Source organism: Pituophis catenifer, unplaced genomic scaffold (assembly GCF_029215685.1).
Source record: "Pituophis catenifer annectens isolate HBS135680 unplaced genomic scaffold, rPitCat1.0.hap2 SCAF_7, whole genome shotgun sequence".
Taxonomy (NCBI): Eukaryota; Metazoa; Chordata; class Lepidosauria; order Squamata; family Colubridae; genus Pituophis; species Pituophis catenifer.
The window spans coordinates 63,413,453-63,485,541 of NW_027256887.1; the positions used below are offsets into that span (position 1 = coordinate 63,413,453).

The window sequence follows — 72,089 nt, forward strand, 5'->3', positions numbered from 1 at the left end:
CAAACAATATGGCTACAATTTTGAGCAACACATTTATTCAGTGACAACCCAGTGAGGACATATAAAAGAAATACTACAATGCACTCTTGCAGGTTATAGAGCTGCATCCATGACCCTGATTCTATTTTAGAACGTTAAGAATGCAAGGTTTCCCCTTTCAAATCGTTTCTATCCGTTATTCTTGCAGTGATGGCAAAGATTCCAGTTTGGTCTGCAGTAGTGAGTCACTCCTGATCTATATGCAGCCAAGAAGGTCCGTTCAGAAACATTTGTCCAAATGTAACTATTGCTTGATGAGAATTTTCTGTGCAGCTTCACTGTCCCCTGAAATGAAACCTATTCACAAAACATAAAACTATATGACTTGAATTTCCCTGGGAAGAAATAAAGAGGAAAAAAGTATGCGTGAAAAAAGGGAAGAAAAATAACACGGCAACAAAAATATTTAAAAATGTAATTATTTTGGCCAAAAAGAATCATGCAGCAACTGCAGAAAGAATCACTTTTACTGAGCTTGTTAGCATTTGCAAGATAAAACCTAAATTTATGCCATTAATTTGCATATATTAGATTTCTTTTCACTGCCACTGGTTTATAGTTTCTGTGGATTTTTTTGCAAATGTGTGTGTGTGTTTCCCTCCTTCCCTGGTATTAATTAACACTTACAGTATGTATGTGTTTGTGTTATAAAACACATACATACATAATATATCTCAGCACGACAGTCTGACATGGTCTTCAGCTATTTAACTCTTAATTGCCAAATATTTCCTGAATGTCAGAAGATGACAATGCAAGCTTGGATGTAAACATCTACACATAAGCATGTTTAAAGCTTAATTGATGGTAGGACCTTATATTGATAACATCCTATGGTAGTTACAAAGATTCCAGGCATGGATAGGAGCCATTTGATTATTTAAAATTGCCCCTGAATAGTATCAGAGCTTCATTTGTCTATATGTGCATTGTTATGCCTGATGGACACTAGGCATTACATGCCACAATAAGAACTTCATATAAATTATCAAGCAGAGATGTGGGCATCATAATTCAGGGATATTTTGCTTTGTATCCGAAAGCTTTTCAGGAGGATATCAAGCAATCTGTTGGTCAGTTGAAGGGCAGTGGGTAATGCAGCAAGACAATTATCTCTGAGATAAAAGTAAGTCTATAAGAGAATAGCCAGAACAAATTCAATGTTTTGGAATGGCCTAATCAAAGTCTAGACATATCTCCCATGAAGACATGTCCAGATCTGAAACTGACAATCATGCTAGAAAGCCTCCAAGTTTCACTTTACTAAAGGAATTCACTAAGCTGAAGTGGATTCAGCTGCCTGCACTGTAAGATGAGAGAGTGATGACCAATTACAGAAGCATTTGGTTATAGCTAGGTATTACTTTGATAGGTATTATATAATGAGTAACTGACTCATAGAGAACAGTTAGTTTTTACAGTGGCATATTGCAAGTTGCATGACTTTGTTTATGAAATTAATGTAACCACAAAACTCTGGTGTTTTCATTCAGAATCCCATCATAGGTCAATAGGACCTATATGAAGCTCTGAAAATATTCATAGCAGAAAGATGCAAACATTCAGAAAACAGAAAAGGATGAATGCTTTCTCACTGAAGTGATAACTATAGTTAGGAGTACAATATTTGGACTCTGAAAACCTGGATAACCATTAAGTGGAAGCAAAGAAATGCAGGAAACAGTTAAAATTATCTCGTGGAATGACAATTATGAATCCAGTTATTTGTAACAGTCTGATTACTGGCTAATAGACTACAGTGGACGGTGGATATTTTCTCAGTGGGAGTATATGGTTAAGAAATAATTGGTAATTTCTCTGAGTGTTTGAATGGAGGACTTATTTCAGCATGCAAGGTGATACAGTCCCCTCTCCCGCATTCTCTGAGATAAGAGTAAATAAAAGGCGAGTGTATGTGTGGTGTGAAGGGACAAAGGAGCAATTATAATCCATACACAGGTGCCAAAGAGAGAGCAGTGGCTTAGCAGGAATCTGGAAACAAGGTGTCTCCTTCTAATGTAAGGAAACATAGCCTGTGCCCTGTAATTATGCTCTATTTATAAATAATCAAGGGTTGGGAGAAGGTGTCTCCAATGAGCTCTACTCAAACAAAGCTGAAGTTAGGCTGCATGTCCCTGAATTTTCTCACTATGGGAGTTGGGATATTTTAATTAAGTATAGTTAAATGGATAAGTGTAGGCAACATACACAAAGGAAGATTAAAAACAGATGTACAATAATATAAGAAACAGGTTGGGGAATGATCTCATTGGGGAGCATCAATAGCATAAAAGATGAGTGAGGTTACAAATCTCTCTGCCCTTCAGACACAAAAGAGCAGGTCCATACATGAAGGTCCAATTAAACGGATTGATTCCTAAACAGCCTATGCCCAGGAATCTTATCAACTAGCAATTTGCAGCTGCTTGGAATTAAATAAGGGTCTGTGGAATTTTAAGAGAATGGACTTAGTCTGCTTGTGTCTCTGAGGGATTCTAGGCCGATCCCTCTTTTAACTTCACTCCCGGGTTCTACAACTTCTTCTCATAAACTACCTCGGGGTCTGGGAGATCTGAGCTCAGGAGTAAATAAATAATTTCTTAGAGCAAGCAATTTTGTTTGGGACCCAGACTAAAGAACTGTAACTTGCTGTACTCTTTAAAATACAAGGCTGTATCTCTAGGCTACTATTACACTTAAAAAAAAATGAGTGGAATGCTGTGGGCTCTGTCTCCCTCCCCTACCAAAAAAGAGAGAGCAGTGAATGGAGCTCTAATGAAAGCATTTGATTTCATCTCATTCATATGCATATTTAATGAGGATTAAATATATTTGATATGATTATTCACTATGTCTGTCCGTCCGTCCATCAGTCCATCCATCCATCCATCCATCCATCCATCCATCCATCCTATATATGTGTGTGCCTATGTATGTGTGTGTTTGTCTATAAATTAATTAAAAATTTAATATTTTTCTATTCTGGCACTTTAAACATTACTGTAATAGGGGCTATTTGTGGGTTCATAGGATTTGAGAAAGAAAACAGTACAAAAATGTCTCGTTTAAATCCTTTCCTATTTATTAAGGAAATATATCAAAGTAAGCAAGCTACTTTGGATTTCACCACATTCCTTAGCAAAAGTTATCAGTGATTATTTACTGCTAGACAAAGTGAAGCCATCTTCACACTCTTTGCTTCTCATCCTTCTTTTTCTTCTTGTGTGCCAAGGCTTGAAATTAAAAAGATATTGCAACATAAACTTTTTTTCTCTAAACGTGCTCTAACTTCACACTGTATATTTTTAAGCTACAATATTACTCTAATATGAGCATGAGATCATAGGTAGGTAGGTAGACAGACAGACAGACAGACAGACAGACAGACAGACAGACAGACAGACAGATCTTATCTCTAGTTAGGTCTTATAAGTTGAACAAATAGAATTAAAAAATAAAATGTATATCTGGTTATTCCTAATTACTAACTTTCCTTTACAGACAAAGAAGAACCAAATATGGATGACATTCATTTTCTCTCTCAGATTGCTAGAGGCTGTCTTCCTTATTTTTTTTCTGGTAAAATGTCTCATCCTTTTTCATCTTTGGTCCTAGAGAGATCACTGTGAAGGGTGAAGAAGATCATGCAGCACATCCTTCTCCACATTTTGAATTATCTTTTTCCAGATCTCATCCAACATTTCTCTTCAGCAACATTCTCTGGAATGGACCTCAAACAAACAAGCTTTTAGAAATCCTATTTAGGCCCACCAACCAACATTGGTCTTTACTGAAACTAACTGCAACTCTGTCTGGATCTATCTCAATTTGTACTGACTCTTACGTATCCTCCATCAAAGTCCTCTGTTAAGAGGGGGAAAATCAGGAAATCCAGGCAATTCAAATGAATATAAAGGTTTATTGCAAGGGTATACTCTCTACAAGAATCTGAACTACTAATGATCAAAGCAAATAGGTGGCAGGTAAGAGTCAGTGGAATTCAACGTGGGATGAGATCTCTCTTGTGGGCCCAAAGTGACTCAAGACTGAGAATGTGCTTGACCCCTCAATCCCCAGGCCATCTCCTACATCTTCTTTCCAACATCTTCTCTGACTTTATTAATACTACGCATACAATACCAATTCATAGCCATTCCTTCTCCTCTGGGAACATTTTCCAATGAGAAACAAAACTCTCTGTTTTAGTTTCAGTTTTAATTTACCTACTATTTGGATGAATACAAAAATAGGAAACCATGGCTGAATCACACTGTCACAATTGAAATTTAATAACTACAGGAGACCTTTGGAGTTAAACTAGCTAAATTAAGCTAGTTACTTAAGCTTGTCAAGATTTGCATAGACCCTGGAAGCTACCATTGTGCACACCTGCTTTAGATATTTTAGATAGTATGTTAATAAATAGTAGTTACAACTGGATGTCATCTTGAGTTATGGCTTTGTGTGATATGATTGAGCTTGGCAGGCTACTAGTTTCATGTGCTCCCTTGTCATAATTCCCCTCCTGCATGGTTAAGAAAATAATTTGGAAAGTGCAGCTCCCAGTTTTGGTTAACTGTATCTTTTTATTATCTACACCTAAAATTATGTTTGGTGGTTTCAGATAAGCCTTTATCTGTGTGTGCATGGAATCCTCTTGCCTTAGACACAGCTTTATATTGGATCAGATTATGACACCTTTTGTAATATTTCTGAATTTTTGCACTGCTTCCTCCATTGTTGCTTACTATCACCCCCCCCCAAAGGAAAGGCAGAATACGCACAAAATGACACCTGATAATAGGATTAGGAATTCTTATTTGGATAAAAGTGCTATGTATATAGTAGGTTCGACTCTTTTGAAAGTAGCTGCCATTTTTTTCTCTTGACTCTGCTAGTTATAGATATACGAATAACACTTTTTCTCTCTTTTCTTTCCCACACTGTTTCTCTCTTCTGATTCTACCGGTCTTCAGGTATTTAGCTTAGTGATGTATGTACAACCCTGCCACTTTTCAATTATGCATTTCCCATACTACAGGTAGCCCAGTGAGGCAAGAAACAAATCTTCAATTGAACAGCCGGACTTGTTTATCTACCACTTAGATTGCTTTTGATATACATCAAAGGAATTGAGGAAAAGAGAGAGAGAGAGAGAGGCAGAAGAAGAAAAACATTAAGATAACTATCTAGGGAGATGAGGATAAACGCATTCACCCAATGAAGGGTTTTTAAACAACTTCCTTTCCCAGTTCGTACTTTTATACATGCTGTGTTTCCCAACCATGCTGAGCTGTTATGGAAGAAATTTTCTCTTCTGGCTGAGGTCAGGCTGTCCAACAACGCCATGAATATTTATCCCATTTATTGTTTTTCTATACTTGGCTTCCTGAATGCCACCTGCTTGGCTTACATTTAAGATCAATACATTTTAAAATAAATCTCATTCTTTTTTCAGCCCTGCATAAGTGAAAGTGAACATGCACACCCCTCTGTTTTCCCTTTTTGCAAAAGCAGCAGGACTATACCAATCTGTGTGGTTGCTGGTGATGTGTACATTTCAGTTTTCAAGGCAGCTATGCTGATAGCTGGGATAGAAAGTAGAATCTCATGTAACACAGCATTGATAGCAGATGAGACTGCTAAGGGAATAAACATCAAAGAGAGAACGTTGTCGTTCTTAGTGGTAATTCATGTTTCTAGCTATTATTGAGTGTACTTTTATACCCCTGGAGACCTGAACATTAGTAGACATAGCACTACTATATTGCAGCATCATGGGCAATGTTGTCTTGACACAGCAGCCCATTTTGAAAGAACATTCTGTATTTTCAGTATAACCAAGGGAGTGGAAACATCAATATTTCATAGACCTCAGTCCTTAAGAGCAGGAAGACGGAAATATAGCCTAGTCTATCTTTTCAACAGAAATAGGGAGTCGTTAACTACTCCTGAATGAATTAAGTAACAAAACACAGACACACACACACATATACCCCCTCTACGTTCAAAAGTAGCCACAATTGCTATATGAAAACATCCACAATCCATATGAGAACAATATTTTAACTAAACCAACTCTTCCGATTTCTTCAGAGAAAGAAAAGAAGATACGTTAAAATGCCATTAAGAACACAAAAGAGTTTTTGGGATGGTGCTTTTTGCACCTAGTAACAGTTGTTCAGCTCATACTACTACAGTCAACATGATAAAATTCACAAACAATTTTGTAGACTGTGTGGATGCACACATGGAACTTCCCTTTGAAAAGAATGTGGTCTGCCCTTCATGCAGGGGTGAAATCTAAATATTTTTGCTACTGATTCTGTGGGCAAGGCTTGGTGGTGGGTGGGCATGGCTTGTTGGTCAGGTGGGTGGGGCCAAGTCAATGTCACTTCTTTGCCCTTTTTTAACCTACAAAACAGAACACAACACAACTGACTCACCCACAATGTAAAAGCAGCTGTGCTAGACCCAAAATGGCCCCTGCAACAAGCAGGAATCTCACACAGCCCCAAAATGCCCCAAAAAACAACCTTCACACTTTACACACACACAACACAACACAACACAACACAACACAACACAACACAACTGGCTCACCCACGATGTAAAAGCAGCTGTGCTAGACCCAAAATGGCCCCTGCAACAGCAGGAACCTCACACAGCTAGAAAAAGCCCAAAAAACCAACTTTCACACTTCACACACACAAAATTCCTTGGTAGTACAGTGGTCTAAGCTGGTTATTAAGACCAGCTGCCTGCAATTACTGCAGGTTCGAATCTCGCCAAGGCTCAAGGTTGACTCAGCCTTCCATCCTTTCTAAGGTAGGTAAATTGAGGACCCAGTTGTGGGGGCAATAAGATGACTTTGTATAAATATACAAAAGGATGAAGGCTATTGCTTAGCGCATTGTAAGCCGCGAGAAGTCTCCGGAGAAGGGCGGCATATGAATCTAAATAAAAAAAAAATTCCACATACAGCTTGTGAGATTTTGTGTGTTTATGTAGTTAGAGTGAAACACTACAGAAACACACTAAATCTCAGAAAGCTGCACAAATATTATTTTATTTTATTTTATTTTTATTTTTATATAAAAGCAGCTAAATTTAAAACTTCCTAAACTTTAAATGGCTAGGTCTAAAAAAAGCACAACTAAAAAAAAAACCCAATTAACTATTTTTTTTAAAGCTCCCAAAGGGGGAAAAAACTTACCCAATAGAACAGGGGTCTCCAACCTTGGCAACTTTAAGACTTGTGGACTTCAACTCCCAGAATTCCTAAGCCAGCTTTGCTAGGAGTTGAAGTCCACAAGTCTTAAAGTTGCCAAGGTTGGAGAACCCTGCAATAGAAGGTACAAGGCAGGCAGGAAGGCAGGCAGGCAGGCAGATAGAGCTGCTCACCGATGAGCTTGATTGCAGGCAGGGAGATTCAGTTGCTTGCTGATGCAATGGATTGCAGGGATTACAGCAAGGCGTTGCGACCAGCAGCTAAGATAAGCAAGCTGGGGTGGGGGGGGGAGGGATTTTTGCTACCAGTTGGCAGGCAACTCAGCTGGGATCGTCAGAGCCTTTTAAAAGAAAAAAGTTTTTTTCTTTTAAATAGCTCTGACGATCCCAGCTGAGTTGCCTGATTAGCAGGCAACTCAGCTGGGATCGTCAGAGCTTGGCTGGTCAGAGCTTGGCTCGTCAGAGCCATTTAAAAGAAAAAAAAGGCTCTGATGATCGCATGGCTCAGCTGGGCATGGGGGGCGGGGGCAGGGATTTTTGCTACCGGTTCTCCAAATTGCCCACCGCCATCACTACCTACTCGCCCGAGCCGGTCCAAACCAGAAGCATTTCACCCCTGCCTTCATATACACGTTTATAGAATCATAGGACTCAATGGGAACTTAGACGTCTTCCAGTCCAACTCCCTGCCCTTGGCAGGAGACCTTTCATCATCATAGACTAATGATGATATTCAATCTTTTCTTGAAAATCTTCAGTGTTGATGCACCCAAAAATACGGGAGGCAAACTGCTTAATTTTTCTCACTTTCAGGAAGTTTCTCCTTCGTTCCAGGTTGGATCACTATTTAACAAGCTTCCATCCATTGCTTCATGTCTTATCCTCAGAGCTTTGGAGAATATGTTGACCTGTCTGTGGCAAACCCCCCCCCCATACACTGGAAGACAATTATCATTTCACCCCTAATTCTTCCCTTAACCATTCCCCTGATTATTTATCCTATGGACCCTCCCCCACATCTTACTTGGTCTTCTCTGCACTCTTTCTAGGATCTCAACATATTTTCTCTATCATGGTGACCAGAATTGGATGCAGTATTCCAAGTATGGCCTCACTAGTGCAGTATAAAGTATAAAACTTCTTGTGATCTTGATGCTATCCCTCTGTTGATGCAGCCTAGGACTGTACTGGCTTTTTTGGCAACTGCAGCACACTGCTAGCTCAAATTTAAGTGGTAGTCCGCTAAGAAATCTACCAGTAGATCCCTCTCAGGTTGCTGCTGTGAGCCAGGTACTGCCTATTCTATACCTGTGGAGTTAGTCAGCCAAATGTGAATCCACATGGTGGTGGCATTGTCTATTACACATTGCTCTATCTTACCAAGAAATGGCTGTGGTCTACTTTGTCAAATGCCTTAATGAATTCTTAAGATTAATGGATCAGGGAAACACTACCCACAATGTTTCCCCAATCAACTAATTTAGTCACTTTATCAAAGAAGGCAATGATGTTTTCTGGCAAGATCGGTTTTTAGCAAACCCATGCTGGCTTCTGGTAATCACTTTGTTCATTTCTAGTTGCTCACAAATCTGCTGCTTGGTTATCTTTTCCAGGATTTTCCTGGGTATTGATGCCAATACAGACTGATTGGTCTGTAGTTCCCTCTCCCCATTTTTTGAAGAATTAACTCTTTTCCAGGCCTATAGTAATTCCCCATGCTACAGCAGTCATGAAAGATTTTGCTCGGTGGTTCCATGATCACATTTGCCAGTTCCTTCAGAACCCTGGGATGTAATTCATCTAGTCTTGGCTATTTGAACTTATATGCAGTAAATAGGTGTTTACTTACCGATATCTTGCCTATTTTGACCTGCATTCCTGTTCTGTTTCCTACAGTGCTGCTTTTGGTAGGTTGGACTATTTTTTTCCTTTCATGTAAAGACAGAGGCAAGAATGAATTAAGCAGTTCCATTTTCTCCCTGCTTTCCGTCCCTTTCTTGCCCTCTTCTCCCATTAGTGGACCAATTGTTTCCTTGATTTCCTTGATTTCTTGCTCCTTACATATTGAAAGAAACTTGTTGTTGTTGTTATTTTTTGGCATTTGTTACAAGTCTTAGTCCATTCTGAGCCTTAGCTTTCCCAACTCTGTCCCTGTGGATCCAGGCTATTTGTTGATATTGTGCTTTGGTTATGTATCCCTCTTTCCATTTTTTAATACTTGTCCTTTTTTCTCTCAGTTTGTCAGAGAGTTCTGTATGCAGCCATGCTGGTTTCATCGAGGGTCCCTTGTTTCTCATGATAATGTGTTTGATCAGGCTTTTATGATCTTTCAGAGTTTCCCAAGCATCTTGAATTGTTTTTCCCTTTAGGATTTCTATCCATGGAATCTTTCCTAATTTCTCCCTTTGTTTGTTGAAGTCAGTTCTCTCAGAGTCTAAAACACTAGTCTGACTTGGTTCAATTATATGTGTCTGCATTATGTTGAATTCTAGTATGACATGACCAGAGGTGGTATTCAGCCGGTTCACACCAGTTCAGGTGAATCAGTAGCAGCGATCGCGGATGGGCCCGCCCACCTGCCCCAGCTCCAAGTCCTGCTGTTTAGGCACATTTTTGAGGCTGGGTGCATGTGTGGAAAGCATGTGAGTGAGCAAAGAGCATGTGCAGAAGGGCCCTGCGCATGTGCGGACAGCATACGAGCGAGCAAGCGACAAACTGATGGTAAAGTAAGTGGTACCCCTGGACATGATCACACTTCTCCATGGTTCCTATAACTTCTACTCTTTCTATCATTTCATCCCTATTGGTAAGAATTAAATCCAGTATAATTAAATTTCCCTTCTCAGTTTAGACTGAGTTACAGTGCAGAAAAAGAATCTGGATTTGGATGAAACAGTATCAAAGATTCCAAAGCACAAGGGATGATCCTGGGGAATCTCCAGTACTGGAAATCTTCTCTCCTACCTAAATCTATAGGGGTAAATGAGCATCTGTGTTTGAGATACACTTCTCTTTCAGAGTGACATATAATACTGTATTTAGATTATAACCAGTTCAAAATGTGGGTTTAAATTTACATTGATTCATCTGCAAGCCCATTGTATGGAGGTACTGCTTCCCTTTCGCCTTTCAGCTCCAATCCAGGAACCCTCAAGCAGTCGCATTCACGACAAACCATTTTATACCAAATTTATATTTGCTGATAAAGAAATAAAGGGAGACTAATATAGATCTATTGCAAGCGGTTTAGCTCTCCAAGTAAGGGTATGGCTAGCTGATGAGAGCTAAATAGCTTGAAATAGATCTATACAAGTCTCCCTTTATTTCTTTATCAGCAAATATATATTTTTTTATGTACATATATATATATATATATGTACTGTATGTATATGTATGTATGTATATATACATAAATATTCACTGGGAATAATCATGACTTAACTTAACTTAAACGTAAATAAGATGGAATCATTTTGTCAAGCCCAAATATACATTTGAATTTCTGACCTCTCAAGCATACCTTTGAATGACCAAGTAGGAAAGACCGATTCTGGCCCCTGTAAAATTTGCATCTCTTGTATGCATCGTCAAATATTTGTTCATACACCTAACACTATATCTGCATTCACAGATTTATGCACAGAACAGAGTGTACTCGGCACTCTAATTCATCAGCACAAAAGGCATAATTTTATTCTCAAATATAGCATATCCACTCATTCAGATGCATACATACCTACTGTCACTTTGTTAGAAGTGACTAATGGAGGACATCATAGAAAATGTGGTATGGAGCGAAGAGGTTTATCCTTCCTTACCTAACAGCAATCTCTATTAGTTTCCCCATAGCTTTTAAGGAGGTTGGGGGTTAAAGAAAAGCATGTCAGTGAGAGAGGAGTAAAAGCTGTGGGTTGAGAGGTTTATTGTCGTGTTCCATGTAAAAGCACACATTAGGCACATATGCATTATGAGTTAAAAGAAATCAAACAAGTTCAATCAAAAGCCCTATCTGGTGGGGCTTGATGTTTCATATATTTGTCTTCTGAATAGAAGTACGCTTAAGAAAATTAAGCTTCAACTTTATTGCAGTTACATTTAATTCTGTGTCCATTATTTTTCATTTATTGTTGCATTGTCGTTCATTTATTGCCCATTGTTCATTTATTGTTACATTACAAATAAGTTGAAACCGCCATTTCCATTATATTGTCGTGCTTGCATTCTGCAAGAAATGGCAGCCTCCTCTAAATTAATAACCCAGCACAAATATCCTCAGGAATCAATCTGAGCACAGCCAGCTAGCAGAGTAACAACAATAGTGAAAGAGCAACTACAGAGGAAAAGTCTAGGAATGCAGCTATCTGGGTCCCAACCTCTTCAGGCTTCTAATATTTCAGATTGCCTAAGATGCAAGATCTTCTCCCATGTGGTATTAATTCTTCAGCATTCTGCTTTAGGATGATCAAAAATTATGATTATAAGGCCAATCTTTCTACAGAAGAACAGCTTTCCTATAGTGCTTTGGGTACATGCACAATTTCCACTCTGAAAGGTAGGGTTTTTGATGTGTTCAGAGATCGTCTCTTAAGATATGCATCACTGCCTCGTTTGGAAGTCTTATCAGGAAAGCAAAGCATATGAGAAGAGTGAGTGACATAAACTAAACAAGTTAATTTCCCTTCTCAGTCTGATGACACCAGTTGTTCTTTTGTATTAGCAACAACAAGACCAGCCAGTGGTCTTATATAAGAGCTATATCCTCTGTTAGACGGCTGTTAGGTCAATGTTGTCAGTGGGTGGATTTGATAAAAAAAAATATCATTATCCTTATGTTCTCTCCTTTTTTGCTGTTTTCTCATGGCTAGAAAGTCAGGTTTCTTTTCCCAGTGAACTGATCACTTCGAATGCTTTTAAGTAGCTATTGCAGGATACGGAAGATCTCTTGAGCATTAAAAATCTTGGGCTTAATCATTGGGGTCTCTGGTTTAAAAGACCTCCAAGACTAGGAATCGGAAACCTATGTTTGAGATCCTGAAGTGCTGCTGTATCAGTCAGAGCAAGGGTTAGATCAGAGGTCTTCAAACTTGGCAGTTTTAAGACTTGTGGACTTCAACTCCCAGAATTCTCCAGCCAGCATAGCTGGGTTAGATAGACCAAGAGTGTTCAGACATTCAACATATGTTCCGTTTCCCAGTTGTCTTACGTATTCTACTTCACAGAACGTTCTGTCCTGGAGAATCAGAAGAATAAAATCAGAATCCTACAGAAGGTAATGCAGCCCAACAGCTAGAGAAGCTTTATTGTTAATGAAGAGGAGGAAATGAATAAGCATATGTTTCAGTGAATAAAAGAAACTTCCCTTAGCTGGAGAGTGGTGTACTGTATGAATCATTCCTGAGGAAATTAGCGTTAGCTAGATGAATGCAGAAACAAAAACAAAAACAAAAAACAAAACAAAACCCTGGATAGAGAACATTTGTGAATTAAAGGAGTTGTGTAATTGAGGGGACGGAGTGAATACCTACAAACAACAACAACAACACCAACACTAAGTTCTCGTTTAGAATGAGTCCAAAATCACAGAGAAAAAGGACAACCTTGAAACAGTGTAGCTGGGTAAAGCAAGCTACCCCGCTTTTGAGCGTAGCAGATTGGTTGGACTGAGTTTGCCCAATCAGGCAAGGCTTTTCCTGCAGCTACACAACAAACAATAGAACTGAAGGAGTTGGCAAATGCTGATCCAGTGTGTAAATGGGTCAAGAGATAAAGATATCTGACAGAAAAGCTGCTGAGTTTTTGCAAAATTGGGAGCGATAGTTGTTCTTGCAGCAATATTGTACTGGTATTGTAGTGGTGAAATGTAAAATTTGTTACTACCGGTTCCGTGGGCGTGGCTTGGTGGTGGTGGGGGTAATATGACTTAGTGGGTGTGGCCAACTTTTTTTTTTGTACCTTTTAAAACCATTTTTTCTACAGCCTCTTCGGCTGAAGAGGTTGTAAAAAAATGCTTTTAAAAGCCTCTGACCATCCCAGCTGACTTGCCTGATCGGCAGAGGCTTTTCTTTTTTTTTAAAGCCTCTGATGATCTCAGCTGACTTGCCTGATTGGCAGAGACTTTGTTTTTACTTTTAAAAGCATTTTTTCGGCCGAAGAGGTTGTAGAAAAAATGCTTTTAAAAATAAAATAAAAAGCCTCTGATGATTGCGCGGCTCAGCCAGGCATGGGGGTGGGGAGGGATTTTCTCCGAACCACCCGCCGCCATCACTACCAGATCAGGCGATCCGGTCCAAACCAGGAGCATTTCACCCCTGACTGGTATCCCAGTTGAATGCAGGAACAAGGGAAATTGAGGGCATTGCTGTAATAGACTGTATTTAGTTAGCTATAAATACAGGAAGTCCTTGACTTACAACAGTTCACTTAGTGACCATTCAAAGTTACAACAGCACTGAAAAAGTGACTTGTGACCGTTTTTCACCCTTATGACCATTGCAGCATTCCCATGGTCACATAATTTATATTCTTTTTTTAAATCAAGTTTTATTGACTTTTTTCTTTCTCACACACCCACATAATTTATGAACTGAGTATTGACCATATCATATCTTATACAACTTGTCATCTCCAAATACATTTTACATAGTTACAATTTCTGCCAGAATATTTTTCCCGTACTTTTTTATCTTATCTTAATACTTCTATGCTTAGTGTATAAACAACAACTTCTTCCGCCCTTAAATTCTAATTTCTCCATTATTAATCATATATATTCTCTTTTAACTTTTATATTGATTCATTCTTCGTCCTAATAAATTTAAACATATTCTACCATTTCATCTTTTTTTATTTTACAATAATCCTTCTTCTCCTTCTCTCTTTCCCTTCCCTCCCTTCTTTTATCCTTTCCTACTTTCTTCTTTCCTCCTCTCCTACTCCTTCTCTACTTCCCCTTATAATTTACATTCTGATGCTTGACAACTGGTTTACAATTATGACGGTTGCAGTCTCCCAAGGTCATGTGATCCTCTTTTGCAACTTTCTGACAAGCCAAGTCAATGGGGAAGCCGGATTCACTTAACAAATGTGGCAAGGAAAGACATAAAATGGGACAAAACTCACTTAACAAATTTCTCAAGTTAGCAATGTAAATTGTGGTTGTAAGTTGAGGACTACCTGTACTTGGAATCATGGAAAAGATTAAAAGATGATTCTGGCTAGAAATGGGAGCTAAGCAAAGGAAGCTGCCAGGGTTACTTCCATCCTTTCAGGTGTGATTCAAGGTGATGGTTATGATCTGGAATGAGATTCCCCCTGATTTCCTGTGGCATTCTGGAAAGAATTAAAGACTGGGCTGTTCTCCAAGGTCTTGGATTAGGGTGATTGGGGCCCTTAACGGATTGTGTGTGGGTGTGGTTAGCCAGAACTTCCATCAGTTGCTTATGTTTTTTCCATTGTTTTAAATTCTTTCAATGTATAGTATTTTCATTCAGTTTGATTTTATTGTGCATTGCTCAGAATTAGTTCAGAGTTGGTGGGCAGTGCCTAAATAGAATACATCAAATTAAATGGTCTGATTGATTGATTGATTATGTGCTATCAAGTCACTGTCAACTCCTAGATTTTCTCCATTTATTCCTAATTTGGTCTTTCAGATCTTCTAACCTATTGCCACTATAAATGAGTCCATCAGCCTTGCTGCTGATCATCCTCTTCTCTTTTCTTCCACTTTCCCAACATTAGAACTTTGCCCAGAAAGCTATATCTTTGCATAATGTGTCCAAAGTGTGATAATTTCTTGGCTGCCATTTCCTCTTCTGTTGGTGATTGATCCTAAAAGGCCAAAGCTATCCATCACTTCAATATCTTCAATGTCAGTTCTAAGGCAGGTTGTACCTGTTGTCATTAGTTTGGTTTTCTTTATATCTAATGTTACTTTTATTTCTTTCACTGTGCTCCTTGACTTTTATTACTAGATACAGATCCTTTACATTTTCAGCTGCCCAGGTAATATCATCAGCATAATGCAGGTTATTGATGTTTCTTCTTTCAATTTTAAATCGATGCTCATCTTCCAATCCAGTTTCCCTTAATATATACATACTACATAAAAGAGTAACTGAAGAGATATAGTTAAAAGATGGCATCAAATTCATACAGTCACATCATTGGTATATTTCTACATCAAAGCATTCATAAATCAGAGGTGGGTTTCAGCAGGTTCTGACCAGTTCTGGAGAACTGGTAGCGGAAATGTTGAGTAGTTCGGAGAACTGGTAAATACCACCTCTGACTGGCCCTGCCCCCATCTATTCTCTGCCTCCTGAGTCCCAGCTGATCGGGAAGGAAAGAGGGATTTTGTAGTAACCTTCCCCTGGAGTGGGGAGGGAATGGAGACTTTACAGTATCCTTCCCTTGGAGTGGGGAGGGAATGGAGATTTTATAGTATCCTTCTCCTGCCATGCCCACCAAGCCACGCCCACCAAGCCATGCCCACAGAATTGGTAGTAAAATTTTTTGAAACCCATCATTGTCATAAATGTAACTGGAAGACCCAAACTATGGTTAAGAAGGAAACTGAGCTTCCCTTCTTGGACATCGTGCATCAGGCTCACAAGTACTATTTTATGCTCCTTCTTCTATGTTTTAACATGGTAATTAATCTTATCTTTGACAGAAATTTAGGAAGCAATAACTTCAGATAATGCCCTTTTCCCTTTTAAATTTTAAAATAATGTATTCACATGCATCATTAAAATTTCTGAGATATAGTAATTATATTACTGATCTCAGGAATTTGTGAACAGTGTCTGCTCACTGTCACCATCTGAAAGGTCAAATTAGCTAGAAAGCAGACCATGATTTTATGTCCTTACCATTCCACATTTTATTGTCTTTTCTTGTTTGTGTCATTAGACGCCAGGCAAGGAAAAATAGAGAATGTTGGCTGCCTTTTGTCAAGCCAGTTGTTAGCTTTCCCTACCAGAATACCTTCTTGTGTTTGTGCAAGTGCTTTTCTTGGGAGATGTTCAATATTTAATTCACTAATATTTTCCTCAGAGGTAGGTGACATAGTTGTTTATATATGTGCTCTATCATTAAGACAGGTGAACAAATCCTACATTAAGTTTAACAAAATCTAGAATTATTTGATTCAAGGAGAGGCAAAGCTGAATGTGTGTGTCTGGGTGTATGTGTGTACACACACACACACACACACACACACACATATACATACAAACTGTGTATGATGAATCTAAGAAGAAAACGTATGAAAAAAAACCCATTGAAATTTCTTAAAATAGAATAATGAGGCATCTGAAATATTTCACTGAAGTAAAAAAACGGGCGACAATTTTTTTGATAGAAGAAGAGCTAGGAAAAGCTATGGGTAATCATTAAGTATCAATGCCAACACTTTTATATTTTTTAACAAGCAGAGGCCATGTTGTCTGATCTGTAGGTGGGTGTCCAAATGCTGCTGCAAACGTGTTCTGGGCTATGCAGAATGTTTTTCTTTTAAAGCTTTAAGTCTGTGCAACCAAAGATGCTTGCTGAATGACTTTTGATGACTTGCAGAACTATTCCTACGTGGTGGTAGAGGCAGGTATGGATTGAAAGAAGCCATTTTGTTGGGATGTAATTAGCAGCAAAGAAGGAGAATGCACAATTTTTCAACGTGGTGGCAAAAAACAGCCATGGAAAGTTGTAGCTCCTTGTGGTTGCTTTTGTGGAGCAGTAGAGCTGTACAGACCAGCAATATCTGCCTATGTGCTGGCATGTGTTAAATCAACAGCTAATTCTTGCTTTAACATAAATGCTTTTGTAAAGATTTGTCCTAAGACAGTCCTAAGACAGGCGTGTCTGCAGAGAGGGGATAAAAAAAAAATCAACATGGCAGCCACAATCTTGTGATTGAAGCCCTGTCCTTTGCGTTTTAAAAAAAAAAGAATAGGGCTTTCATTGCGTGGTTATGCAAGTCATTTGCCTCCCTAACTCCCTTAGGTACTCCTGCATAATATATATTATATATATATATATATATCCCTTAAAGAGTTGGAGAAGGCAGGAGTAAGAAATGGATCTTCACTGAGAAAAGGATTAAGTGGCATATCTATTCTTTCAGTATGCAGGATGCACTAGATCAGTAGAAATACAGAATATATTCAGAGGCCTGCAGACTGAGTCAAAACCCCAGAAATGATTAATGGAATGAGTCTCTGCTTATGTGAGGTTCAGGATCAGGTATTGATGTCTCTCTTCTGGAGAAACAATATCATGTCTCCAAGTAATCTGTGGAGTTCAATCTGGGATCTCCTTATCGATTTCCATAGATGTTGTGCACTCTGGAAAAGCGCTTCCTCAGATGCTTCTAGCCATATCACTCTGGCTTCATTCTGCTTATAATAAACTGCTTCACTATCTCTCTCTTGCATCATAAACAGTCAGATTTTAATTGTTTAAGAAGAGAGCAGAACTAAAGATGCCAGGAAAGATAGAAAGACTCATACTGCCCTTGTAACTGCAAAGAGCTAACTGAAAGAGGAGATGGAAAAATTAGGAAGAGGCTAGAGAAACAGAGAGAGGGAGAGAGAAAGCATGCTAGTGAGTGAAATATTCAGGAGATGAAAAGAAATTACCATATGCCAGGATCCTGTTATTCAACCTAATTTTCAAAGGACTGCAGCTGTCGCACTGAGATAATCTGTTAATTATAACAGTCATTGTGTTTTGGCAATGGAAAGAAGGAAAAAAAAACAGGCTGTAAAGCAAGTTGAGGTGTGTGGGGGAAAGCAGGACTATGTCAAAGCATATGTCAGGTGTTCACTTGCCGGTGGGTGGTGGGAGGGGTCACAATGGGGAGTCCTTGAAAGTTTCATATGTTTTTGTCATCCAGGTGTTGAAGATGTCAAGGAAAACAGAAAGAAAATGGGCTATGACTAAAAACATCAGCAGCATTATTGTGGAGCACAGATGGAAGTTTGGATCGACGTAACATGTGGGCCAGTTAAATGAAGATGAAGAGCATTACGACTTTAGAATTCTCCCAATTCATAACCATCTGTTATGATTTTTTAGGTATTAGAAGTGAGCTCCATTGAACCTAATGTTTACCAATGAGTAAGCATACCCTGTTTTCCCCAAAATAAGACATCCCCTGATAATAAGCCCAATCAGGCTTTTGAACGCATGACAATAAGGCGAAGCGCTTATTTCAGGGTTCAAAAAAATATAAGACAGGATCTTATTTTTGGGGAAACATGGTAGTTCAGTGTAAGTAACCTTAAGTGAATGAGGCAAGAAGATGTCCATCTGTAGGAGCAAAATAGAATTAGACCTCCATCCAAGTTTCCCCTAACTGGATTTCAAGCTAAAAAGCATGGTTTTCTGTCATTTCTTAAGCGAGATCCAAAAATTCAGCCTTTGAAGAATCTGCTTAAATAGAAAGAGTGTTGGTGCATTCTTGAATTATCTACACTGTCATCCTTTAATGCATATTAGCGCAACAATTTGTCTTCTTGGGTTTAGCCCAGTGTTTTAATCCTTTTACATCAAATTTGAAAGAATGGGTAATTCTAGCAGATTTTTTTTTTACCAAGCTTTGACTGGTTTGCAAATATATCACAGAAAAGTTCATGCAGAAGAAGTGATTTTGATATAAATCAGGTGAGCAAAAGCCAACTCATATCTTGCAAGGGCAGACTGAATGCTGCAGTTTAGAACAGGCTCACAGATTCTAATCCTTTCTGGTATGTGTCTCAATGAATTTATACCCCACCTTTCTACTCTAGTAAGTACTCAAGGAGACTAATAAAATTTGAAGAACAAAGAGTATAAAAAAGGCTTGAACATGAACAATAGGATGAGGATCTGTCCTACAAACCAGAAGCAGAAGGTATGACAGCAAGGGCAACTATGAAAGGACCTCATTGCAGATCAAAAGAACTGGACAAGTTCATAAAAACAAACTTCCGCATCCAAGGGGCCCAGCTGAAGTGTGGACTAAATTTTCATTCTTCCCAGTCCATGTAGACACATGGTGGATATTTGTGCTGGATGCCAAAGCCTAAGAGACTGGAAAGGCACATGCTTAGAGAAGACTTCCCATGTCTTCTGCAGTCCCTCTCCTTTACACAACCTACCTAAGTTTAAAGAAGGTTCAGTAGCTAGTCTAGTGAAGAGAAGGACCATGATAGCAGTGTTCCAGTATTTGAGGGGCTGCCACAGTAGAACGGGGCAAGGTATTTTTCTGAAGCACCTGAAGGCCAGACAAGGAACAATGGATGGAAACTGAACAAGGAGAGATTCAACCTGGAAATAAGGAGCAATTTTCTGACAGTGAGAGCAATCAACCAATGGAACACAGCTTGCCTTCAGAAGTTGTGGAAGCTTCATCACTGGAAGCTTTCAAGAAGAGACTAGACTGTCACCTGTCAGAAATGATGTAGGCTCTCCTGCTTGGGTGGGGGTTGGACTAGATGACCTACAAGGTCACCTCCAACTCTGTTAATCTGTATAGTCATATGCACATGCAGTGGTTAGTTTTTGGTGCTGGTGGAGGGCTCCCTGGCTGCTTTAAAAAAATGTCAAGCAACTGTAGGTGGCTTTAATTTGATCATAGAGCCAGAAGTGAATTGTTCTTTCCAGTTTTTTTTAAATCCATTCAGAATGAAACCAGTCCCAACTGCTTTTTTGGAGAAAAAAGATTCTAAATGTCATGCTTTATGCGGTTCCCTGCTTAGATTTTTTTTTTTTTCTTGTATGCAAAAAGAAGAACAAAATCCTTGAAAAAAGAGACATGGAGACATTCATGCCATTTGAAAAGACTCTCTAAGAGAACAAGAAGGAGGCAGGAGAAAACCATGAATGAAGCGTTTTAGACTCATTCTTCATACCTCTCACAGGTATCTTAGTATCAATCCCGGATTTCTTTTTTAACAAATAGCGTTCGTTGTGTTTAATTTACAATTCTTTTTAGTGCACAAGTATTTGTTTTCATCTGCTTGCTTTTATAATTTTATTGTGCTTATTTTTACTTCATTTTTGTGTTGCTATTATTTTTACTATAAGATGCATTGAGTGGCTACGGGTCCTCGATTTATAACAGTTCGTTTAGCGACTGTTCGAAGTTACAACGGCACTGAAAAAAGTGACTTATGACCATTTTTCACACTTATGACCATAGAACTTATGACCGTTGCAGCGTCTCCCAGGGTCACGTGATCAAAATTCAGATGCTTGGCAACTGACTCACATTTATGACGGTTGCAGTGTCCCAGGGTCATGTTTTCTAACAAGCAAAGTCAATGGGGAGACCAGATTCACTTAACAACCGTGTTATTAATTTAACAAATGCAGTGATTCACTTAACAAATGTAGCAAGGAAACTCATAAAATGGGGCAAAACTCACTTAACAAATTTCTCACTTAGCACCATACATTTTGGGCTCAATTGTGGTCGTAAGTCGAGGACTACCTCTATTGAGTATATTGACTGATCATTCCAAACAGAAAGCAGTTTGTGTGCATTTATTAAATAGTAGGTCACAACGGAAACTTCACACTAAGCTTCACAACATTTTGCTTGGCTTTCCCATTTGAAACTTTTAACTTACAATATATATATATTGATTTAGGAACCAATCATAATCTTATTTACCTGGGGATCATAAAAATCCTTTGAGAGAACCAGTTTGGTGAACAGATAGACCTTGACTTATGACAATTGGGACTAGAATTTCTGTTATAAGTCATTGAAGTTGTAAATCGAGTTGGGACCCAATTTTACGAAGATTTTTATGACAGTGGTTAAGCAAACCACTGTGGTCATTAAGCAAATCACATGGATTAAGCAAACCCAGCTTCCTCAAGGACTGTTGTCAGACAATCCCACAAGTTGCAATCCCGTGACCATGAGATGCTGCAACCAGTTGTAAATGCAAGCCAGTTGCCAGAATTGTGATCATGCGACTGCTGAGCCGGGGGGAACGGTTGTAAGGGAGAGTAAACCACTCTTCTCAAGGCTGTCGTGACTTTGAACAGATGTTAAATGAACAGTTATAAGTCTGTTGGACCAGCCCAACACTGGATTTCTTCATTTGGTGGGAGCAACCAATAAAACACACACAAGTAGTGGAAACCAAAATCCCTTTTTATTCTGTAGAGAAGAAAGAGGTGTGCTTGGGGCAGGTGCCACAAATCAAGCACACCAATTTGCAATTTGACAGCATATTTATATTGCCCTTCAGGCAAGGAACTTATACAACTGGAGCTATTATTGGTTAATTCAAGTAAGCAAGTCTCTAAATAACATCACTAGGCAGATTTCAAGTATATTTTCATGGGGGCTGCATTTCATTATCTAAGCTCTCGGCCTCTGGGCATGATTTTTACTATGTTACTGACGCACTTTCGTGACTCCAGTATTTACCAGGTCTTTCTTCCTCCATGACTCAGTTACTTATATAATGGAGAGGTAAGCTTTCTCAGGAGGTCATCAAGCTGAAGACTACCTCAGCTATAATAGTTAAGGCATCAGGATAGAAACTGGGAGGCCATGAGTTCTAATACTTCCTGGATACCAAGCCACCTTGAGCCAGTCACTTTATCTCAGTCTTAGAAAGAAAACAATGACAAACTATTTGCGAAAAACCTTGTCAAGAAAACTGAAGGAACTTCTCCAGGAAATTTCTGAGAATCAGACACTATTGAATAATAATTAAAAAAACCCAATACCTTCAGAATTAGTGATTCCTTTGATGAGATCGATATAGTCTTGGGTTATAAATCAATTTTGCTTGTTAATATCTTGCCCTTCTATGACAGTTGTTTTGACTTCTTTTTATACCTGTTCCTTGCAAGGTTTCTTAAAGTCGTTTTCCACCAGGAAAGGTTTGATTTGTTGTTGCTGATGAACGTTGTTAGAGATGGCAGTAGATAAATTTAATAAATAAATGAATATATATGTATGTATGTATGTATGTATGTATGTATGTATGTATGTATGTATATATAACTTATTCAGGGTCTAAACCTATCTGTTGCCTTCCTACCTGAATTTCATCACTCCTGTGAATGACTGAAGTCTCCCATCCTAACTAGGAAAGAGACCACAAGAGAACATGTTTACATATCCCTTTATGCATAAAGATGGAACTGTCTACTGTCATTGGAGGCTTTGAAAATGGAGGAACCCTGTAGGTAAAATGGACCATATTTCTTAAAAGTTCAATGGGAATGACTCCTTTAATAGGAGTATATATGTTGAAGTATAAATGTTGCCTTTATACTTCAAATGCTGCACTGAAATGTAATATCAGGAGTCTAGAAAGCTTACACACAATCACAATCACATGCCTCACCCAATATCTTGAAGCCTTTTCTCTTGCCTCACTCATCTAACTTCCCTATGTACTATATGTGTGTGTCTTAAGGCAATGTTGACTCCTATTGACTCCCTGCAGATTTCCTGGCAAGATTTCAGAAATGATTTGCCATTGCCTGCTTCCTAGGGCTGAGACAGAATGACCGGTCCAAGGTCACCCAGCTGGCTTGGTGTCAAAGGTGGGATTAGAACACACACTGTCTCCCAGTTTCTAGCCTGATATCTTAATCGCTACACCAAACTGGCTCTCTGATCTGTACCATATACACACATATATAAGCAGAGAATTTTAGGTGTCAAAAAGTATCCCCAGAGTTGGGTTCTGCTTATTCATGGATGGGCTCATGTGCAAGTATATATGCTGTAATACTTTTTGAAAGTACCTGTATTCCCTGCATATACTTGTAGATAAGGGGTCCTTGGTGCTCTCTGAGCTTGCTTGTTTTCTTGCAGGTAACTAAGAACCCCTCATTTCAATCCTGAGCTACACATATTCTCCTTTATTGTTGTCATAGTTGCCCATCCTGTTGTGGCCAGCTAGAGGCCAGCAGAGCTGGCAGCAGATTTGGACAGTGAGGAGGTTGGGGAGGAACATGGGTGAGTCCTGGAATCTGGGGAAAGCTCAGACAATGGCTCTGAGTCAGAGGCAGAGAGGGGGCCAAGGCCATCTGATAGTTCTTTGCTGTCTCCGGAGTCTGACATCAGCAAGGCAGAAGAACAGCATGAGCCTGTTCCCAGTGTGCGCATGCGCAGAGCTGCCAGGAGACAGGAACAATTAAGAAAACAGGGTCGACTTGGGAGTAAGGCTTGGAGATGATTGGCCCCTCCCATAAGACATAAAAGAGAAGCAAACGGGACCTGAACTTTTGCAGGAAACAATTAGTTCATCTGGTCAGTAAAAGCTGTGGAAAAGTTCTGTTTGACTCTGTGCTAAGTTTGGCCTTGCCCTGCAGCATGTGGCATTTAGTTCTCTGGCAGCATTCCAAGGGAGATAAGGTGAGTGTTTGTAAACACTCCCCTGCAAGACTGTTTGATAAGCCGTTGGACTGGGAATGACAATAATTCACAGCCGTCTGAATTAAAGTTTGTGTTGAATACTATCTAAGGAAGCCTAGGTCAGAACACATCCATGGATAAGCTAATCCTCAATATTTTAACCAAAACATCACACAAAATGCTGCTCAGTTTATCTGCGGGTGGCACATTTTTCATAGTATTTTGGTTAAAAATTTGAGGATTAGCTTAGCCACATATGGACTTATTCATGAGTCCATGGTATCCATGGTAGGGGTCCCTTGTCCATGCAGTTTACTAATCCTTTCACCAGTCTTGGTGAAGGCTACTGTGAGGACAGAGCTCCTTGTGAATATATTGCTCCCTCCGTGGAAGAAGTGATGCCAATTTACTTCTGATAACTCTTTGGATGAATATAGTAATTCCTTCTGATCCTTTCCATCCGTTCTCCTGCCCTGCCATCCCATTCTCTGCTGGCAGTCTCTGCAGACTCCCTGACTGGATCAAGACAAATATAAATCCCCTTTAATCTTTAATAATGACACTAAAGCATTTTCCCCATTGCTTTCTAAAACAATAGGAGCCCTTCCTCTTCCTGAATGTAAGGGCTGGAACATGAAAGAAGAGCTTTCCCTCCGGCCCTGCCACCAACACCCCTCCCCATGCCTAGCAGGACAGTATTGGCCCTTCTAAAGCTTTCTCCTCTGTTCCATAGCTCCTGTTCCACCTCCATTATTTTCTTTAGACGGGTACCTGCTTTCTCTTTTGCTTGCTTTCTAATGAATTCAGGCGCTAATCATTGCAAGGAGCTTATTTACACGATTGTGTCGTTTTTATGTGCAGTTACTTTCCACTTCAAAGGTCCTGGCTTAACAAAGATTTCCTTAGGGCTCAGTGGTGGAATGAGCATTTCTTGTTTTGCCTCAGGGAAAGCTAGGTGCTTGAATCTTCATGCACATGAGCATGTACATTATATGCAAGAAAAATTAGAAGTCATCCTTTAGTCATCAACTCTTTTGATGAAAAGTCTGTTTTGAAGATAGATATAGACCCAAGTATGTCTGCCTGTCTGCCTCTGTCTCTCTCGCATTGGGTTGCAAGCAGAGACCATTCCTTGCCTCTTCCCATAATTGCTTATGGATAGAGAACAAACATGGCATACTAGACTGGATTGGTACCGGAGAGATCCAGGTTCAAATACGAAGTAAATATGAAACTCACTGAATAACTTGGGGCAAGTCTGGTGCCTCTTAATGTGACCTACCTCACAGGTTGATTGTGAAGAGAAGAATGTGATAAAAGTAAACAATCACATCGTCTTGAACTGTAGATGAGATGGGTTATGAATGCAATACATAAAGAGCCACAGTGACGCAGTGGTTAGAATGCAGTACTACAGGTTACTTCTGCTGACTGCCAGCGGCTGCCTGCAATTTGTCAGATCGAATCTCACCAGGCTCAAGGTTGACTCAGCCTTCCATCCTTCCGAGGTGGGTAAAATGAGGAACCAGTTTGTTGGGGACAATATGCTGACTCTGTAAACTGCTTAGAGAGGGCTGTAAAGCACTGTGAAGCGGTATATAAATCTAAGCACTATTGCTATTGCTAATGAGGGGTGGGGGTGGGATGAGTGAAACCTGTACGCCTCAACTGTGATTTTTTGACTTTACTTTCCTAGTCATTAATTACAGGGAAAATGTTATCAGATCTGAAGTCAAAATTCAGAATAATTAAAAATGTACCGATTTAGCAATCAGTACATCTATCACACCTGTGTTCCTGTTGCTTATTTAGAGCTTCTTTATAATGTCTGCTTTGTTTAGCCTCTCTAATCTGTTTGCTCTTGGAATAACCCTTTGAGGTAGGCTAGGAGGAGTTTAAATAACTTCACCCTAATTCAGAATATGGGTCCCTTGGTGGGAAAACTCAGGTCAATGCCAATTATTAACCTGGAACAAAATTGACGCTGAAAGATTGTTATAAAGGCAAATATGTATACAAAATTTTTACATAATTTAGAGGAGAAATTAAAAGAATAACAGAGCTGATCTTTGTATGCATGTCTAAATTTTTACATTTTTAATTAGGTGGATTTTTTTTTTAAATTTCAAAATGAATGCGAGAACACTCTTAATTAGCAATTTGCAGTTTAAGACCAAAGGAAATCCCACAGAGGAAGAATTTGAAACCAGGGTCTGGTAATTCTAGTAATATTCCTTTTTCATTGAATGCAGGCTTCAGGAGGTATGTGATATTGCTGGGATGCATAGCCCCAGGGGCAAAGCTGTTTTTTGTCTCAAGTGGCAAAAAAAAAAAAAAAAAAAAAAAGGTCTTGCCATCCCATTTTCTACTCTTTGTCCCAATGCCAGAGGGACTAGAATCTTGTGCTAAGTAATGTAGTGCTAATCCAGAAGCTGGATTTTGTTGGGTTTATATGCGTACCTTATACCATGCAAATGTTAGTGATTTGAATGTCGTTTTATTTTCATTCCCCCCCCACCCCCAAATTCATTTCTGCTCTGAAGATTATCTTTGCAGCAAGGTGACAATATTGTGAAAGTCATTGCAGCACCTGGTTTATGCACTATGAATTCTAATGCTAGGAGTGACCGTGAACATATACCTCAACCATACCATGTTTCCTGCCACATTTGATGTCAAAATATAGGAGACTATAGCTGAGCAGGATTTAGTACTGCTGCTCCCAACTGAGCCTAGTACAGATCTTTTCCTGGTTTTTTTTTTTTTTTTTTTTTGGCCCACCATTAATGAGAGCACTGGCCTGCCATTTTAGCTAGCGATGTATGTCTTTGAAAACTGGGTGATAGAAATGGATGTGGTAGGCCAACACTCCAGACAGTGCTGCCATTCTGGCATAATCTGCTGCTCAGGCATGGAGATTGGATTCCTTAAAGAAAGAGGAAGGCCAATTAAAGAATAGGAATCAGGGAAATCTGGAGTAGTAATTTCATTTTCTCAAAACACTTTCACTGCATTTTTCTCCTTTGTCTCTGCATTGATGATACCATATATAGCAATACATTTCTACATCAATAACTTGAAGTTATAACCGGTGGCTTTCTGCATTAGCTATGGTTAAAAAAAATGGGGTCCAGAATTAACTCAGAAGAGGACATTCTGTGTAGGTCAGGAGTTGGCAACCCGCAGCTCTGGAGCCGCATGTAGCTCTTTCATTCCTCTGCTGTGGCTCCCTGCCGCCTGTTGGCTCCACAATTGATAGGGCTTTTGGTTAGGACAGGTAGAGGAAAAAGGACTCTGCGCTAAAAGGAGACTCTATGGTGGGGGAACTCGACTTCCGGTTGGCCGACCCCTGGTGAAGGTGAAGCTGAAATAAGTCTAATTTGATTTTTGGTCTACTGTGGGAAAATATAGGTAGTTCTATGTTCATGATTTCTTCTTTGGAACCAGTTGAACTAATCTGATCTTGGTTTGTTTAATTGTTTTATTTGTTGATATTCCAATAACCAGGACTCTGGAAAAAGAAATAACTCAAAGGACATAATATAAAATAATGTGGAACAATAAAAAAACGGTTGCTGCACAATGGACTGAATAATCATACATGTTCTTTGTTTAGCAGGCCTATAGCTAGAGGTCCCCCAAAACAAAACATTTTGAAGCAAATAAGTCAGATCAGATGGGAGTATTCAGGTCACTGGGAATATGGCTGTTATTCAGTCCATCTTTGTTATTGTCAGCTACCACATACCGGAGTTTTCATAGATACCTTTCAATTTACAGGAACTCAGATCAAATGTCCATTTGATTGCATCTCCTACAGTCTCATTTTTGTAAATGGAAGCCATTGTATAAGAATGAATACAATATGCTCGCAGGTTTGGCCAATGGTCCAAAATATCAGAGGCTGGGAGACTAATTTTTCCACCTTCTGATGCCCTCTTTGATGGGTTACCAATATAACTTTTCACATGATACTAAAACACCTCCTGGCAGTCACATAATCTGCAGTTTAGGAGTACATTCTTAGTTTTCATATCTGTCTTTATATATGGAAATGCCCACAAGTAGCCTCCACTTGAGAGATTCTTTCATCTCAAATGCGGTATGTTTTATTAATAAAACTTAATAAGTCTTCTGCACTTTGTGCCCCTCAAAATCCTTAAGTATTTTCATTAATTTGTAAACCATGTAATCCTTAACTAGTCTTTTTAATTTGTACCCAGTGCTGCTCCTCCTACAAATAATATTCATAGAGCAAAGTATCATCTCGGTTCCATTCTTTCAAACTAAAATACATGGAAGAGCATTTAAGCTTTTCCTCCCCTTCCTTAGAATAGCAACGAATGTGCTACAACATTTCTTCCTTTGTACCCCTTAGCTGCTCATTCTTTCTGAACATTTTTGCCCAGAATGCTGCCCAATCCATCGATGCGTTGCATAAGGAGACTCAAAATTGTATTCAGGATTGCTTAATCCTTGTTAAGATTTTTTTTAAAAAAATATTATTTATTTATATCCCACCGTTACTACTTTTATAAACAACTCAATGTGATGGGCATTTCTAAAAATTTCTCCTCCTATTTTCCCCAGAACAACAACCCTGTGAGGTGAGTTGGGATGAAAGAGAGTGACTGGTAACTAGCTGGCTTGCACACCTAAAACAGGACTAGAATGCATGATCTTCCTGTTTCTAGCTTGGTGCCTTAACCATATTCGGACTATCCAAAGAAGTGTGATGTGTATGACTATTATCCCAGCCATGCTATCTAGGAGATTATGGGAGTAAGACATTCAGTACATCTGGAGCAGTGGTGAAATGCACTTACCTTCACTACCAGTTCAGAAATGTGAGTGTACGCGCCTCTTCTGTGCATGCACAGAGGGTCAAAAATTGGACATAATGATGTCCCAGTGGGTGCGTGGAGCCTCCCGATGCCAGCCCTACCGTTTCGCGCGAACTGGATAGATCCGACCAGATTTCACCGCTGATCTGGAGGCCACTGAGTAAAGAAAGACCAGTGGGTAGGATGGAGCTTTAAGCAATGAGATCAGTGGAATTCAAAAATGCATTTCACTGTCCTTCAGTGGCAAATTGCTTCTTCAGAAAGAATAAAATAGAGGATTCCGTCAAGTTGAGTTTGGCTTCTGGAAACTCCAGGGGCTCATTGGCCGCAGCATTCAAGTGGTTTCCATTGTTATCCTCTGGGAGAGATTGATAGATGAATTGACCTTTTTTAGTCTAGCCTAATGTGTTTGTCTCTCCTCCAGGTCCTTTTTTGAGAGACGACAATAGGGGACAGGTTTTGGCACTTGAGTTAAGTGCAGTGATGAACAGAAAGACACAAACACTGACTCAGCAAAGGGTGCTTTATGCACTCAAGTATTTTTTTTAAAAAAAGTCTGCACCATTCTTTAGATGATCAGAATTCTATTTCTTCAAAGCAAAGCTATCAGCGTATTTGCTACGGTTGTAAAACTCTCCCAGAAATAGAAATGGGCGCTACTCATCCTTGTCACATTACAGCCTAGCGAGGCCTGCTAGAAAAAGGTTTCCAGATGCACTGAGCTAGAATTCTCACTATGCCCATTCCTATTTTTGGATGATTGGAATTATAGTCAAAATCCTGGAACTTCCAGACAATTTCTACTCAAAGTAGATATCTGTCCTGTCCATTAACATGGAAGCAGAGATGACTTCTGAGCAGTAGGAAATGTGACAGAGCCTTACAACCTCCCTGTTGAGATTAGGCATGTTTTATCAGCTATAAAAGTCTAATAAAGAAGCTCTTAGCACCATTTATGCAATGGTAGAATAAATGCCTACTTTCTAATGTACATGTTTTCTGTGGGGCAAGACACTGAAAACTTCATGCAAATGTACACTCCTCCTGCACAGTTCTCTGAGAAGCAGATCATTTTCAGGGAACTTTGTCAGAATTGAACATTGGCTTAGGCAGGCAGTGCAGAACAATATACGGATGGTACCTCTCTGTGTGAGGGAATGAAACTGGACTTGGTGTCTGTGTTTGAGAAAAGTACCTGCCGCCAGGCAGAAACAATTTCCACTCTCAGTTCACCAAGGCTAACCTCCTACTTTTTTCCCAAAGGGCAGTAAAAGTCCACAGTCCCAGAAACTTAAAGGAAGATGGGCTCATTCATTCATTCATTCGTTCATTCATTCACTCATTCGTTTGTTTGTTCATTCATTTATTCGCTCTTCCATTCAGTTTACTCACAAATATCTAGGCTGGCATGCTAGGTGTCTGGCTAATTGAGCTATATCTTGCCTCACCCAGGCCCTTAGCCTACAAAAATGGGGGGGGAAGGGGGATGTAGGAGAAAAAGAGAAAACAACAGGCAGATGAGCAAGTACGTAGTGGGAAGAAATATCCGAAAATGTACAACTGTTACAAGCAAGCAAGAGTCATGTGAGACATCTGTTAGGACCGCAAGCTACCATAAGCAGCCCATTGTGGCAGTGGTGAAATCCAAATATTTTTACTACTGGTTCTGTGGGCGTAGCTTGGTGGGCATGGCACAGAAGGATACTGCAAAATCGCCATTCCCATGCCACTGTGGGGCCAGACAAAAGGTGGCATTTGCCAGTTCTCCGAACTACTCAAAAGTTCCGCTACCAGTTCTCCAGAACCTGTCAGAACCTGCTGGATTTCACCCCTGCATTTATTTATTTATTTATAAATTGTGGTATGATTCCAGCCTGGGGCCTGGCTTGGAGTTTGGCCTGGCAACCAGATGAGGAGCAGCCACAGTGAGGCAGTACCTAGTCCAAAGAAGCCCAAGAACGTTTGGAGGGAGGCAAAGGTTATATGGCACTTTACAAACTTTTAAGATTTTTATTTGTTATAAAATATTTATTTGTTATACCATCAAAGTCTTATTTATGTAGCTACATTAATTTGCAAGGCCTGGGAGGGTGGAATGAATGCAGGGCAGCAGCCTATTGTTAGGGAAGGTGTGTGGCACAATTGTATGCAGCCATCAATCACTTAGTGGCATGTCCATTCTTGGAAAACAAAGAACCTCGCGCTATGCAAGCTTTCTTAATTCTTTTTTTTTTTTTTTGGATTCTAGCATATGCGTGCAAATACATAAAGGAAGAGAGTAAGAAAGAGACAGAAAAAAATCCTCATCACATGAATTTCAATGCATCTTTTGATTCTGCACATTTAGTCATACTTTCACATAGTACCACATAGTTTAGGAAGATCTCCCAAATCTTCCTAAACAAATGTCATGGCTATCATTTTTGTAAGACATTATGCAAGGTGCAATTATTTCGTTATTTATTTATTAAATGTATATAACACCCATCTCACTGTTATATAAAGACATTAAAGGGGAAACATCTGAATATTCGCAAAATAACTGCTTCAGAGTTTTTTGGAGTGAAAGCCACTCTCCATTATATATGTGGTTGCAATAAACTATAGAGGTAAAGCCAAGTAGAAATGGCTAACAACCCCTGCTGGCTTGAGCCCTAAATACATGAGTCACACTTTTCATCCCTCTGAGTCATCACTTAAAGTGATAGAATTTCTACAAAATTGGTTTGCTTGTGCTGAAAAGTAGACTTACACCATATTTAATATTCGGCCTTGGCTGCCCTCTCCCACAGTTATGTTTTAGAAATACATCTATATGAAGACAATGGGGCATTGAGGGGGGTGGGATGTCTGGGGGGGTAGGACCACCCTCCCAGCTGGGGAGAGCTTTGGTCCTATTTCTCCACAATAAGCTTCATCATGTTTTCAGGTTCTTGACATTGAAGTATTTTCTTTTTATATTTTTAGCTTCTAAGAAGTGACAGCAGAAGAATGGAGCCAAAAGCAGGAATTGGCATGTTTCCTGGGCAGTACGAAGGGCATAGGGCTGCTTTTTATTGTTGTTCTGCCAGACCGTGGAAGCTTTACAATGAGTGTTCTGCTGTTTTGGTTAGGAAAGGATTGTAGCGCCTTCCTTCCAAACACCCACTGTTCACCTTGTTTTCCTCTGCCTCATCTGGTGAATAATTTCTGGAGCTGGGTGATAGATGTATGAAAATTACTGGATAGAACAGAGGATGGTGAGGTTCAGGATGGGTACCGAAAAATAATGAGTTTTTCTTCCTGGTTTTGTAATCGAAGGTTGAATGAATGAGAAATTTCCCGATGAAGTGAAGAGTTGGAGAACACATCTCTTTGGTTTGGGATAAACTCCCATCCAAGGGAGAGACAAGAGTAATTTGAATTTGGTCTAACATTCTTTATAGTCACAAATCCAGCACTTCAGGGAATAAATTGAAATGTATTGCTTTATTTAAAACAAAGTTCCAGACTGTGTGGGGAGCTATAACTGATACAGAAAGTTGGAAGATTTAAACATGAGGACTAAAATCTCAAGAGCTCATGTGGTTAAAAATAGAGATTTCATGAGTATCTTTATTGTTTGAAACTGAAATACTAATCACATGCCTGACAGAGTAGATTGAAAGTTGTATTCAATCACCCCCTCAAACAATCAGCCAGTTCAAGAACCAAATAAATATGTTGAACAAACTCCGCCAAAGAGATGAATGACAGAAACAAGACTGTACCCAAAGTTCTAAATGGAACTTTTGAGGGGAACAATTATATGAATACATTGGAGTTGCCTCCTACATATTTCACTCATTACTAAAATTCCTATAGCTAAGAGGTGGATTTATAATAAGGAACCTCAGGTACTGTTTTTGCAGCCTTTCCTGGGCAATTTTAACCCAAATTGCTTTTGTGCAAGAATGCTAGACATGGAATATAATTTAATATGCAATTTGAGGCATGGAAATCATTGCTGCTCTAGTGAAAATAAAATTGTATTTTCTCCTATCTGATTACAGGAAAAAAAATGTATCTTAAAAAAGAACAAAATATAAGCTACCATATCCACTTTTAAAGCATTTAGGAATCTTTCCAGCATATATCTCAAAACACAGACAATTGTATTCCTAAACTGTAGAATGTCTCTGAGAAATTTGACTAACTTAGCTGCAATGCGAAGGAACAAGGGTTAGACATTGTCAAGGAATACTATGAAATATGTACTGAGAAGCAAACCATAAAGGGGAAAATTGCATAAAGTTCCAAAACAACAGTAGTCATTAAAGCAAAAAAAAAAAAAAAAAATCCACGGAGATAAAATGAATATTTTTAATGAGAGGGAGCCTGTCAGAGTACTTTATTTTTTGTAATGTAGATCAGCTTGAAAGGTTATGAACTGGACAAAATACATGATGAATCAAAGGTTCATAGAAAACAGCTGCAAATATAATAAAGGAGTGAAAAAAGAAACCTAAAACCAAATGAAAGTGAAAAAGAATGTTACTTCAGAGACAAACTACATGGACAAATCAACAAATTTAGAGAGCCAATATGGTTTTTAAGTGTGATTATTCTTAGAAATCTGGCATTATTTGTTTAACAGATTTATCATTTCTTGTAGTTATTCTGTCTCTGCCTAATAAGTACTGTTTGGGTCCAGCTCCTCCATATCCTTCAGCATCAATCAGACAATTGAATCACATGACTTCAAACCATTTTGTAGACCACTATCAGCTATGATGAAACTTCACTAACCTTCTGTCTGAAAGATTCTCCCATCCAGATACAGTTTAATGTTCACTAGTTGCCCATCAACAGCAAGCACTGGGAGGGCAGATTATAATAAAGAACGGAGGACATCTAGTCATAACCTTTTCCGTGAGGTTAAATTGTAATACACGCCTGTTGAAATTAAAGTAATTATTTCAATTTTGAATATCTGCCCCCAAATTAACATATGCAGTCTATAAAAATGTGCATCTCCATTTCTATTGCAAGTGACGAAATGCTGTCATTTTGCCTTTTGCTGTTACAGTTTTCTTTTGATTCCTCCTCCTCCTCCTCCCAACTCTGTTTCTGGTTATTGAATATTCAACTGCCTCTTTCTCCAGCTTGATCTGTGATCCTTTAATCCAGCTGCCCTAGAAATTTTAGCAACCCAGATCGGCCCAGATCTCTCTGTGCACAGATTAAGTCAAATTCCTGAAAGGTTTGCATTCTTCTTTTTCAGCCCTTTTTCTTTATCCTATTTTTACCTTTTGAACAATTATACTAGGATTTATTTGTTTGTTTGTTTGTTTATGAGAAATTTAGGACAAGCTTCTATGAAATAAATGAAGGCAAAGGAATTCCGGTAAATGTAATAAGATTGCTATTAATAAATACTTTCATTTTATTCTTAAAATTTTCCCCAATTTAGATTAGTGATATATTCCAGGTTTAGATTAGTAATATATTCCTATAATCGGCATTTGTTCTAGATGAAATCTAGTTAAACAGTATTCTAAATCCCATTCTTTTCCAGCCTAATGCTCATTACATCTTCTCCTGTTCCTAAACTTTGTATCTTAATCTACCTTTTTAAATTAAGAATATTAACCAATTTTAAATAAAATATGTTAGGCAAGGTTCTTTGAGAGCATCTGCTCATAAATGGGATGTACATCTCTGTATTAATATGTTGCATATACATTTTACAAATTACAGCAATATTTCACAGTGTGGAATGAACATGGGAAAACCAGCATTATTCACATTGTGTAATGCATTTACTTGATTGAAACAATATTTCCCCTTTTCTGTTTATGTTCATTCAGTTTTGCAGTCTCTCTGGAATATTTTAAATGACATTCCCTCTAGGCATCATTCAAATGGTTCCTTAGAAAATCTGCCAGCACTGTATCATTATCCTGGATCATGTGACTCTCAATCAAATACACAGGCCTACTATAAACACTTTAGAGAGTAACTTGATTGTGCCCTTGGGCATCCTTACTTTGTGGATTCTGCTGCTCACACATTGTTGATGATGCAATACATTTTTTTTATCTCTAACAATTAGCAGCAATAGAGATGTCCATGGAAACCCAGGGGAAGCAATAAAGAATGGACTTATTCCAGAAACAAAATTGTGGTAAATGTTCTCTTATCATTTTTATATGATTTTTATTGAAACTTTTAAAAGAGGAGATTAAAAACTGATACAAAATAAGGATGAAAAAAGAAGAAAAAATCAAAGAGAAAGCAAAAAAATTAAGAAAACAAGGGAAAAAAATGAGAAAAATAAAGAAAAAAGGTACAAAGAAGTAGTTTTTGATATTTCTCAAAGCAGTTATAAGTGCGATTATATTTTATCCTCTCTATTTAAAGTTATAATACTCAGATCTATATTGTCATTTTTCTAAAAAAAAAAAAGATACGGTAATTTTTTTGCTTTTTAAAGCATGATAAAATGTTCCTTCGTGTTGTTCACATTTTCAACATACATTCAAAGTGCCTGTATTTATTCTAGATAATTTCTCCGACATCATATATCAACAATGCATCATTTTATAAAAATTATCTCCCAAATCATAACATATCAAACGTTTTAATCACAGTTTTCCATTTTGTCAATCTGTATATTATAACCAAAATTCTTAGCCTACTTTATTATACATTCTTTAATCTGTGCTTCTTCTGTTTCATATTTCAACAAAAGTATGTACTTTTTACCAATTACATGTTTATCTTCAGTGCATAATTTTATTTCAGATTCTGTCTTACCATACATCTTTTTTTGTCCATTTTAAGTCTTTCTGATAATTGTAAATGAGAAATCCATATAACTATATCCTTCTCATTGAGCAGGAGCCATGAGTCTAGGGTCATCCTCAGATTGGACACTTCCATGGGTGGTATTCATTTACTTTTGCTACCGGTTCGCAAACATGAGTTCGCGTCACTCGCGCACACCACCTCCGCACATGCACAGAGCAGTGGTGAAATCCAATTTTTTTTACTACTGATTCTGTGGGTGTGGCTTGGGGGGCGTGGTGTGGCATGGCTTGGTGGGCATGGCAGGGGAAGGATACTGCAAAATCTCCATTCCCACCCCACTCTGGGGCCAGCCAGAGGTGGTATTTGCTGATTGTCTGAACTACTCAAAATTTCTGATACCGGTTCTCCGAACTACTCAAGATTTCCGCTACCGGTTCTCCGAACTACTCAAAATTTCCGCTACTGGTTCTCCAGAACCTGACAGAACCTGCTGGATTTCACCTTTGACATAGAACCTTCTGCTCATGTGCAAACGGTCAGAAACAGGATGTGATGACGTCTGGGTGGGTGGGCAGAGCCTCCCGCAGCTGCCGCTACCGGTTTGCCCGAACCAGTTATAACCAGCTGAATATCACCACTGGACACTATGTCTGTCTGGGACAGTGCAGCTCCATTCAACACCAAAGATGCCACAGTCCTGAAACCAGTAGCCCCAAAATCCAGAGCCACTCAATCATGCCAGATTTCAACTGAAGCCTCTTGTTCCCCATCCAGATCCTCACAGCATCCAGACACCAGACAGTATCACTTTTTTTTTAAAATTTGATTTATATGCCGCCCTTCTCCGGAGACTCAGGGCAGCTTACAATGTGCTCAGCAATAGCCTTCATCCTTTTGTATATTTATACAACGTCAGCTTATTGCCCACACAACTGGGTCCTCAATTTACCTACCTTAGAAAGGATGGAAGGCTGAGTCAACCTTGAGCCTTGGCAAGATTCAAACCTGCAGTAATTGCAGGCAGCTGGTTTTAATAACCAGCTTAATAACAGGGTGCCTTAGACCACTGTACTACCAAGGCTCTTAATTTGCCAGGGGCATATATATATATATATTTATATTATATATATAAATGGGTATCATCAGCATACTGTTGATACCACAAATCAGCATACTGATGAAACCTCACCCCATGGGATTGGATCAATTCACTTAGTGTCCTCATGTAGATGTTAAAAAGGAGAGGAGAGAGGAAAGAGCACCGAACTCTGGCACCCATACAGTAAGGAGTGGATCTCGCCTCCCCAATCATCATCAATTGGAATAAGATGACATCAATTGGAATCAGATCAATTGGAATAAGATAACATCAATTGGAATAAGACCACATCTCACAGCGGTGGCACAGTGGTTAGAATGCAGTATTGCTGCCGACTGCCAGCAGTTTGATTCTGACCGGCTCAAGGATGTCTCAGCCTTCCATCCCTCTGAGCTTGGTAAAATGAGGACTCAGATTATTGGGTGGGGGGGAGAGTATGCTGACTCTGTAAACTGCATAGAGAGGGCAGTAAAGCACTATGAAACGGTATATAAGTGTAAATGCTATTGCTATAATTCCCAAAGGAAAGGGGAAACCAACACAGAACCATGCCGCCACCAACCCTATCCTCTGAGCTGATCCAGAAGAATATCATGGTTGATGATATCAAAAGCCACCAAGAGGTCAAGTAGGGCAAGGATGGATGAACTACTTCCATCTCGTCCATGCCAGAAGTAATAAAAAAACATGATCAATTATTTCTGTAATGGAATGACTTCAGATATTCTCATATCAATTATATAAGTACAATTATATTTTAACCTTTTCCTCTGAAATTCATAATGCTCTTCCTTTTATAATCCATCCAGTCTAGTCATCAAAGACATAAATCACAATTTGTTTTTGTTTTACTTTTAGGCAAAAAGTCCATAAGAGATTTCCATTCACAATTAATGCAGGTAGTGTTTTTTGTCTAATCAAAGAAGATAAATCACCCATCTTGGCAAGATCTATCAATTTTACCAATGACTTCTCCTATGCTAATATGTGCAGTGTTGAATCTTTCCATTTCTGTGCATATACTAATGTTGCTACAGTAATCATATATTGAAATCATTTTCCGTGGTTTTGTTCTAACTGTTTATCCATTAGTCTAAAAGGAAAAGTTCTGAATATTGATCTTTAAAATCCTTTATATGAAACTATTTTTAAATTAATTTTTAAGTTTTTTAAATGTCCACCAAACATGATAAAATGTCCTTTGTATTATTTACATTTCCAATATACATTTGAAGCATCTTTATACATTCTAGATAATTTTTCTGATGTCACTTACTAAATAAAAATTCTGTTTAAGTACGTAATACAATATAAATTTCAACCCTTTTAACCACATATTTTCCCATTCATTCAACTGTGTATTATAAACAAATACATTCTTTAACATCAGTTATTTTTTTAATTTTTCAATCTAAGTTTGTATAAAAGTAAAAATCACTCCTTTCAACTTATCCCATCTAAATGTAATTTTCTTCTGTTTAATTTTGTCTGTCAGAAAAAAATACTCTGTGTAGTATTCCATTTGAAATTTCCTTAAATACAATTATATCTGTATTACCTATCTAGTATTATAATTACTTGATGTCTTGTCTTCTTGACAAAGTGCTTGGACAATTTCTTAATTTTGACAAATGTGTATTAATCCTATATACCTTATCAGTCTCTGCGTTAGTGACATCCTTCTCCAAATCCATGAAATTAGAGACTTTACAATATTTTTTGTGATATCTTCTCCATGTTGTGTCGAATTGCTTTAAAACTTAAGAAAATTCTTTTTTTTTCAGTTCCAATAATATCAAATTGTTCAAATCTTTATCCACCTCTCCATTTATAACTTCTGTCTTATTTTCCAAAACTTCCACTTTGTCAATAATTTTCTTTAAATCTCCAACCAGTTGTCCTACATATGATTAACTTCTTTCACCTCTTTTTTATTCCTGCAAATCCTCCTTCTATTTCCTTTTAACCACTTCAGTCATCTTTTTGCAAACTCTTCAAACATTTTTGCAATAAATCTGATGAAATACTCTCATTTGTAGTTGTTCTAGTGAGACCCTGTGTCCTTCACCTAATTTAGCAGCTTTTCTTGTATTGGCCATTGTGAGAAAATGGAAATATGTTGACTATTTTGGTGAGAGGTAGGTTTCTGGGGTTTTTTTTTTTCCTGTTTTGCTTCATTTTATCTTTAGCACCTTAGTCCCAATTAGCTCTCCAAAGTTATGGTCTCACAGTTTAGCTCATATTATTCTTATCTTTTTGTTTTGCAAAATCCACTAATTAACTACTGTTCTTAAAAATAAACAATCAGCATTCCTGCAAAGGTCCGGTCTGTTAGTTTAATTAATTTTGCTATTTTTAAAGGCATTTTGTCAGAAAAAAAAATCTGCTTTTTTTAAAAAAAATCACTGTCTTCATAATCCATTTAAAACTTTCTTGGATCACAATCTCGTTAAGCCTTTTGCTTTTAAATTAAAAGGCTTTAAATAGCATTTTCCTCCTCTTCTTAATTTCAAAAAGAAGGTATTCGATCTTTGATCTTCACTGCCATTTGGAATACTGTATCTCTCCTAAAGTAATTAAGTCCAAAGATGCTTAAGAAAGTAAGGATTTTGCTGGTCAAATGCCCATTAAGGTCCACAGCAATTAAAACCATGTTATAAATCCAATCTGTTCAGCTCACAATTGACCACAAGAGCCTCAGTTCCCATGATCTTCTTGCAAGGAACTCTTCCAGAGTGCAAGAGGCAATCTCAAAGTTCTTTTCTTATCTCTGCAGACATTTTCATCAGCTAGAAACTGGCCAGTGCTGTCCCTGGTTGTGGAACTGTTCACAAGGATGCCTAACCCACCATCTGTCCTTACCTGGAAGCCACCATATTTGTTTAGATTGATAAACCATCATGACTTTCTAAGAACAAAGATAGAATAGAATAGAATAGAATAGAATAGAATAGAATAGAATAGAATAGAATAGAATAGAATAGAATAGAATAGAATAGAATAGAATGTTTTACTGGCCAAGTGTGATTGGACACACAAGGAATTTGTCTTGGTGCATATGTTTTCAGTGTACATAAAAGAAAAGATATGTTCGTCAAGAATCATAAGGTACAACACTTAATGATAGTCATAGGGTACAAATAAGCAATCAAGAAACAATATCAATATAAATCGTAAGGATACAAGCAGCAAAGTTACAGTCATACAGTCATAAGTGGAAGGAGATGGGTGGTGGGAATGATGAGAAGATTAATAGTAGTGCAGACTTAGTACATAGTTTGACAGTGTTGAGGGAATTATTTGTTTAGCAGAGTGATGGCATTCGAGAAAAAAATAGAATAGGTAGCTAAATAAGAATAGCAGAAAAATTCAGCTGGATCAACACAAAGACAAATCAAGGTGAGCATTCTGAGCCACACAGTGGCAACCAGAAGCATCCCAAAAGCTCATAAACAAAGCATAAGGAAATGGCTCTCTTCCAGTTCCTAGCAAGCAGTTTGGTGCTTATGAACATGAAAGTGTTATACACTCATCGAGCCTTTAATAGCTACACTCACCATTAAATTTAAATAGTTAGCCAACCAGATCTTTGGTAATAATGAATTTCATGGTTTAAAAATGCACCGTGCAGTAAAGGTATATTTCCTTTTATTAGCTCTGAATATCTTTGCTTGTATTTTCAGTGGTTGATCCATAGTTCCAACACTATGAGAGAGAAGGAAAAAAACATCTCTCTGATCTCATTTTCCATTTGTATCTTTCACACATATTCATGGCAGAGTAGTTCTAGCATGAAATATTTGATAGCCCTTAATTATTTTCAATGGGGGTTTTTTTCACTTTTTTTCCAACTCAACAATATCCTTCTTAAGAAATGGCATCCAGAATTGTGTACAGTATTCTAAATGCAATTGTATGTTAAATTCATATTACTTTACTATTAAAGTAGTAATAGTAATGTCATATTTACATTACTATTATATTTTAAATTTCTTCCTAATGATACTTAGCACTAAATTTGCTTTTTTTTTTCTTTTCACTTACATACTGGGTTATGTGCATTACACTATCCACAATTCCAGGATTTCTTTCCTTTTTTTTTTTTTTTAGTAATGACCAATTGAGACCAGAAAGAGAATGAGGAAGAGTGCAATGACTAAGGCAGAAGGCTTAGAAACTGGGTAATCATGAGTTCTAGTCCCATCTTAGTGAATTTGGGTGAACTTGGGCCAGTCAATCTCTCTGCATCCTAGTAAGCAGACAGTGGAAAACCCCTTTTGAAATCTTGTCCATGAAACTGCAGGAAATGGTTCACGCAGTAATCAGGAGTCAAGGCTGACTCAAAGGCATGCATCCACATGTACATATACACACATACATACACACAAACAGACATAGATACATCCAATGTACATTATTCCATATTTGGCATGTTTAAGCCTGTTCACCCCACTGATGGCACAAATCCACTTTATTGCACTGAATCAGTGGTGAAATTAAAAAAATTCCCCTACCGGTTCTGTGGGTGTGGCTTGTTGGGGGAGGTAATGTGACTGGGTGGGCGTGGCCAACTCAACATCACTCCCCTTGAGAGGCTCCTCACCGGCCCCTCCCCTCCCAGCCACTCCTTGTTGCAAATGGCGGGAAAATGGGGAGGGGAATATTCCTGCCTACCATCCTTTCCTCAGTCTGTGCTGAGATTGAGGAATAGATGACAGGCAGGAAAATCCCCTTCCCCATTTTCCTGCCTTTCATGAAAATGGCTCCATTCCAGCTGCTCCCCCCGTCCCCCTCCCTCCTGGGGACCACCTTAAAGAGACAGGCTGCAGCAGGTCCTTTGTGAATCTAGGGAGAAAAGTTAGCATTCTTTCTGCTGCGTTTAACATTGAATTCTGTGGAATATCAAGTGGCCGGAAGAGGTGAGCAGTGACCGGCCGGGTGTGGGTGGGACCAACAAGGGGTGATTACTACCGGTTCGGTGAACCAATACCAATAATCCCTAGCAGTTCTCCCGAACCAGTCCAAACTGGTTGAATTTCACCCCTGCACTGAATGTTTTAGTTTCTTCAGCAAACCTGGCCACCTTGCTGATCACCTTTAACACCTGATGTTTATAAGCAAGTTAATTTTCTTTAAAAGATATTACAAATTGAAAAAAATAGAGAAGACACCTCCTCCCCCCAAAAAAGTTTGGTCTAGAATTGTTTTTGTATTCATAGCATTTTTGTTACAGGCCTGGTATGAAGTTATAGACAAAATATCATGGCATGTATGCGTGCTCCATACTGATGGAAAGAGAAATCAAAGTTCTTCAACAAATGAACTTAAATTCTGTGATATGAAAAACATGGAATAGCAAAGCAGCAAAAGCTATGAATTAATACTGTTCAGATCATGCAACTCTTACTATGCTGTGCTTAAAGCAGAGTTGGAAGTAGATGTATTGAGTTTTCTGGTTAGTTTATGGGGATATGTAATATCACAACAAGGAACTCTTGACTCAGAAATTTTGTTATGATAGCCAGAAGTTTTCACCATAACTTCGTAAAACAGGGCAATTGAAATCAAGAAAGCTAAAATAAAGTTTTTTTGTGGGAAAAAATGTGTTGGGGCTTCAGTTTCTCCATTGAAAACAAATTCCTATATATCTTTACAATTCACCATTTCCCATGGTGAGTCACTATGTTCCAGTTGGTGGATATCAGAGTTCTATCCATCCCATCTCCACCTATATCTTGCAAACACCACAGATGACCATTTCTGATCTGTGTAAATTCCCAGTTTATTTCTGCATCTTGTAGAATCTTGTCTGTCTGTTTGATTAAAAAAAATATTCAGGCCTTCCATACGTCAAATTTAGCACCAACATTCTACACTGCTGTGGGTTGATTGTCACTAAAGTATGAAAATACATAAAAGTATGAAAGTACACACAGCCTGAAGCTAATGAGTGCGGAAACACTTCTGTAGTTCACATGGATAAAGCATTCACTCATTAATGACAGTGTTAGTCTTTCCTTTGAAGGGGAAGGTTAGCCCGAAGGATAACTAATTGTCTGTGTTAACACATCTACTCTGAGCCTCAATGTGCATCCAGTCCTGCTGTGACCATCACAGCTATACGTTCCTCTCTACCAATTAAGGTCCTACACTAACCAGCAACATCTCCCCACACCCCAACCTCCGCCACACACATACAACCGGTGTCTGTTAAAGTGAGAGAATTATTTTTAGAACAAGAGCAGTTATACAACAAATGAATTGTTTATGTGCGTCAAAGAGGAAAATATTTAGATAGGAGCCTGATTTATATATTTTGTGTGTTTGTGAGTGTGTGCGCACACACAACTGAGAAATGAGGCAGCGGAGATGTTTCTTTCCAGGGACAGCTGAAAATCCTTGTCAGAGGAAGTTGACAAATCAAGCACTCAAAATATACTGTAACTCTAGATCCCCCCTTTTTTCCCCCTCACATATTTCTATAGTCCATCTTCTCTCTGAATTGCCTCTTTATTACACTTTGGAACCAGAGGACACCTTGGCTATCAGTGGTACACACAGTTATGTTACCAGAATTCCTTTTACTAAAGCAGTGGTTCTCAACCTGTGGGTCGGGACCCCTTTGGGGGTCAAATGACCCTTTCACAGGGGTCGCCTAAGACCATCGGAAAACAGGTATTATCAATGATTTTAGGAATAATGTTATGGTTGGGGGTCACCACAACATGAGGAACTGTATTAAAGGGTCGCAGCATTAGGAAGTTTGAGAACCACTGTACTAAAGCTTATCAACACAAAGTGATCCGACCATGCCCTTGTCATGATTGGATCACTCTCTCCTTCGCCTTGACCTTCGAACTGCTGTACCCCGCCGCAGGGAGGCGGAACCATTAAGATGGTTCTGCCCCATATCTGCCTGATGGAGCCAGATAGGTTCCAGATGGAGCTTGGGCCATTCCCTGAGGCTCTGGCACACGCCTCGACTGGAGACCTAGTGGCCGCCTGGGATAGGGCGGCCGCTGGAGCTCTGGATCGGGTTGTGCCTTTGCGGCCTCTGACCCGGCGCCGATCTCATCTGGCTCCTTGGTTTACTGAGGAGCTAAGGGAGATGAAACACCGGAAAAGACACCTAGAGAGCAGTTGGAGGGCTAGCCTTTCTGAATCCGACCGGACACTGGTAAGATCTCATATTAAGAATTACCTAGTGGCGATAAAAGCAGCAAAATGTAATTATATTGCTGCTCTTATTGCATCATCAGATAACCACCCAGCCTGTTTAGGGTGACCCGCTCCCTGCTCCACCAGGGAGCACGGAAGGACCCGTTGGAGGGTAGAGCTGAGGACTTTGTACAGTATCTGTATGACAAAATCACTCAGATTCGGAAAGACCTGGACTCCGACTGGGTAGTTTCAGGGGGGATGACTGAGGCAGGTCTTGAGAATGTTATCTGGGATAGTTTGATCCTGTGACTCCTGATGACGTGGACAGGATTCTGGGCAGACTGAATGCGACCACATATTTGTTGGACCCGTGTCCCTCCTGGTTAGTGCTGGCTTCCCGGGAGGTGACGCGAGTCTGGCTCCAGGGGATTATAAATGCTTCATTGGGTGAGGGTGACTTCCCCACCACCTTGAAAGAGGCGGTGGTGAGGCCTCTCCTCAAGAAGCCTTCCCTGGACCCGGCAGTGTTGGCAAATTATCGTCCGGTCTCCAACCTTCGCTTTGTGGCAAAGGTTGTTGAGAGTGTGGTTGCGCGATAGCTCCCCCAGCACCTGGATGAAACGGTTTATCTGGATCCGTTCCAATTGGGCTTCAGGCCTGGGTACAGCATGGAAACGGCATTGGTCGCATTGGTTGATGATCTCTGGAGGGCTCGGGACAGGGGGTGCTCCTCTGTCCTGGTCCTATTATATCTCTCAGCGGCTTTTGATACCATTGACCATGGTATCATGCTGCACTGGTTGGAAGAATTGGGGTGGGGGGCACTGTGTTGCAGTGGTTCTCCTCTTTTCTCTCCGACCGGTTGCAGTCTGTGTTGGCAGGGGGACAGAGGTCAACCCCGAGGCCCCTCATATGTGGGGTGCCAAAAGGGTCGGTCCTCTCTCCCCTTTTGTTCAACATTTATGTAAAGCCGCTGGGCAAGATCATCCGTGGTTTCGGGGTGAAGTACCACCAGTATGCTGACGACACTCAGCTGTACATCTCCACCCCGGACCACTCCAACGATGCCCTTGAAGTGATGTCCGGTGCCTGGAGGCTGTGCGGATCTGGATGGGGAGAAAAAGGCTCAGGCTCAACCCATCCAAGACCGAGTGGCTGTGGTTTCCGACGTCCCGGTATAGTCAGTTGGTGCCATCACTGACTATTGCTGGCCCCCACGGAGAGGGCTCGCAACTTGGGCATCCTCCTGGATTCACGGCTGTCTTTAGAAGAGCATTTGACGGCCATGACCGGGAGGATTTTTCATCAGGTTCGCCTGATTCGCCAGTTGCGTCCCTTTCTGGATCGGGACTCCTTACTCACGGTCACTCATGCCCTCGTCACTTCCCGCCTGGACTATTGCAACGCTCTCTACATGGGGCTCCCCTTGAGCACCCGGAGGCTCCAACTGGCGCAGAGTGTGGCCACGCGGGTGGTTATGGGAGCGATATGGCGTTCCCATGTAACACCTCTCCTGCGTGAGCTGCACTGGCTCCCGGTGGTCTTCCGGGTGCACTTGAAGGTTTTGGTTATCACCTTTAGAGCGCTCCATGGCTTAGGACCTGGTTACCTACGGGACCGCCTGCTGCCACCAATAGCCTCCCACCGGCCGGTACGCTCTCATAAAGAGGGGCTCCTCCAAGTGCCATTGGCCAAACAATGTCGACTGACGCCCCCAGGGGAGAGCCTTCTCTGTGAGGGCACCTACTATCTGGAATGAGCTCCCCCCGGAGATACGGAGGATCCCGGATGTGCGCACTTTCTGCCGCGCTCTTAAGACCTTTTTATTCCATCAGGTTGGCCTGGCCTAATCTTTTCCCTTTTTTCCCTTTTTAAAATGTAAATTTTAATTTGTTTTAAATTATTGGAGTGTTTTAAATCTGTCTTGGGCCAAATCGTTTAATTCGGTTTTACTTTGCTTTTAAATTTTGTATTTATGTGTTTTATCTTGTGGCTGTTCACCGCCCTGAGTCCTTCAGGAGTAGGGCGGTATATAAATCAAATAAAATGAAAAAATGAAAATGACAATAGACAATTTTTTTTTTAATTTGATTTATATGCCACCGTTCTCCGGAGACTCAGGGCGGCTTACAATGCATTACCTACCTTAGAAAGGATGGAAGGCTGAGTCAACCTTGAGCCTGGTGAGATTTGAACTTGCAGTAATTGCAGGCAGCTGATGTTAATAACAGTGTTTTAGTCTGCTGCGCCACCAGGGCAATATGAAATATTAATTCCATTCACCCCCTTTTCTGCCTTCATTGCTTTCCGCTTCTCCCTTTCCTCTTGGGACTAAGAAATCTAGTTGCCTTTTTTTTATGTTTCAAAGCTTTCCCTTTTAATTGATAACCCTTATTTTTTGTGTGTTTCCTTTCCAGATTTCAGCGACAGATGGATTTATCTCTTTCCTTCTCCCTTTTTCTTCCCCTCCCTCCCTCCCTCCCTTTCCCTCCCTACTTTCTGCTCCTCTCTTTCTTACTTTCTTTTTAACAAATTTGATGTGAAGTTCTGAAGCACTTTGAAGAGGACTGTGAGAGGAAGTGGAGGAAGCAGCTGCATCCAGCCAGAAACGTTCCTGACACCAGGGCAGCCCTGCCTTGAACATTTAATCACATCATGCTGTTTTTGAAAGGAGGGTATAGAGGAATCGGACAAAGAAGATTTGTTGTTGAACATTTGGCTTTTGTTTGGCTTTGAGAATATACTCACACACAAATATATTTTCCCTCTTGGAGTTCAGTATTTATCCTGATTGATCTCAAGAGCCAATTCAGTTTCATAGACATCTGTCTATGGAACTAGGCACATAAGATGATAGTGGCGTCAAACAGAACTGGGGTATCCATGCCCTTCAGTTGTTGAACTTCAAGGGCATTTGTTGCTGTTTTGATTTTTTTCCCCTTAAGTTTGGCTGTGAGTTTGCTCCTTTTTGCCTACAGGGGGTGCTGTAAGCCCACCATGCTCCGTCTGGGATTCTGGGTGGCCACCCTGCTCTTTATTTTTGCTCCTGGGATAGTCCACTGTGACTGCTGGCTGATCGAAGGAGACAAAGGCTATGTGTGGCTTGCTATCTGCAGTCAGAATCAACCACCCTATGAAACTATTCCCCAGCATATCAACAGCACTGTGCATGACCTGAGGCTGAATGAGAACAAACTTAAGGTGGTGCTCTACTCCTCTCTGAACCGCTTTGGTAATTTGACAGATCTGAATCTAACAAAAAATGAGATTTCCTACATTGAGGATGGAGCTTTCATGGGCCAGACAAATTTGCAGGTGCTGCAGCTGGGCTACAATAAACTCACCAATCTGACCGAGGGCATGCTGCGTGGCATGGGCCGACTCCAGTTCCTCTTTGTGCAGCACAATCTGATTGAGGTGGTTACCCCCAATGCTTTCATGGAATGCCCTAGCCTCATCAGTATTGACCTATCTTCCAATCGTCTCAGCCGGCTAGATGGAAGCACCTTCACCAGCTTGAACAACCTGATGGTATGTGAGCTAGCGGGGAACCCCTTCAACTGTGACTGCAACCTCTATGGCTTCCTCATGTGGTTGGTAGCCTTCAACAATGTCACAAAAAACTATGATCGCCTACAGTGTGAGACTCCCCGGGAATTTGCTGGTTATCCGCTTCTGATGCCTCGGCCACACCACAGCCGCAATGCCATCACAATTTTCAAGTCAATGTGTGGGGATGGAACCTTTCCACCCATCTCCAGGATCAGACCTACACAGTTCATAACAGATTCTCAAAGGGATCCAGATGACAATGCTGAAAACTCAGGCATTAGCCCAGGGGATTTCCTCTCCGTTGAACCTCCAGCGTCTTCCACTACTGATTCTTCCTCTAACCCCAGCATAAAGCTCCAGCACGTATCCATCAACTCAGCTGTTTTAGTGGTGACCATTCCATTTCCTTTTAGCAAGATGTATGTTCTGGTTCAGTACAATAACAGCTATATATCTGATGTAATGACTCTAAAAAAAAAGAAGGAATCAGTCACTCTCACCCACTTGAAGGCTCACACAGATTATACATTCTGTGTTGCTTCAATCCGGAACTCCAAACGTTATAACCACACTTGCCTCTCGTTTGCCACAAGGAGTAAAGGGAGGGAAGAGCCAATACCCAGTACATCCACCACTACCCACTATATCATGACCATATTAGGCTGCCTTTTTGGGATGGTTATTATTCTTGGCATTGTCTATTATTGCTTGAGGAAGCGTAGGATGAAAGAGGAAAAACAAAAATCTCTCAATGTCAAGAAAACTATTTTGGAGATGCGCTATGGTTCAGATATTGATACCAGTTCAATTGTACATCCATCACAGAAATTGGGGGAACCACCAGTCATTCCTGTCTCACGGATGTCCTCTCTTCCATCCATGATTGGAGAGAAGTTGCCTTCATCCAAATCTATGGAAACTGGCATGGAAACTCCCAAGGTCACCACAAAAGGCAATTACATTGAGGTTAGGACCGGTGGTGGGGATGGGCTGGATAGGTCACAGCGGGATGATGATCTGCATGAACTGGATAATGGCCAAGGTTCAGCAGCTGAAATCTCAACAATTGCCAAGGAAGTAGACAAAGTGAATCAGATAATCAACAATTGCATTGATGCCCTGAAGCTGGACTCGGCTTCCTTTTTGGGAGGAGGGGGTGGTGTTGATTCTGACATGGCTTTTGAATGCCAGTCCATACCAGCCAGTTCTTCTGCTGGGTTGGAGCGACCAAGTTTTCTCTCTCCACCATATAAGGAGAGTTCCCACCATCCCCTGCAGCGCCAGCTTAGTGCAGATGCTGCTGTGACAAGGAAAACTTGCAGTGTCTCATCCAGTGGCTCCATCAAAAGTGCTAAGGTTTTCAGTCTTGATGTACCTGATCATCCTCCATTGAGCAAAGCAGATTCCAAGTACATCGAGAAAGGAAGTCCACTCAACAGTCCTTTGGATCGTCTTCCCCTTGTGTCCCCAGGTGCCATCCACCACTTAGAAGTGAAACCTTCCTACCACTGCAGTGAACACCGGCATTCCTTTCCAGCCCTCTACTATGAAGAGAGTGGTGACACTTTAAGCCAACGGGTGTCCTTTCTTAAGCCGCTCTCCCGTTCCAAGCGGGACTCTACATATTCTCAGCTCTCACCTAGACACTACTTCTCTGGCTATTCCTCCAGCCCAGAGTACTCTTCCGAGAGCACCCATAAGATCTGGGAGCGTTTCCGACCTTACAAAAAGCACCACCGGGAGGAGGTCTATATGGCAGCTGGTCATGCCCTGAGAAAGAAAGTCCAGTTTGCCAAGGATGAAGATCTGCATGATATCTTGGATTATTGGAAAGGTGTATCTGCTCAACAAAAGTTGTGACTCCCTCGTTAAAAGGAAGATAAATCGACCGTTCAAACAAATTAACCCTCCCTCACCTGACTGTGGAAAAAAAAAACCTGACAAAAGAAACTGAAACCATTTCTTAAAGTTTACAAAAAAACAAAAACAAAAAACAACAGGAAAAAAAAACCCAAGTGAAATCAAGTGTCTCTGTTGTGTTACAGGGACCACTGTTACTCCTTCAGATGGTGGGGAGGAGAGTTTTCCTTTTATTCTATGGTGAAGAGAAGGGGAAGACTGTGAGAGGAGCTACTGGACTTGTAGGTAGCAGAGGCAGGAGGGGAGGGATGCTTACCAGGCCTAGACTAAGACACTAACCATCACTTTTTGGTTACTTTTATTTTGTTCAAAAAAAGGAAGTGGTTTTACTCATTCCCTGATAAAAGTGAAGGGGAGAGTGATACCTCTGCTTCTATGTCCTTCCCTTTCTTTCCTGTGCTTGCCAGGATTCTTTCAAACAATGCTCTAGTGCATGGGAGATAGTTTTCTGTGAGAGGTTCACATAAAGCTGGAGTAGCATTTCAGTCACCTAATTTTGTGTTTGGGGGGCATTTGTGTAGCAAATGTGCATTCAGCCCTCTCCTGTGAGTAGGCACGCTTGACCTCTGGGAAAGGTCTAAATACTCTCAACGTGGATAGGCTACTGAAATATTACCTCAGCTGCATTAGCACTGATCATGGAATAGGTTGAATCCAGACTTAGTCATGATGGAGCAGACCAAGTGCATATATCTGAGGCATGACTATATTGGGATTCAAGTCACTGATGCTTGTGCACTTATGGCAACATTTAAAACATCCCAAAGTCAAGTCAAAGATGTAACACACATTAAGGTTTCACTCAGGATCTTCTGTGCTCTCTATTCCGTCAATCTTTGTTGAGATTTGTGCATGCAAAAGCAAGAACAACATCTAAAGCTTTCTTTGCCTATCCTCACATGCTCAGGATTGTCAATTTCTGTAGGCTGATGCAGGATATAATTTTTCCTTCATTGGGGAAAGAATTATGAGATGAAGCAGATATATTACAGAATCTCTGTATTTTCTATGCCCTTCATTGTTTGTCAGGAAGGGAGAGAACATTAGTTCTCAAGGAGTATCCCCACATTTCAGTAGAATTTCAGTTGTCTTCCAAGAAAAGTGAATTATACAGTCTGGCCCTGGCCAAGAGGGGATGCCAAAATAAGAGCTTGAGAGGAGAGCAGTAGCTGCAATCTCTCTTAAGATCTCAAGGAGTTCTAACTCCAAACAAACCTCAGCATATGGACTTGGGGAATAGCACACAACTCCTTCCCAGGATATACTGTGCTCCCTTACAGGGCTGACTCCATCTTGGCTCTTTCCCTGAAAATAACTGGCTGTGATCCATGACATTCCATGACAAAAAAACATTACACCTCAATGCTAGAATTGGACCTATGTGGGTAACAAGATTGAAAAAATAGAATGCTGCAGAGGCTGGGAGGATACAGTTTGGGATGATCTTGCAACCGAAAAATGAAGGATTGCCCTGGGAAAAAGAAAAAAGAGTGGAATTCTTCAAGAAAACATTCAGTGGTTAAGCTAGACAAGGTAATGCATAGTGGATTAACAGACTTGCCAACAAAGCATCCAGATAGCATATGGATGGGATGAAGGCATAGATAGATACCAGTTGATTGCATTGGTTGGCAGTCCAGGTTCGCCCATTTTCCTATCATCTTGCTGACATCATTTCTTTTCCATGACTTGGGTTTGTTTTTGTTTTGTTTTTTTGCAGCTGCTGTATTCAAGTTCTGACCACTATATTTCCTTATATTCTTGGGAGAACATACAGCAAAAAATGGTTCAGAGCCAGTGATGAAGGGATGAGTTGAGTTATTCAGTTGTTCTCATGAGAACTTCAGTCACCATAGTTAAGATTGATTAGTTAAAGAGTTGGCACAGATAAGTAAATGTGGATGTGGATGTATACATACGTTTTGACACGTTCATGTTCATATATATAGAGAACCATTCTGTGGTGCTCTGCTTTATTATAAAGATTGAAATTATTAAGTATTTTACTAGGAATAGATCGGAGTAAAATCTGGTTTAGATAAGGTGCACTTGGTTCCCAATGAATTCATGGGGACTTAAATCATGGCTAACTTATCCCATTGATTTCTATGGTATCAAAATGATCTTTTCTTATATGAAGAGAAAAGAGGCTCCATGTTTCTAAATGTTTCTATAGCCTTTTATCTCTGATTTGATAAAACTTTACCATGACAATGGATATGGCATATCCTTTTTCCACTGCTCACACCTCTGCCTTGCAACAAGAATTCATAGGTGCAACAAAAATGCATCACTAGTAGATTAACTTTCTCCCCTGGTGCTGGCTTATCTCAGAACACATCAACAAAGCACAAGCTGCTGCAGCCACGGAATACATTAGCTATTTGTTTTCAATGATTAACCCCACTGGGCAAGGACTTTCACAGGAGAAAACTCTTCTCGAAGTATTTATGTTGGTAATATTGCCCTCTGAGAAGAGCCAGGGAAATTCTAGACTCCAAGACTCCAAATTGATCCACTTCCTTTTCATTGCAAGAAAAGAAATATGCTTCCCTACATTGCACACTCAAATTGAGGATAGATGGGTGCCTTGCAGCCAGAACTAGCTTATCTTGCAAGATTTCCTCTCCCCAATTGTTCCCTGCAGAAAAATAGTAGGAATAATATGTGATGCTGGGTGACGTGGAGAAGTAAACCAAAAAGGTAACAGTATAGTGTACATGGGAAAGGGGATTCACATCCTTTCTTGGGGAAAGTTCCTTCCTGAAAACAGTCAAGAAGTTGAAGAGCCATTATATCTGGGTGGTCGGGGGCAGATGCCTTTCCTTCATCCTAGCCTCACTTCTGGTAGACACTGTGCTTCAGCAACCATAGGGGAGTACCCTTCTCTTTACCCAAACAGTGAAGACAGAAAAATCAGTTCAAAAATGGAAATGCCAGCCTTTTGTTGGTTTATATTAAATCTCAGGGATTCATTTATAATGAAACCAAGAGAGGACTGTGATCCCAGAAAGGAATTCTTGTCATATTTTGAGAGGAATCCAATGAAGGACCCTGAGAAACACATTTTGTGAAGTGAAAGTAGATAATAGTGATGGATTCCAAAAAAACAAATCCTAGGAGCTGAGGCTTATAGTGGATCCAGCTGTCCTTTCTGTCAGTAAGATGAACCCTAAAAGTAAATCCTTTGTAATATTCTAGGATAAATGTCTGGAATATATATTTTTGAGTCTATCTGGGATCCCACACATGAATACTTGTGAAATACTTGGGAAATACTAAAAACATGGGCTGTGAGAGAAACTTGTTGAATCCTAAATAAAAAGAGTATGTTAGGATTCGTTGAAAATTCAGGAGGCATGCATTTGGAAGGATACTAACATCCATCCTGGTCTCAGTGAATTTATTAAGAAATTGATGCCATTTTTCACAGCCGTTTTGCATGCCAGCATGTTCCTGTATTGTGTGCTGTTTGGTCACACGTTGATCACAGACTAGGGGATTCTTTTCAGTATGTTGGATGGGTTGGCTGTAGGTAAGCACACTAGGGCTGTAGGACATCACATGGTCCCATCCTAAAGTAAGTGGAATATCTTCCCTGCGGCTGCATATTTCTTCCATGCTTGCCTGATCCTAGATAGACATAAGAGCAGGACCAAGCACAGTTTATGATTCCCAAAAAGCATTGGAGGGAATAGAAGATAGGGAAGTGGAAGTAGTAGGGTTGTCCATAAGGAGATTTTTAGAATATTTCAGCTGTGGCAAAGGATGTGTGATGGACTTTCTGGGTTGCTGAGGAACACTGACTCATGTAGAGTTAGAATATGAGTCCTGGGTCATCACAGTGCCACAGGATTGTCCAAATCTATCTTAGAATGCAGGTCGCTATTCATATTTGAGTGGGATGAGAAAATATTCCTGGGATTCTTCTCCCCCCCCCAATGAATGACAGCTTTTACTGTAGAAATGGAACAACCAAAAATTCTTTCATTTCCTCTATTAAAAGGCATATAAATGCCATCCCAGATAGATTTTTGCAATCCTTAGGCAGTGAGAGAATTTGCCTTTTGACTCGGAATCAGGGTAAAGAGTGGTGATTGTGGATTCATGGTACAAACAAACCCTCTTTTCCACTTATACTGCTTCACTCCAGCCTCTGTCTGTCATCCTAAAATCCTTACTGTGGCATAACAATATATGTAAGAGATCAGGATTTCTTTTTTACTGATTTCAGCTTTGCTGATACCCCTCTGAAAAGGAATAGAAATTGAGATTCAGAAAAAAATGGTATTGGGACCATAGCCCAGCATCTTCCAGAAGATGGACATTCATAGGGCACAAGCGATCCATACCCTTTTTATGCCCTACAATGAAAGCCTTAGTCTGTGGGTAAAGTTTGCACAAGTTGGGACTGTTTCAGCAGGGGATAGGAGTAGAAAGGGGAGATAACGGGGAAATAATATTTTCCCTTTGGTTTTGTATCCACCCCTTTCCTGCCACTATTTTCAGACTTGGAGTAATTACAAAGTATCACAGTTGGAGAAGAGGAGATTTAAGCATTATATCTGCATGATGATTTTATTGTATTTTTCTGAGCAAAAACATCTTTTGTGTATGTGCTGGTCTGTCAAGACTAAACCTAATCATGCTCCTTTGCTCTTTCCTTTTACCTCACCCCTAACTTCCCCATATTCCTCTGACCACCATTGTGATTTGAAAACTTTGGGAGGGAGTGGACTCCAAAGAGAACCCAAACCTGGTGCCATTACAAAAAACAGCACCTCCCAGTGTAACTCACCTGCCTTTGCAAAACTCTGAGTTGGTTTCCGCTTGGTTAATTTTCAGAGGCGTGGCCCCAATCCATTAATTCATGCTCATCCTGTAACAATTAATTCTCATAAGCCTTTAGAAATGCTTGTATAGCAAGGGCTTTTGGGTGAAGAATGCTCCTGGGTTTTGGTCAAACATTAGTTCACTAGTTGGCTCTTCTGATGCAGAGGCAGATTTGCTGTCCAGGAATAGATTAAAAACTCAAATTTTAAGGGTGTCTTGCAAATGAAAAGGCTTCTTTAAGGGCACCTTGGGAATTTGAAGCATTTGTTTACATAGAAAACCTCCCCTTGGACACAATAGATTGTGTCTACTGTGTCCCCTTGGACACAGTAGATTACACCGCCTGTTCTTTTTGCATATGATTAAATAACAATGCTATAGTGTACATGACCTTCTTGATAGGCCCTTTATAGTGGAGACATGCACTAAATGAACACACCCACACATACACACCCCATTTAGACACACACACACCCCATTTAGTTTCCCACTAGTATAGTTTTTCCTTACAAGTCCCAAAACATCTCTGAGGAGAGAATTTCTCCTAGAGGAAACTGGGGAGAAAACTTGATATTTCTTCTGGAGAGCTTCCAACTTGCTTTTGTTGTCCATAATGTAACTGTTATGGAGCAATAGACATTTTGTTTATCCTGATAAAAAAAAGAGGGAAAGCCAGAGTTGGATTCTGCTCTCTTTGCTAGGACCTCTTACATCATTGGAATGGAAGCGTCAAAGACGGAATTTTGGAAGTGTGTTTCACGGAACAGATTCTGGATGCAGTCTGTCTTCCTGTGATCAATTTGGAGAAGAATAAGGGAACAACAAAGAAGTGGTCTTTCCATACTGAATCTTGGCAAGCAAAAAGGACACTACTGAAGTTTTGATCCAATTGGAAGACACTAGATCCTAACTCTTGTAAATACTGCAGTGCTCTCCCAGCTTCATTTGCCAGATAATTCTTCTTGAGAGATGGGTGTGAAATATTCATTAATAACAATTGAAAATTTATGTAAAGGAATGTTGGCTGAGGCAGCACTGATGTGCTTGCAAAATCTTTACTGGAAGTTCTCAAAGACAGCAGCATGGAGCAGATAGGAGGTCATGAGAAAGGGGGCCTCTACAAAAAGAGAGAGAACATGGTGGGAGAGAAGGAGATTGGTTGGAGTAATGAACACAACAGGAATAGAAAAGAAGCAAAGGCTAAGAAACATAGAAAGGGGTTTTGGAAACAAGACTAAGTCTAGATAAAGAGAAATATGTCTTTAACCAATAAGAGGAGCAGGCTAGAGATGAAGCTGCTTCACATTCTTCACTGTTCAAATCTGGGTTAATCCCACTGCTTTCCAGAACTGGAATAAAACTTTCATATATCACGATATATTTAGCCACATAATTTTGGGTCCCTGTCACGAACCCATAATTTATCAAGACTGAGTTCAGATACAGAAAGTGATATAATGATACAAAACAAAATTCATGTATGTTTTTCTAAAATTAAGGCAGAGTTACCATCCAATATACAAGTTGACTGGTGGACTGGAATTCTTTTATTATGACAATGTCTGTGGACTCCTTGGTTCTTTTTGTACTTGGTATTTTCTTGGAAGCATTTCATAACTCAACCATGTAACATTATCAGTGTGAGAGAAGGTGGAGTTTCTTCCCTTTGTATCTACAGTAGCTTGCCTTTCCAGTGTTGGTGACAATATGGTTTTCTCCTTGGTATTCTTAGAACCTAGTGGTGATGTTACTTAGTTGAGTGATGAATCATCTGCAAGAAAAAGAGCCAAGTTTAGAGAACACCTAGGGTGTACAGTTTGAGGATTTTCAAGTGTCCCTAAAAAGAAAAATAACAGATATTCGCCACTATTGCAAAGAAAAATATCAGTTGTCTCATCTCCTAGTTATGTAGATGTTCAACCCTGAGCTACATATATTCCTTTCTATTGAAAATGTATTAGAATCACTTCTAAGTGATTAGAGTCACTTCTCTGTTTCCCTCTATTTCACCATTTTTTACTCTACTTTCTCTGCTACTGGGCCAGTAACAAACACAGCAGAATTTAAAGAGTTTTGCCTGAACTTGCGAGCACAAAGTAGTACACACTGTTATACCAATAGAGAAAGCTGGATATAAATAAACTTCAGTCCCTGAGAAGCCAGAATAAATCCCTGTCTATTTCTGACTGGAAAATATAAAAAAAACCATCTTAGGAAGATAAAGCAGAAATGGTGCTGATTAGATTTTGATCCTGAAGAATTATAATAAAATTAAATAAATAAAAAAATTAATGTCCCAAGAGCAGTAGTTGCAAAGAACCTCAATGATGCAGCTTAACTGACTAGTTCAAATTCTTTCATGATTCCCTTAGATCAGGGGTGTCAAACTCGCATCGTCACAGCGTCGTCACATCACATATCGTGACTTTTTCCCCCTTTGCTAAACAGGGCGTGGGCATGGCCAGCACATGAAGCATCCGGCACGCAGGCCAAAAATTTGACACCCCTGCCTTAGATACTCAGAAATTCTCACATCCTATATATAAAAAAATATGTATCATATTTTTTGCATCATTTCTACAAGCTGATTTTAGGAATTCAAATAAAAGCCCACCAGCCCATGCTGTCCTCAAAGGCTGTCCCTAAACCACCTGCCCACTCTCCAAATTTCATCTTTACCACCGCTTACTTTCAAGTGTGGTGGATAACAAGAGAAAAGAGACTTTGCATCCCAATACATTATTAATCCACTTATCAAGGTAATAGAGGGAACAGTACCCCCCCCCCTTACAAAGCACTGTTGCTCTTGGTACTATTGAAAGGTGAGCCAAGGAAATGCAGGGATGTGTGAAATGATGGGGAATTATGGGGTGAACATTTGGTGACTACAGAGATTAGTGAAATAGGCAGAAGAAACCAGGGAATCTTCACTGGCTTTATGTTAGCCTGAGACAGACCAAAAGTTCAGTGATAGTGATTTTCACCTCTTCTTTGATACGTCCTAATGATTAATTTCTGAGATCAAATTCAGAATAATAATAAATAAAGAGAAGAGATGAAAGAATAGAAGAAAGTATGGTTATGATGTGGTAAGAATAAAAATATTGAAGTGGAGGAGAGAAAAATTTATCTGAAAAAATAATCAGAATAGATTTTAAGTTAGCAGTGAAAAGAAATATTTTGATGAGAGCTCCACTGGAAGATTAGCACAGATAGTATACTAAACTGCTGAAAGAGACATCTGGATGAAGAAGCAGATACTGTATGAGTAGGAGTGAGAGCAAGTTGGAGGGTTCTTGAATCACTGGCCAATTGTGGGCACTCCTCTTAAATATAGGCTTATATATATGTTAGATGGAAAAAGCATAACATGATGCAGTACATTATTCAGACAATATGGCAAGAGGAACTTTCCCTGAGTTAATCACCACTACTTGAGAAGAATCAGCCACAGAAGAAAGAAAATCAAGAACTGATACATCTGTTCCAGTTTCCTTGGCCTAAGATGCAAAGGAGTAGCAAAGATAGTGTATAGTAAACTCATCTTTCCATGTGGAAAGTCCCATGTTTATATGGAGGCCACAATCCATTGATCAACAGCCATGACGCTGCACATAACTAGAAGTGCAATCCTTCCAGGGTCAGGGACAACAGCCTCCCTAGAGTCACAGTGTATGAACTACAACATTGGGAAGTTGTTCTTTAATGAATTTCACTGTGAAGTATTTTGTACTGAAGTTTATTTTTTTTCCTTTTGTGGGGGACTATTTCCAGAGTTTGAGGAAAAATTCACCCCCACTATGCTCTTAAAATCTTTGCTTTTAGGTACTTTGTGATGTTTTATTCCATGAAACAGATCTTAACTATCTTGAAGTATCTTCATGAATAGTCCTTTCTATTGCAAACCGGGAGAAAACTCTGCATCTATCTGTTGTATCTGATTCACAATGAAGATTTAACTTTACAAGCTCCAGGGCAGTAACCTTATCTTGAAAAGAGACTGCAAATGGGATGTTTGTCCTTCTCAAATACAAATACACATTCTTGTTTCATCATCTGGGTGGATGAACTTCCTTAGATCAGTGTTTCTGAATCCTGACAACTTTTAAGATGTGTGGATTTCAATTCTCAGAATTCACCAGCCAGCATGTTGGCTGGGGAATTCTGGGAGTTGAGGTTCACAGATCTTAAAAGTTGCCAAGGTGAAGAAACACTGTCATAGATCCTTATTTCTCCCCTATTTCTTCCATTCTTGACCTTTAATTCATATATATATATATATATATATGGAGGACAACACATTGGGACAGTCTATGATGCCACAATATGTGGGAAAGGAGACAATTATAAAAGGGGTAGAATCTCAGCTTTGCCCTGCCACCCACAAGCACAGAATTGGGGTACAAGAGTGGGGGTAACCCCTCCCCCAGTTTCTTTCTTGAATCCCTCTTCTGCTCCCCTTGAATGTAATACACAATTCGAGGCAGCTGCCGGTTTGGGTCCTCACCAGCCACTTGGGTTTCCTCCTCCTGTTACAATCCTGTGAACCTTGGTTGTGTATGGGGATTTATTTTTGAAATTTGACTTTATTTTAGGTTGAATTTTGATTTGATATATATTTTTTTGTTTCTCAACACTCCATATTTTAAACTGAATGGCACGACTTTTTTTTTCCCTTGAATCGGAGATTCCTGTATGGAGAAAATCGATTTCTATATTTGCAATAAATTTCTTATTTAAAAAAAAAAAAGATAAATGATTAAGAGTGTGGATGCTTGATTTTTGTTGCTCTCCATCTTGTCAAAAAAAGAATTTGTAGCCGAGTACAATTTTTGTAGAATAACTTGTGAGAGATTAAAGACTGGCAAAAAGGAAGTATAATTAAAGCATAAAATTTACGATTGTAAGATGTAAAAATAGCCATCGTTAAAAGAGAGGATTAGATTTATGGAGAAAAAGGTTGCCAATGGCTTCACAGCAAGATTAAGTGCTTAACATAAGGAGGTAAAAGGGAGACACATGGTTGTATTATTGTGGGTACTTAGCATCTGTTGAAAAATCTCAAGTCAGCCACCTTGCTTCTTTACACTGCACTATATTTATTTTATTTAAAATATTTACATAGCTGCACACCTTATAACTCTGGGTGGCTCCCAATATGGGAGAGGAGAATGCTTACTATACTTTGGCTATACTTTAAATCTTAAGACACAGAGACTTACAATTAAGCTCACAGAAACCAATGAATGTAAAGCACACCTATGTTGCGCTCTTTTGGATAAAAAGATCTTAAAAGAGGTTAACTTTGTATGTGGAGAGACCAGAGAAGAACCAACTGGATTGAATCTATATTCATAGATTCTTGCTGTCCACAGAAAGGCTGCTACGACAAAAATAGATGTCATTGTTCAGCCAACATTGTCCAAATATTCTGGAACCTGAACTAATATCAGCCTTAGCCTGCACAGACAAAAATATAAGAACTGTGAGTCCTTCAGGAACAACTGAAGGATCACTCATCCCTGCAGCGCATTGTAATATTCTTTTTTCAAATATGAGAGGGTGTCGTATAGAAAAAGAATACTTTTTAATCAGTGTGTTCATGTCATCTATTTGAAGAGTTGGATTCAAAGGCAAATAACTATACTAGAAAGGGAGAAAGCAGCACTAGCTTTTAAGTTACTCCTGATCGCTCAGGACCTGGGCAGCCAATAGAAGGCACGACACTGGTTATCCAGTCACAATCTTTGCCACGGATTGATGCGATGCATGGAAATTATAATAATTCTTCCTGAGAACATGCAAATCTGTGATTTCTTTAGTTCTCATTTTTGCTGATTTGTTTAGTCTCTGTTGCCCATTTTGTAAGAGGCTGTCCTACTTCTCTGCTACTCCAGAACAGGATTAAATCTCATAAATAAATATAAATTATACCAGGTTGGATAGCAGTTAAACACCAGGGGATATTTCCTGAATTAGAAGCAGTGTGACAATTAATGAGGGGAATGTTAAGCTATCCTTAATGAAGATTTCTTAAATGAAGACTGGACAGCCATCTGCTGGGGAGTTCTCTCTTGATTTCTTCAGTAATGACCTATAAGATTTCTTCCAATACTAACAACATTCAGAATTACCAAGTTTAGTTTGAAACACAGCTCAAAAAGATGCCATCTTCTACCTACAATGTGTTGCTAAGGAACACCCCTCAAATTTATGAAAAAGCAATAAACCATCTAGGAGCTCATAGAATATACCCTGCCCTTCCCAATAGCGAATGTTAATGCCAGCACAATTTCTACTTTTTATGGTTTACTGTCCCTTGACACGAGACAAAGGCTTTCTTTAAAAAAAAATGTTTATCATATAAACCTTGTTTGCCAATATAATATAGAGACAGCATACCAACATGAGCTTCCCTGCCTTCTCTCTTTGGAGAATAGTTGGCAGGTCCTATGATCACAAGCCTTCAAAATATGGTATGGGCGAGTTTCATTTAGCGCCTCAGTGTTAAGTGTTGCATTGATTCAGGTGGCTCAGTTCTCAGTTTTCAATGTAAAACAGGCTTCTGTTTTGGAGATAATCTCATCAGGTCTGAAGTATCTTTTTGTTCCACAATACATGACTGGCTTTGTATATTGCAGAAAGAAGCAGGAAGAAAAAGGATGCCTGAGTGACTTGGCAATCTGTTTCCATTCTTTGATTATAGTGTCTAGTGATTAGCACATTTCCATTTGGGGAGAAATGTGAACACTAATAACTGAGTCAATCATTTCTGCAATACCCAACCTGCGCAAGTGGCTGGATCCCAACTTGATGCCCATAGAGTCCTATGTGCCTGAAAATAATTCCCTTGTTGCCCAGCCCAATACTCTAATAACCGATCCCCAAAATGGTTTCATTTTTAACTTTTCTTCTATTTTTTTAAATGGGAATCTAGCATGCTAAAGCAAAGCGCTAACCTTAAGCATGATTTGTATTTTCAAGAACATTGCTAGACCTTGTCTACTGTATACCCTGGAGGTATTTTTTAGAAGAAGAAAAAAAGATACATTGAACCCCAGATTTACCTTCTTTTCAAAAGCTGCTTTTATGGATAATTAGAAGAGACAGACAGTATTTTAAAGCAGTTATTGAAAACACAATGTTCCTAGCAGCAGGATATTCATTTACCCTAAAATTGCCAAAAAGGTCATAATAGTTTAGTGATATCAGGCAAGAAAGTATAACAATATGACCCTCATGTCTCCTCAAACATGCTCTAGCTGTGGGCTGCCTAGGATCATTGTGCAGTTGGTCCTCAAGTTACAACCATCATGGAGCATGCCCATCATTCTTGTAACTCATGACAGTTGTAAAGTGGGTTGGTCATACGACGGACCAAATTTAACAATCTTTCTTGTGGTTGTTAAGCAAATTATCACAGTCATTAGACGAATTCACAGTCCTTAAGCAAACTATGTAGTTTTGCCCAAAACTAGAAGTAAATTGCAGTTTTCAACAAAACTGTTGTAAAATGCAATCAAATGACTCTGGTACATTGCAAACAGCTGTAAATGCAACCCAATTGCCAAGAGATTGAAGTATGGTCATGTGACTGAGGAGAGTGAACCATCAGAATTTTGAATCCAGGTTATAGGTATCTCCCAGGTAGGCAGAGCTTGTAAAGTTACTAAGCGTCCAGTCGTAAGTTGAGGACTATCTGTATAAGTTGTATAAAGTGAAATATGCATTCAATGTAAGCCATACAAGTTCCATAATAATATAACATATGCATATTGGCAATTTGTGGGGGACACCAATACCTATCGTACTAAGCCAGAGAGGTTTGCTGACCCTAGGTTTAAAGAATTATTAGGTAGAGGTATTACCATCTATGACATTCAAATACCTATTTTGGGTCCCAGTGTTACCAATATTCCAGCAGGAGACTTTGTGCCTTCCCATTTTGAGTAAAGTTGCCTTTCCCATTATTAAATAGTTTAAACTTATAGAATGATCCTTCCAGAGCCTCTGTAGTTTTTTAGAAACACAAGATTCTCCAGAGACCTACAGAATATTCTTTCCTTTCAGGAAACATTGCAGAACACAGTAATAAGTAAGAACTTAGAAGCCGAAGAATTTAAACATGTGTAATAAGAAAAAGAAATGACCAACATCATTTACTGTGCCTTTACATACCTTTATAACCTGGGATATCATTCTTGCTTCCATCACAACCATATACCCTGTTATCCAATGATTTTTATTCATTAAATTTCTTGGTGTTTTTTTTTTATCAGAATCTCACCGATCCTATTCCACCATGGTTTTTTTCCTCTTCACCTTCTCAATCCATTTACTCTTCCATCATATTTTTGTTTTGCAATTTGATCTTCATTCATTCCCACTGTAGCGGCCATGCCATTCAAAGCACTTCTTTCATTCTGGTCTGTTATTTTTGTATTTAATCAGCATTCATTCAGCACCCACTCACTCTTCACTCTATCCCTTCTTGCAATTTCCTTTTTATACCCAATTCTCACTTCATCATCAAGTGAGCAGAATACCCTAATATACTGCCATTTTTGCTTCTTCTTTTTTTTATTTTAAAGTATTCCTTGCAACAGGCCACACACAACCTATTAGCTTTTCTCAAGAGTGTGCACATTTTAAAATTCCCCTATCAATTTTCCATGTTTAGTTAACATTCTGGAGAGAGACACAAGAAGTTATTTACTTGTTCCAGCTATGTATAATTTGCAGCCATTCATTTTTCTGTCAAGCACAACTACCTTGGGACTTTGATACCCTAATTTTCAGATCCATATGCCTTGTTGCATCACATAATTTATCTAACATTTGCTACAAATCATTCAGATTCTTAGCCAATAACATGGCATAATCTGCATACAAATATACCAATACAGTCACATCCCTGAGCAATGCATTTCTAATGTCACCACAAGCATTCATTATATTTTTATCTACAAGCACATTCTGAGACAACATACATTCCCAACTTACTGCTGCTTACGCTTCAACTGTTTTCTCTTTAATATTCTGTTTAGTCTGAAGCATATTTGACTTCCACTCTTACCACCAAACTTCCATTCCATATTCATGAAAAATGTTACATAATTCAAGCCTATTTCATTCAAACCTATTTAACAACAACTTTCTCATTTACCTTCACACATTCTTCAGTGTTCTTTTTAAGAACAGAATTGGGTCTTTATCAGTGGTGGGATTCAGCCAGTTCGCACCACTTCGGGAGAACCGGTTGTTAACTTTCTGAGCAGTTTGGTGAACTGGTTGTTGGAAGAAATCATTAGGACAGAGAACCGGTTGTTAAATTATTTGAATCCCACCACTGGTCTATATGCTCTCTGCTCAGCATAAGGTTGCAATATAAGCCTGTCACTTCTCATATCTTTTCAGCCACAGTTTTGCCAAACACCTCCCCTACCAGGCTTAACAATTAATTTCATTGCAGTTTTTGCATTCATTCTTGCTATTTCTCCACTCTTAGAGGGAAACAATAAAAATTCTTCCAATCATTAGGTAGCAACGCAGTCATCATACACTTGTTAAGCAAGTTGAATGACCATACCATAAGCAAACACATCTCTATTTGAACATTTTTAATGTAACATCTACATTTACAGCCTTAGTACTTTTCAGGATTATATTTTGTCTTTATACACATTATAATAATCACTACAATTCCATTTTGTAATAACGTTTTCTCATGCATTTTTCTCATCCACAGCTTCTTTTACTTCATCATCCCGCCAAGCTTCTTTTTATACTTAATATTAGCATAATTACACACACCACTGTGACACTCTGTACTATAACTCTTTTCTTTCAATTCCAAGTAGCTTTAATATTCTGTTTCTTAAACCCACTTTCTATCCATTCTGTTGGGAGATTAATCTGTCTTCTAAAACTTTTTCATACACAATGTATACATTTCATTTACTGTAATTCTACATTCATTCACTTCTTTTCTTTTCTTCCGTATCCATTTCCACCAAGATTCACACTTGGCATTACATATTAGAATCTCACATTCTCTTTGCAAACTCCATTAATTCTTTCAGTTTTCCATCACAAACAATTAAATCAATAATATTGTAAGATTTATGTTCATTCTTTTGCAATGTGAATGTGTGAATGTATTTACATTTAAGCCACTTATCTGAGACAAATGGGCTTTTGTCTAAGCAGATATTCACCAGCTACCATGTTCATTCATTCATTCATTCTAATGGCCCAATTAGGTTTTCTGTAGTCTCTCATCTTATTCCCAGCCATCTCTTCATATCGTCTAGTAGAAAAATTATTTTCCTCTTAAATCACATTCATTCAGAATATTGCACATTTTTCTCCCAAACTGGTATCTGGTTCTTTTATTATCACCATTCACTGGAACATAATAAGCAACTTATACCAATCTATGTAGTTCTACTTTTATAGACACACACACACACACACACACATACACACGCACACACTTATTTTCTTTCATTTCTTTGTTAATTCATGTTCTTTGACACATATTCTTCTTACATTATAGTCTGTAATTCTCCATAAGCTATTGTTGTCACTATGTGGATCCATAAATAATGGCCTCTACCACACATCATTATTTTGGTCAATTAAGTCTTTCATATAATGCTTCTTACTAATATAGAGAAAGTATATGCTAGGTTACCAGTCTTTGTCCTATTTTGGTCATATGCAGCATTCCCGGCTGAGAGCAAAGAGCAATTAGGATGGAACTAAAAATAATAATTATCTAAACATGTCAGCTTTCTTGAAGCTTCAGTTATTGAATCAAGTTCTGTATAAATTACCTCTCTTACTGAGAATAACTGTCCAGACTCCTGATATTCCCTAGTTCTGCCAGAAACTATGAACTATTCAGCTATGAAAAGAAGAGCAGTTGATTTGTGCAGGAAAAATCATGCAATGTGTGTGCTTATATTGCCACTTCAGAATTTGCTTAAACCAGAGAGGTGGCCCCGTTCTAAATCCCAATGCTATGATCTTTTAAAGCCTAATTAAATAAAACAAGGCTGGATTTGACGGCCTCAGCCCAAAACTTGATTACAAAGTCTCAGATTTGATCATATGCCCTTGGACCAAACTGCTTGCTGATGTGGCTTAGAATACACTGGTGTCACACCCCGCCTGGAGGAAGAGGTTGAGGCATTTAAAAGGTTGAAAAAACACAAAGTCTCTAACAGGATTGCAGGAAGGCAAATTCTTCAAACAAGCTCTCTTGTGGTATGATTTGGGGAAAAAGAAGCAACTGAGAGGCGACAGACACATCACATATTGTATAGCACAAACCATGCAGGGGATGAAATAGAAAAGTAGAGGGGATTAATTTATTATGAAGCTGGTTTGAGGCTGAGCAACTGCCACCTCAGTTGACTAACCTGGAGCAGCCCTGGAAATCCTAGGATATACCTGCCAGGTACATATCTTAGGAAGTGGAAGGAATAATGAGTTATAACTCAGTGCCCTGAAAATCTCACACTTTTAATGGTACAAGGCAATGACACTAGTGGACTTGTTGCTGGGACACATGGAATACTCTTCTTTCTTTTGATACATTTTTCTTCCAACATTGCCACTACTCTGCAGTGACAAATGCTCTCTTGGTCATTAGTTCTTTGGGGGGCTTTCAGATAGAGCAATTCCCAGTTTAAAGATATAAACTCTCATTGCCTCTACATTATTAATCCGGATCACAAGCCGGGCAGATGGCCAGAAAGCTATGTCAAAGTCTTCCTGGTTATTATGACATGGATTATGTTTCTTTCCACATATGCCAATTCTGTAATAGCATATGGGAAGTTAAGCAAAATGTCTATTTTGTGGAGGGCGGAGGTTACTGCATCTTCATAACAAATCTTTGCAAACGCTTAAGTGGCTATTTGAATTACTGCCTAGTCAAACACGCCATAAGATGCCAGACTGACAATTAGAGAGCTGTTTGCATATGATGACGCTGCCCTGCTGATCTCAGAGTGAAGTCAATGTAAAAATATTTGTCATTCAGTTGCCTTTGTTACATTAGGGAATTTACTATCTGAGAGCTGTTAATTTAGTTCTGCTTCAACATCTTCAGCAAATGCACCTCTGAGAGCTTGCTGATAGCCTACTGGGAGCCTATCCTTTGTCCTACTTTCTCATTGAGCTAGGGCCAATTACAGCTAAGTGTTGCCCCTAACAAGGCTGTCAATTTAGGGTTTTGATACATTGGCAGAGGAGACTGAACTTTACTTCTTTACTTCCTCCTCTGCTGATCTGCCCTTCTACATCTTTGCAACCAATTGCAAAAAAAAAAGGATAAAATTGACAGATGCTACATTTCACGCAACTAGAACATGGGGAATACTAATTTTTAAGTGTATTTGACAACTCTGTAATGATTAGGAGGTGGCCTGTTAGGTTTAGATTTCATACAGAATTACTCTGTTCCAACTGGAATTGTTGCTTTTTAAATCATATTGTTATAGAGATCAAAAATGAAATAGCAGCTCAGCCTAGAAAAATGAAATCAGTCCAATGAATTAAAATGAGTCTATTGGGCCAACTATTTTGTTCCATTGGAAACTTCACTCTGTTGAAAATACATGTAGGAGCCCTTTTAACATTTAATAGGTTGTGCTTCAATTAGGTGTTTTGAAGATAAAGCTTGAATCTTCATCAAATTAAAGCATACTCTCAAAACATTACACAGTACTACTATTACCACTAATATAATGTAACAAGTCATTGTTGACAAGTCATTTGGGGACTTCAGTCTACATGGTACAAGATATCTAGAAAACCTTAAATAATGTATTACTGGGTCCTGCAAAGGCCCTGGTGGATTTTCTAGAATATTGGTGGGGTGCAAATTTGCCAAATCATGCTTTGTCATCTCCACCACTCAATGATATATTTACATGAAGCTTATACGGAAACATATCTTCAGCTAACTTAATTGCTTGACTAACTGAGGAAGATATAGCAGAAAATCTATAACAATATCCATAAACAAATGAAAGAGATTCTGTTCTCTGTCCATAGGGCTAAGTTCAATTGCTAATTAAATATAATGGAAGAAATGCTAAGAGAATCAAAACAAAGAATTTAAAGGCATGTAGAGTAAAGAGAAATGATATAACATATTTTTTTTTCCTTTTTATTGGCCAAGTGTGATTGGACACACAAGGAATTTGTCTTGGTGCATACACTCTCAGTGTACATAAAAGAAAAGATACATTCATCAAGAATCATAAGGTACAACACTTAATGATAGTCATAGGGTACAAATTAACAATCAGGAAACAATATCAATATAAATCGTAAGGATACAAGCAACAAAGTTACTGTCATACAGTCATAAGTGGAAGGAGATGGGTGATGGGAACGATGAGAAGATTAATAGTAGTGCAGACTTAGTAAATAATTTGACAGTGTTGAGGGAGTTATTTGTTTAGCAGAGTGATGGCGTTTGGGAAAAAACTGTTCTTGTGTCTAGTTGTTCTGGTGTGCAGTGCTCTATAGCGTCGTTTTGAGGGTAGGAGTTGAAACAGTTTATGTCCAGGATGTGAGGGGTCTGTAAATATTTTCACAGCCCTCTTTTTGACTCGTACAGTGTACAGGTCCTCAATGGAAGGCAGGTTGGTAGTAATTGTTTTTTCTGCAGTTCTAATTATCCTCTGAAGTCTGTGTCCCTTTTTGATTGGGTTGCAGAACCAAACCAGACAATTATAGAGGTGCAGATGACAGACTCAATAATTCCTCTGTAGAACTGTATCAGCAGCTCCTTGGGCAGTTTGAGCTTTCTGAGTTGGCACAGAAAGTATTATAATTCTATAACCAGGGATTTTTAAAATTGTTTTTTGAAAACAATTTTTGTTGTTTTTTGACTTTTAAAAACTACCCTTTGGCAGTTCTATTTTAAAGTTCTACAAGACTGGTTTTCTTTACAGTTTACAATTGCTAAATTTTGTTTGCAAGAATTATACAAACATTTCAATATTTAGGAATCTTGAGGAAATGTAGATATTTCTTTCTTACTTACTTACTTACTTACTTACTTACTTACTTACTTACTTACTTACATTCTTACTACACTTACTTACATTCTTACTACACTTACCATTATATTCAGACTTACTGACTGAGAAAATAATCAATTCTTCTGTGTTAGCCTTTTTTTTAACTTTGGGAAATAAGGACACTTGAATCGATAGGTTACATGAGATATTAACGTATGGCCCTAACATGAGGACAGAAACCAGGGCTAATGAATATTACTGTTATAGCAATTTCACTCATAAAAAGTGCTGCAGTTGTGGGTGGAAATGCAATAATATGGATGTTCATGGAAAAGGAACTCTGATACAAAAAAAAATCTGCTTTCTGGAATTATTATAGCACTTGAGGTGGCATATAAATTGAATGAGTGGCTACATACAAACCTACTTATCTTTATCTCCCTATAGTGGTACTGAGCTGTGATAAATCAGGCTTCTTTGCACAAGTGATCCATAATACCATAAGGATTCTTTGAAGTTACCCTGTATTTAAGACAAGGCCATGAGCTGAACGTAATTTAATTCAATTTTTAATTTTTTATAACATTTATTTGTACCCAACAATTCCTGAAAAAAATAGAATATATTTCTAGACTTATTTATTTATTTTATTGCTTTTTAATAAATAACAAAAAAATGCTTTAACCAAAAAATGAAAGAAATAGAGCAAAGAGAAAAAAAAAACTTAGTATAATAAATAATTTTAACAGTGAATAGTTACAATTTTATATATACTTATATAATGCAAGTATTATTCAAGCACATACAGTATATACTTCTAATACACTTACATTACTATCATTATGGTATGTTCAATCTGCAGATAACAATAAGTGAAAATAACATCTTCTGCATGCCACACACTACTTTTACCATTGTCTGATAGCCAACACAGTATAGCCAAAATCCAAACCCTAAGAACTCCTAGGCATGCAGGACCCCAAAATTCTTTAAGAATGACCCCAGAAAACTTCAGAAGTTAACAAATTGTGATTATTTGTACCCTATGGCTATCATTAAGTGTTGTATCTTATGATTCTTGATGAACATATCTTTTCTTATATGTACACTGAGAGCGTATGCACCAAGACAAATTCCTTGGCCAATAAAAACTTCTATTCTATTCTATTGTAAAATATTCCATTCTATTTTTTTTGGGGGGGGGGAGAAAGATCGTAAAATGAAACAATTTAGAAGTATTTAGTATTGATATTAATGACAATTAAAAACTAATGAAATTAAAAAGTGTTTTTGTATTATCCTGTCTACATTTTGTAATGGATCTCAAAGACCAAGTATCCCCTGGAAGAATTTCATGCTTTCATATAGGCATCTATTTTTTTGGAGAGGGAGTATCTTTGAGTCAGTACTGGCTCTCAATGACTGCCTGGACAAGTCCCTGCAGTTTTCTAGCCACAATGTTTGAAGTGGTTTGTCTTTGCCACCTTTCTAGGGCTGACAGACAGAGTAACTGGTCCAAAGTTATCCAATTGGCTTTGTACCTAAAGTTGAACTAGAACTCACAAGAATCTCAGTTTTAAGCCTGATGCCTTAACCACTAGACCAAAGTGGCTCCCATCATAGGCATCCATGGGTTTTGGTTTTAGTGGTAGTGTGATATTAACTATGTTTCCTTTAACCCACAATCTCAGATGCTGTGAAATTAGCTATTATTATGTGACTCTCCCCCCACATACATACAACACTTTTCTTGCTGTGTCAGAATTAATACATTTCAAATTCATTCTGGTGATACAGTGAAGAATAATACGATATTTGTTTTAGAATCAATCTTGGAAGTCATTTAGTTCAACCTTCTGTTAAAAGCAAGGTCTATAATTTAGGATATAGCTCCTAGTCTCTGGCAAGAACAGAATTGTTCAGAGAATTCTGGAAAAACCTGTGTTAGTGAAAGTTCTCTTAGAAAAAGTCAAATATTCAGGTTGGCTCCCACCAAGCAACTCTAGCATGATAAAAAGATAAAGATTCTCTCTAGCTGAGCTGGAATTCCACAGACACGCCCATGTTGTTGTTTTTACCAGCATTAGAAGTGGTATATTATTACTGTCAAAAGTTTATTTTTTACTTCCCAGTCTATCCTAAAACTGGAATAGGTTGGCTAGACTTTACCAGCTGTGGTTAACAAGATGTTGAATTCCTACATAGCTCTTAAAGAATAAATCACTGCTTCCCCAATATTTCAAAGTATCTTTCAGTGTGGCAAATCAGACTTACAGACAGCCAACCCAGAATTGTGGGGTCCATGGTGTTCTCTGAGCTTGGTTGTTTTTTTTGCAGACATTTCATTACCTAACAAGGTAACTTCATCAGTGCTAGAAGGGAGTATGCAGCGTGTGCTCTCTATTTATATATGACTGGTTTGCCCTGGCAGTTTGGTGGGAGTGTTCTTGGTGGTTCCTTGATTAGGCTGTTGTTTGTTTGAGCTGGTAGTTCCTTCATTGGAGGGTTGTTTATAGCTTGGCTGTTAGTCTACCTTTAATCTTGGTGTTATTTTCTCCTTATCTGGTTGTTGATTGCCAGAAAGGTGTTTTGAAGTTTTTCTTTCCTTTTTAGATTTTTGATTGTCTCTTTTGAATGGTGTGTTGATGTTATTTATGTTTTTGTGCCTGTTAATGGCTGATTTGTCTGAGTGCCAAGTTTCTAGGAATTCTGTAGCATTTTCAGACTTGCCTTGGTCCAGGATGGTCACAGTTTCCCAGTTGAAAGTATGGTTAAGTCTGTCCATCTGTTGGGAAATTAAGGCATTTATATCATATCTTCTGACTGCTTGTTGATGTTCATGGTTGTCTGCTACTAGTCTTTTCCATGTTTGCCCTATACAGTGGCTGTTGGAGTCCTTATACCAGTGATGGCTAACCTTTTTGCCATCGCATGCCAGGGGGTGCAAAGGAAGTTCGCGCACATGCCCACACACCCATAATTCTATGTGCCCCGCCCCACGCATGCACGCATGACCCCCCTTCCCACCCTGCTCCTGGCATGTGATGGCCCGGTAGGCCTGTTTTTCTCTCTCACTTGGCTCCAGATCCTCTCTATGCATCTGGGGAGGGTGAAAACAGCCTTCCCTGCCCCTTCGGAGGCCAAAGGCTGTTTTCACCCTCCCCAGATGCATAGAGAGGATTTGGAACCAGGTGAGAAAGAAAAAAGGGCCTATCTCACTCATCCCCAGGTCCTCCAGAGGCAGGAAACATCCTGTTTCCCTACTTCTGGTGGGCCCAGAAGGCCCGAAAATCAGCTGGCTGGCACGCACATGCGTGCCACAGCTAAACTGGCATGCCCACTGATATAGCTACACGTGCCACCTGTGGCACGCGTGCCATAGGTTCGCCATCACAGCCTTATACTCTCTGTTGTATATGACTCCTGTTTTTTCTTCTGAAGCTGTTGGATCTTTTGGTTTACTTAAGGTGTTTTGGAGAGCTTCAGTTGATTTGTGTGCTCTGGAATAGAATAGAAAAATTTATAGCCCAGGAGAGAATATGTGGAGAATACATATGATGTAACACATTTCTATTCTAAACTGGTAGGAGACATGGAGGAGAATATGCTGAAAAATAGCCTATGCAATATGCCATGAAACAGCCAGAATATGCTGGAAATCAGTGGGAGGAATGGAGGAGACTATGCTGGAAGACAGCCAAAATAAAAATGCTGTAAATCAGCCAAACAATAGATTTAGGAGCAGAGGAGAATATGCTGGTAATCAGAGGGAGGAATGGAGGAGTTTATGCTGGAAAACAGCCAAAATAAAAAGGCTGTGAACCAGCCACAAAACAGAGTTAGGAGTAGAGGAGAATATGCTGGTAATCAGTGGGAGGAATGGAGGAGATTATGTTGGAAAACAGCCAAAATAAAAATGCTGTGAACCAGCCATTTTCTGACTTTTTTCCATAGACAATTATTCCAAATTGGTCAGTAGTAAACTAAGCTCCTTAATGGGTTTTTTCCTCCTGCAAGTTATTTTACTAAATCTTCTTGCCCCACTAATCCGTAGCTGCTATTTAAGGCTAGGGGCTTACTTGTAAAAATCCATGTTCTAAGCACTGCTCTCGCCTGGGTTGGTGTCACTCACCCAGCTTCCAAACGCTTTGCTCTTTTCTCCTTTCTTCCTCCTGCACAGTGCTTCTCCGGTTTGCCCCGGCTTCAAGGCAGCCGCC

At 39.2% G+C, this 72,089-nt stretch overlaps 1 protein-coding gene across 1 annotated transcript; it reads left to right on the plus strand.

Annotated features, from left to right (window-relative positions):
• Positions 1-46,519: 46,519 nt before the first annotated feature.
• ELFN2 (extracellular leucine rich repeat and fibronectin type III domain containing 2) lies at positions 46,520-48,934 on the plus strand. The gene has a single exon (XM_070947622.1). It carries the CDS (start codon positions 46,520-46,522, stop codon positions 48,932-48,934), a length of 2,415 nt encoding a protein of 804 aa, XP_070803723.1.
• The last annotated feature ends 23,155 nt before the right edge of the window (positions 48,935-72,089 follow it).

Coding starts and splice junctions, on each gene's coding strand:
- ELFN2 (XM_070947622.1), top strand. CDS start 46,520: ATGCTCCGTCTGGGATTCTGGGTGGCCACCCTGCTCTTTATTTTTGCT.